Consider the following 61095-nt stretch of genomic DNA (forward strand, 5'->3'; position numbering starts at 1 on the left):
ATGGTCACTTCTGCTCCAACAATCCAAGATGGCGGTGGCCAAAATGTGAAACTCAAGGCTTCAAAACGCAAGTCCACAAACCAGTGGGTGATGTTATGGTGGCTACATGAATTTTTTGGGACAGTCTATGCTAACGACTCACATCACAAAATGAGTAAGCACTGAGTTATAGTTTCACATAGGACACAAACACTGGTCCTCTGAGTCAAGGTCCTGTATCTGTTGGACTCATTCACCTAAGCATTTCTCTCATGATGGGTTTGACATGGATGGGTTTACATTGGAGTTGAAAGAAGTTGAAAGCCTGGTGCGTCTCATAGGGACGCTAAGGGGTGCATTGTGCATCTCTTTCTGCAGCTGAGAGACACTGTCTAAGCAGTGTGTTTTTGGACACCCTGGGAGTGAGATCAGGCTGGCAGAGGTCAAAACAACTTTCCAAACAGCTACTTTTATTAGTTTTTGTGAATGCCTTTGAGGAGAAACTGTTAGTGTGTGCTGTTGTCCCCACAGTTTGGACAGTTTATTCTATCAACACCACAAAGACATCACATTCTTGGCGAGCAACTGGAGAGGCCTTGAGATGCAGCAAGCAGGAGGCTTTAATGACTGGTTGTTATGTGCTATTTGTGATGTACCTATTATACTAATAATATATCATTAGTGCTCCCAAAGACACACTGAAATACAATTAAGTTTACTGTACATTTTGAGACACAATTGAGATGCACTTGAATAATTAAGTACATCTTTTATTACTAATGTTGTACTTAAAAAATGTACTTTGTTCTACTTTGTTCAATCCAGTTTTGGATGGCATTAGAAACTGCAGCCAGCTGGTGTGTTTCCTCACATCTAAAGGTGCCTTTGTGCATTCTGATCTGAATGTCTGCTTACAAAGTGGTGGTATTTGATGGCGTCAACACCTGCCACCACCTGGTGTGTGTTATACTGCAGTGAAAGGTGCCTCTGTGCTTCGGTATCTGATGCAGAGATCACTGACTAACGGCGCATTCACATCAGGATAGTCCGGGGGACTTAATTGGGCGAGGAATGCCGAAAATTTTCACACCTTCATTTGGTTAAGTTCACTTTCACACTACACTTTATAAAGCGGACCAAACGGCGTAGACAACATCACGCAGTTTGGGGGCGGTACTGCCCGAAACAACCACTGACCAGGAAGAAAAAAAGCATGAGGAAGAAGAAAACCTGGACCGAAAACGGAAATCTATCCCCTTCAGCCGGCTTGGTTACCACAAAAACAATGGAGCAACACCAACTTTATGCAGTCTTGGGGTAAGCGCCTGCACCTCCTCACTACTCCTCAACTTTTTTTTTCTTTTTTTTTTGTTTCACCTCTGCTTCTCCTGGTTCGCACTGTTAGCTTTGTGTTTTTTTTTCTACCCAAAATGCACTGCGCTCTACATCACTTCCTCTCTTTGGTTCACTGGATAGTCTGCTTGCATTTCCCACTGTAAGCGAACCGCACACAGGGTTCATTTGCAAGTGAACCGAGACCCCCACTTCTCAAGTGGATCTGGTTTCACTCATTTGGTCCGCACCAGAGTTCGAATGATCGTTCACACCACTCCAAACGAACCGAACTATCGGTGGAAGCGGACCAGGGTTCATCTAAAGCCGACCAAATAGCGCCAGTGTGAATGCATCCTAAGTATTTGTCGAGTTGGGAATGAGAATGGGCCAGGTATTCATGACTTGAGACTGGATTCAAGAATTATGTCGTCAATGAAGGTTGTAAGAAGAGAAAAGCAGTATGCAACTCAAAAAGCTGCACACCACTGCAGTTGCAATACTTTTGTCTGCAGCTCAGAAATCAGTGACATGATCACCGCAACATCCAACTATATCCATCACTAAAAAACCCACAAAGAAAGGTACGTTAATGTGTCTTTTTAGCCAAGTTGTTAGCTAAATAACTAGTCAAATGTTAGCTAGAAAGCCAAAAGTCCCAACAACAACAACAACTAGCCCAGAGGTGATGTAAGCTCACTGTAATGAGAGTCTCCACTGTGTGACCTCCCCAGTGTGTCACCTCTACAGGGCTGAACAGGCCTCAGGGAGCAGGCCTGGCTACGGCCACGCTTCACACAGCTAATTACTGTATGACCCAACGGCTAATGTCTGTTGACCTCACAAGCAAATAATTCATAACTCCAAACTTATCCAAAACATATATGTCATATTTAATGTCCATCTCTTTGTGTCAGTTGTGATGATGACACTGCTGAAAAGTTGGTTACACAATTCATACATTACAGTCTCAGTGGTCGAAATGTTGCTATCTTCATCATCCCTTTGAGACCAATTACAAAACGCACCACTGTGGACAGACAGGGTGTAATCTCAAACAAACATACAGTAACAAGGAAAACAACAGGGCCACTAATATGTTTTGGAAAGGCCACTTGTTTTCTAACAAATCCTCTTCACTGATTGATAAAATAGGTTTTATGTGTTCACCTTTAAAATGCATAGACAAAATCAGTTTTCAAACCTGCCACCATCATGGTCAAGGTTAAGTTAGATTTTAAGGCTCAAGATGCTTTCACACCTCATCTGTTTGGTTCAGTTATAATGAACTCAGGTCCGTTTGTGCAGTTAGTACGGTTCGGCGCAGTTCATTTGTTGTGTGTAGGAAAATGAACCAACCACAGGATTTTATGATAGCAGATATGTGATTTTGACAACAGCTAAACCAATAATAAACCCATGCGCTGATCGTGAAATCTGTCAGTGATCTCATAATTCAAAAGAACTGTTAAAAGTACCATCATTGTACCTGACTCTGTACTTTATCTGTTCATTAAATCCATTCAAAAGTGTATGACAGCGATCAAACAGTATCAGAATCATTGCTGCACAAGAGGCCTTTTTTTCATCCTGTCTCCATATGTTAATCATTATTCATAGCATGCGATCAATTTGCAGTCTAATAATAGCCTCCTAATAATGCTTACGGAGTGCGGACCAAATAGTTGTTTTGCTTTGGTCTGGATCAGGGACTAATTTTGTCACAAAGTTGTATAATTGGCTAGAGTTGGTTCGTGTTCTCACGGCAGCATTTACAAGCGGACCAGATCAAATGCCTTGTGTGAGAAAGCTGCTCTTGATTGGTCAGAATTTCCATGTGGGAAAAATCCAGGAAGTAAAGCAAACATTGAAGAAGAGTACACTTGCAAGATAAATGTGACACTTTCTAATGTCACAATGGAGGGACAACTACGCAGGTTGATTTTAGCGCTGCTCATCGTGGACTATATTGCTGTCATTGTTCATTTTAGTCAAAGCATACAGTTTGAAAACGAGGCGCGGCTCCAACTAGAAAACAATGTTTTGATGCATTGGATGTGCTGAATGTGCATATTAAGGCAGTACAGGAGGAGGTGCACATTAATAATCCTCCAGGACTGTAACATGCTCATGTTTAACCCAAACAATGTGTCATGTGACTGTAGTTGGTTCAGATCCAGGTCGGAACACGTTCACACCACAAACGAACCGCACCAGAGTTCATGTGTAACCGGACTGAGACCACCTCTTCAAGAAGGTCTCGGTCAGGTTGTTCTGGTGTGCACCTGAGTGTGATTGCTGTGTTCACACCTGCCCAAACGAACTGCACTTAGGGGACAAACAAACTTGAGTTTGATTGAATGGAACCAAACAGGGCAGATGTGAAAGCACCCTTAGATACACCAAACCAACATCCACGACATCCAAGTGGTGACAAAGGCTGACTGTTGTGCTGTCCCACGTTGCCTGTGTCTTTGCCAAAGATTTGCACTTGAACACTCCACAGAGACTACAGCCAACGGCCAACTTGGACGTACATTCTGCACTTGCATGAGAGGAAATAACTCTCCACAGCACCAGGTGATGGTAATCTGTATTTATTATTCAAAACGGGAAACCAGAAGACCAACAGGTTGGATTTAGCACACTAGTTGGCCATTTAACACATTAACGACACATCCCGATGTGGAAAAACTTTTTTTTCAACATATCAGCGGTGATGTTCTTTGGTGTGCATTAGTACTATATTGAAGACCTTTCCTTCACACTGGCGACTGAAGGTCGCAGGTATCTGTGTCATCTGCAGTCTGTAACAGTTGATAGGCTACCAGAACTATCGCACATTCACATGTATGTAATTTTTTGTTGAGCTGCAAACGTCATGTAGGTTGACATTACAAAAGGTTTATGACAAAATCACTTGACCACAACGACTCCTGTGTGCACACAGGAAGAGAGGAGAGGGAGAGACGCTGTGCTGCCACCAGAGGAGCCGCTGAATGAGTTCCCTCTGAGCGGTAAGTCATTAAAAGAGTCTGAGAAGTCCAGGACTGTTCATGAAACATTCAGGACGCCACAGTTTATTCCACACTACTGAAGCTGCTCTTCTTTTTGGAACCAAAGCAGAGTCGGAGTTAATTTTGGTTTCAGCCATGCCTGTTGTTGGCGTACGTAACAGAAAGACGTCAATATGTCAACTGGTCAAAATATGGGGAGTATCACGATATGAATTTTCATATGATTATAAGGGTATGATCGTGAATGAGATGATGTGGCATACCCCTATTGCTCACCACAACAAACCACGTAGAAGCTCACATTGCAAGATGCGCAGAGGGAGCGTGAATTCATTCGCTGCTCAGGACGCCATTACTCCACCATATCTTTACATAGCAGCTGCTTTATTAATGCTCTGAATGTCGCATACAGAGCCTTTAAAGTTATTTAAATCTGAATAAGTTGGCTGACTCTGGAAATCATTCAACTGACTGCAGTCAGAGAGATGACTCCAGTCCCACGGGAATCCTACGTGGAGCCAAGTCATGAAAGTCGAATTGGAGAGGAGAAGGTGGGATGCTGCTGCAAAGAAAAAAAAAAGTGTCACAGGACATGGGAGGGAGGGCAGCTATGAATTGTCTGTATTTCAGAGAGCTTCGGTCAGAGAGCTGCCAGAGCAAAGCAGCTTCTCTGTCTCTGTCTCTGTGATGCAGGAGACCCACAGTGATGTTGAACTCTGCTTCCCACAGCTCCTGAATGCCTCCTGCACCAGGCCAAAGCGTCCACACTCTGAGGTCATACTGACTGAACTTGTACTGTCCTGCATCACTCTGCTCACCACAACTCTTAACATGATGGTTATCATCTCCATCTCACTTGTCAAGTATGGAAGACTCAGTGCCTGCAATTGACGACAGAGTTTGATAATGTCATTTTGTTTGTGTTGCTGCTTGTGGATTATAAATGTAATGACTTGTGATTTTTCTAACGTGTGTCGCTGGTCCTTCTCTCCAGGCAGCTTCACACCCCCACCAACCTCCTCCTCCTCTCTCTGGCAGTCTCAGATTTCTTCGTGGGGTTCCTCATTGCCTTACAAATGACATATATAGACGGCTGCTGGCCCTTGAACGACTTCATGTGTAGTCTGTTTTATGTTATAGAGAGTAGCATTACTTCTGCATCAGTAGGGAACATGGTGCTCATATCACTTGACCGCTATGTGGCTATTTGTGATCCTATGCATTACTCCACCAAAGTCACACCAAAAAGAGTTAAAGTTTGTGTTTGTCTGTGTTGGATATCTTCTATAATCTTTCAGACTCTGTTGCTGAGGGATAACTTGGAACAACCAGGTAAACATGTTTCCTGCCATGGAGAGTGCGTGATTGTCAGTAACAGCATCGCAGCAGCTGCTGATATTATATTTACCTTTATCGGTCCCGTCACTGTCATTGTAGTTCTGTACGTCAGAGTATTTGCGGTGGCTGTGTCTCAGGCTCATGCCATGCGGGCTCATGTTGTCACACTTCAGGGTTCAGTGAAAGTAACAGCAAAGAAATCTGAAATTAAAGCAGCCAGGACTCTTGGTGTTGTTGTAGTTGTGTTTCTGATCTGTATCTGCCCATACTACTGCGTTTTTCTTTCAAGCAACGTGCACAACGCTTTGTCTGTCACCTTTGTAGTGTGTCTGTTCTACTTTAACTCCTGTCTAAACCCTGTGATCTATGCCTTTTTCTACCCCTGGTTCAGAAAATGTCTCAGACTTATTTTTACACTTCAGATACTGAGGCCTGGCTCCCGTGAGGCCAACATACTGTAATGCTGTGTTCACACCGGGGGTGTAGCAATACAGTGGTACTGAGGATAACCATGATATTTTAAAAATGAAATGTGGAAATCATGTTTAGTAAGACACCCGGCATAATATTGTATATTATTAATAATGTAGCCGGTAATGCTGTTGCTTTGTCGCTTGTAGTGTGAACACAGCATTAGACAGCAAAAGGTGAAGGTTTCTTTCAATGCTTGAATGAACACATATGAAACAGGGGGGTTGCGGGTCCTCTGACAAAACATTCCTGCATTCTGGTGAATTTCTATGCTCTGATTTGTGCCTTTTCTGCTTTCATTTATAGTGTAAATGTCTTTTATTTTACACCCTTGTGAGAGAGTGGAGTCACTAAGAATACCTCTGCTTTGAAAAGAGAAATATACTCAACCATATCGCAATGAATTTAAGAAATATTGTGCGTAAAGTAAGTACATGCTACTCTGTTATTATTATTTATTGCATGGACTATATGTCACATTAACCTGTGAAACTATAGTGAGCATTAAATGACAGTCTACACAGTCCTCTGCCGTATGTTGTTTGTTTTGCATCAACCTCTGGTTATTGTACACAGTGGAATTCACTTCAGCATTACAGGTGTTTAAGCGAGCAGCAGTCATATTCATGCAGGATTGTCGGTCATGCACCTTTATCATTTATTCAGGAAAAGAAAAAGTGACTGTGCTGGTGCTTCTCAGGGGACCTCTTCAGTCAAATACACAGTGATGTAATGCGCTATAGCAACAGCAACTAAATATCTTCACAGTTCACAGGAAATAATAGCTTGGTGTAAAAGATTTAGTGCACAGCCTTATTTGGTTTGATACACCCCATCTTACAATTAAAATTAAACTATTAGAATATAAAAATTTAATTAAAAAAATTAAAAGTAACACACCATAAATATCCATGTATTAACCCACATACGCTAAATTAAAAAAGGTTACAGACTACCAAATGTTACATCCAAATATAATCATTGAACATTTCATTCCTCAAGCATACATCCTGAAAGAGGTCATCCTACAGATATGAGAATATATGTGTAGCTGCAGATCTCAGCTATCACTGCTGCTTCTTGGGAGGGATGTAAGCGTGCATCTCATGAGAGCTCGTACTACCTAAAAGTCGAACCGTGAAATCAAGCCAACCATTTCCAAATGCAATATTTTGATTAACACATGATGAAGTGTTAATGTCCCTCTCCTTAGGTATTAGTGCTCATAGCCTTTTGAGCTAAGATGGTCTCATTTACTCCCCATTAAACATAATGCTTAGAGGCTGCTGAAGAGTAGATGCTGGGCCTAAGGCAGCAGCGGCTCCAATGCAAAAGAGTGAGAGGTGAACCATGGCCTTGACATAGGCTTTCCTTTATCTGTCAGGGACAATGGTTCGTCCTGCTTCGCACAAGGACAGTTTTTTGTCACATACACACAGGCCCAAACAAGGGGGGCTGCCCATGGACAGGCACCCTGGGCAGTTAGGGGTTCTATGCTTTGCTCGAGGAGGCGAACTGGCACCGCTCTAGCTACCAGTCCACACTCCATATTTAGTCCGGACAAGGATTTGAGTCGACCCTCTGGTTCCCAACCCAAGTCCCTATGGACTGAGCTACTGCCGCCACACATATCACACAGCGATGACCAGAATCTTAGATGAGATCTGCTCCCCTCATCTAAAGCTACAAGCTCATGTAATCTATCCATTGTTTTGAGAAGTCCAACAACTAGATATAAATAATCTGCCTTGGGGAATAATTCTCATAGCACAGTAAAAGCGGCCTAGTAAAGACAGCAATACTAGCTTTGTCATGGAGACTGCATCCGACGCGCTTTCCAATCCAAGCAGATTTTGAGAGGCAGTGATGCTTGTAGGCCTACACGGTCGCTGGCCAATTGATGCCGAAAAATTGTATCGCTATTAATGGGCCAATTGCTTAACCTCCTGAGACCCTGTGTCCTCACATGGGGACGTCACGTTTTGGGTTTTCTTGACCTTATACTTCATTCTACTTAACTTAGACCTGTTGTCCTCGTTCGTGGACACTTTTTTGGTGCCATCTAGTGGTAGTAAGAGCACAATACACTAATCCATGTAAAAACAAATGGCAGCCATCTCTGTCAAGTCAGTCTGCAGGCGATTGCAACACAAAAGTGGACAAAACCTGATCAGATTTAATGCTTGAAACTTGTTTATTTATGATTAATAATGTTTGATATGGCAACAAATTTGGCCAATTTTAGCAACAATAACAAGCTCAGATGCTGTTAATTAGAGAGTACTCTTTTGACGACATTGGGACTTAATTATCGTTGACAATGTTTAGTTTTTTATACTTATCAGGTCCCATTGATCCCAAATAGCTAGGCGAAATAAAAAATGCAAACACAACAAAAGTTCAGGTCTCAGGAGGTTAAAATGTCTTTTAGTGCACTGATACATCACTCTGATTGGGACTGAGGATAATCCACGACTAAGAAATCATCTAAAGGCCCTGACACACCAAGCCGAGGGTTGGCCGTCAGTCAAAGTTGGGCCGTCAGTAAGCGTCTATCACCCTAGTTTTTGCAGTGTGTCCTGCACCGTCGACACTTGGGCGTTGCCGGCTTTTCGGCCGGTTGAACATGTTGAATCGGCGGCGGAGCTTCTTGGTGAGAGAGATCACTCTGATTGGCTGTTCAGGTTTTATTTCCTCGCCCCTGTAGCGAATGAATCTGCCTGTAGTGAAACCGGGGCAAACCGGTGCTTCCTCCTCAGGCTCCACTTCACTCAGCTGCCTGACAGACCCGCTGCGTCTTCCCACTTTAACCTGAATAACCGCAGCGTGACTGGAAGGAAACACAGCCAGTTAGCCTCCACTAGCCTCCCAGCTCGCCCCGGCTCTCCGTTTGGATCCAACCGGAGCACCGAGCCCTGGTTTGTTGTTCAGGTTAAAGTGGGAAGAAGCAGCGGGTTTGTCGGGCAGCTGAGTGAAGTGGAGCCTGCGGAGGAAACACTGGGACCGTCTGGATGTAATAGTCCGTGGAGGTGCTGCGGTGCTCGGCTACATAGATAGGAAACCCCTCGGCTTCTGGTTTCCCTTTTTGCGTTATATCCTCTCACGCAGGTGAAGCCTAACCAGACCTTGTGCTACTTGGCCGTCGTATGTAGTCTTTGTAGTGTGTTCAAATGCAGCTGACACAGGGCGACGTGAGGCGACGTGAGGCGACACGAGGACGACGCTACAGTTGGCTTTCGTCGCTGCTAGTTCTTTGATATCGGTTTGGTGTGTTCGCAACTTTAAAAGACGAAAAACAAATGGCAATTTGCAGTCATTTAACAATAGCTGGGATTGTTTAAAAAAATTTTTGTTTGTTTTTTGGGATGTACGATTCTGCCTTAACTGACAAAGATTTATGGTAGAGTGTCCCTGTAACACACTGCCAGGTCAGACACAATAGTTAGATTAGTAAGATTAGTTAAATAAAATATAAATATTGCTCTCAGATAATTCTTATGAGCGCAGCAGAATTTTAACCGAATTAATATCATTATCTAGGAGGGTTTTAATCCTTAGCTGAGGAGACAGTGAGTGTGTTTACAAGGTCTTTAGTATCCCGGTTTTGATTGGGATTTTTAAGTATCCCGTTTTTGTATTTGTGCATGTAAACACCATATCCCGAATTCAGAAACCGGGTTATGCCCTTGGGTCCATGTCATTGGTTCGACAGCCCACTGGTTCGACATCCCATTAGTCCGGCTCGCGGTGCAGCGGCAGGCGTATGGTGCGCCGCGACCGGCTTGAGGCGGAGCAGGCTCACGGCTTATGTGTTTGTCACTTTCTTTTTCATTTTAACCCACACCATGATCTTTTCTTGACCCTAACCAAGGGGTTTTTGTGCCTAAACCTAACCAGACCTTAACCACAGGGCATCATGATGATTTCGGAACGGACTTCGGAACAATGAGTTTAATATGGTCGGAACAATGGGATGTCGAACCAATGGGCTGTCGAACCAATGGGCAGTTCCCATGCCCTTTTCCCGGTTTCAAGAAACCCGGTTTTGCCACCTGGAGTACTCCGATAGAAGCCGGGATACTGGAGCATTAATATGCCTTATCCTGGTCTCTAATGGCTGCCCGCCGTGTGCGCAGGCGCCAGAGTGACGCACCAGATATACAAGCAACATGGCGGCAACAAGAGCTTCCCATTTTTGAAGCAACGAAAAGACTGAATTTTGCCTGAAAATGATGAAAGAACGCAACATAACTACGTGTTTAGACGGCAGAAGACACAGAAATGCCGACCTATTCAAGTCTGTTGCAGACAAGCTACGTGACGCTGGTTTTCCACCTTGCACCGTTGAACAAGTTAGGTAGCGGTGGAAAATATTAATATTTATAATAACAATAATTAAGAATTAAATATAATTAATAAATATATCACATTTCCCGCTCAATCTGTTGTAAACAAAAGACGTAAAAGACGTAACACACGCCTGCGCAGATAGGATGCAGTGGTCAGAAAACGGGTTACTGGTATTTATCATGTATACAGGGATATGAATAACTGGGTTTCTCTGTGTTCCACGTAAACATCATATCCCGGATATGCTCAAAGCCGGGATAAGCCTCAAAACCGGGATACTAAAGACCTTGTAAACACAGTCGCAGCAGCAGGAGAAACAATGGCGCTCCGGACTGCAGTTCCCAGCGTTCTGTGCGGAGTGACGTCGTTAGGCAGCGCGCGGACTGCCGTTGTCGCGGCTGTAGCAGTAGAGGCCGCTGCAGTCGAAGTCTGGGAAGGCCGTCGCCGTCGGAGTGTTTTCCACAAGATGGAGGCGGACTCTCATCTCGCTGAGGGAGGACTGGATATTCAGGACAGTGAGGGCCGGGTCTTCATCCTTAGCAACGGTCAGCAAAAGGTTGGAGTCTTGCCCTTGGTGCTAATGTTAGCAACGGTGCTAATGTTGGCAACGGCAGCAGTGTTAGCATTAGCTTTAGCGAGAGCAGTTCTTGTCTAAACAGTTTAGTCAACTGACATAGAAATATAAACTTAACTTTAGAAATAAAAACTAACGCATGTATGTATGGTGTGCTTACAAAACTAATTACAGGTAATGTGGTTAGTGTAAATCTTTGGAGCAGGCCTGGCTACGGCCACGCTTCACACAGCTAATTACTGTATGACCCAACGGCTAATGTCTGTTGACCTCACAAGCAAATAATTCATAACTCCAAACTTATCCAAAACATATATGTCATATTTAATGTCCATCTCTTTGTGTCAGTTGTGATGATGACACTGCTGAAAAGTTGGTTACACAATTCATACATTACAGTCTCAGTGGTCGAAATGTCGCTATGTTCATCATCCCTTTGAGACCAATTACAAAACGCACCACTGTGGACAGACAGGGTGTAATCTCAAACAAACATACAGTAACAAGGAAAACAACAGGGCCACTAATATGTTTTGGAAAGGCCACTTGTTTTCTAACAAATCCTCCTCACTGATTGATAAAATAGGTTTTATGTGTTTACCTTTAAAATGCATAGACAAAATCAGTTTTCAAACCTGCCACCATCATGGTCAAGGTTAAGTTAGATTTTAAGGCTCAAGATGCTTTCACACCTCATCTGTTTGGTTCAGTTATAATGAACTCAGGTCCGTTTGTGCAGTTAGTACGGTTCGTTTGGGCTGGTGTGGCCCAAACAACCGACCCAAGTCTGCTTGAAACGGTGGGTCTCAGTCCGCTTCCAAGCAGACTCTGGCGCGGTTCATTTGTTGTGTGTAGGAAAATGAACCAACCACAGGATTTTATGATAGCAGATATGTGATTTTGACAACAGCTAAACCAATAATAAACCCATGCGCTGATCGTGAAATCTGTCAGTGATCTCATAATTCAAAAAAACTGTTAAAAGTGCCATCATTGTACCTGACTCTGTACTTTATCTGTTCATTAAATCCATTAGCACTTAGGGGACAAACAAACTTGAGTTTGATTGAATGGAACCAAACAGGGCAGATGTGAAAGCACCCTTAGAAACACCAAACCAACATCCACGACATCCAAGTGGTGACAAAGGCTGACTGTTGTGCTGTCCCACGTTGCCTGTGTCTTTGCCAAAGATTTGCACTTGAACACTCCACAGAGACTACAGCCAACGGCCAACTTGGACGTACATTCTGCACTTGCATGAGAGGAAATAACTCTCCACAGCACCAGGTGATGGTAATCTGTATTTATTATTCAAAACGGGAAACCAGAAGACCAACAGGTCAGATTTAGCACACTAGTTGGCCATTTAACACATTAACGACACATCCCGATGTGGAAAAACTTTTTTTCAACATATCAGCGGTGATGTTCTTTGGTGTGCATTAGTACTATATTGAAGACCTTTCCTTCACACTGGCGACTGAAGGTCGCAGGTATCTGTGTCATCTGCAGTCTGTAACGGATGATAGGCTACCAGAACTATCGCACATTCACATATATGTAATTTTTTGTTGAGCTGCAAACGTCATGTAGGTTGACATTACGAAAGGTTTATGACAAAATCACTTGACCACAACGACTCCTGTGTGCACACAGGAAGAGAGGAGTAGGAGAGATGCTGTGCTGCTGCCAGAGGAGCCGCTGAATGAGTTCCCTCTGAGCGGTAAGTCACTAAAAGAGTCTGAGAAGTCCAGGACTGTTCATGAAACATTCAGGACGCCACAGTTTATTCCACGCTACTGAAGCTGCTCTTCTTTTTGGAACCAAAGCAGAGTCGGTGTTAATTTTGGTTTCAGCCATGCCTGTTGTTGGCGTACGTAACAGAAAGACGTCAATATGTCAACTGGTCAAAATACGGGGAGTATCACGATATGAATTTTCATATGATTATAAGGGTATGATCGTGAATGAGATGATGTGGCATACCCCTATTGCTCACCACAACAAACCACGTAGAAGCTCGCATTGCAAGATGCGCAGAGGGAGCGTGAATTCATTCGCTGCTCAGGACGCCATTACTCCACCATATCTTTACATAGCAGCTGCTTTATTAATGCTCTGAATGTCGCATACAGAGCCTTTAAAGTTATTTAAATCTGAATAAGTTGGCTGACTCTGGAAATCATTCAACTGACTGCAGTCAGAGAGATGACTCCAGTCCCACGGGAATCCTACGTGGAGCCAAGTCATGAAAGTCGAATTGGAGAGGAGAAGGTGGGATGCTGCTGCAAAGAAAAAAAAAAGTGTCACAGGACATGGGAGGGAGGGCAGCTATGAATTGTCTGTATTTCAGAGAGCTTCGGTCAGAGAGCTGCCAGAGCAAAGCAGCTTCTCTGTCTCTGCCTCTGTGATGCAGGAGACCTACAGTGATGTTGAACTCTGCTTCCCACAGCTCCTGAATGCCTCCTGCACCAGGCTGAAGCGTCCACACTCTGAGGTCATACTGACTGAACTTGTACTGTCCTGCATCACTCTGCTCACCGCAACTCTTAACATGATGGTTATCATCTCCATCTCACTTGTCAAGTATGGAAGACTCAGTGCCTGCAATTGACGACAGAGTTTGATAATGTCATTTTGTTTGTGTTGCTGCTTGTGGATTATAAATGTAATGACTTGTGATTTTTCTAACGTGTGTGTCGCTGGTCCTTCTCTCCAGGCAGCTTCACACCCCCACCAACCTCCTCCTCCTCTCTCTGGCAGTCTCAGATTTCTTCGTGGGGTTCCTCATTGCCTTACAAATGATAAATATAGACGGCTGCTGGCACTTGAACGACTTCATGTGTAGTCTGTTTTATGTTATAGACTGTAGCATTACTTCTGCTTCGGTAGGGAACATGGTGCTCATATCACTTGACCGCTATGTGGCTATTTGTGATCCTATGCATTACTCCACCAAAGTCACACCAAAAAGAGTTAAAGTTTGTGTTTGTCTGTGTTGGATATCTTCTATAATCTTTCAGACTCTGTTGCTGAGGGATAACTTGGAACAACCAGGTAAACATGTTTCCTGCCATGGAGAGTGCGTGGTTGGCAGTAACAGCATCGCAGCAGCTGCTGATATTATATTTACCTTTATCGGTCCCATCACTGTCATTGTAGTTCTGTATGTCAGAGTATTTGCGGTGGCTGTGTCTCAGGCTCGTGCCATGCGGGCTCATGTTGTCACACTTCAGGGTTCAGTGAAAGTAACAGCAAAGAAATCTGAAATTAAAGCAGCCAGGACTCTTGGTGTTGTTGTAGTTGTGTTTCTGATCTGTATCTGCCCATACTACTGCGTTTTTCTTTCAAGCAACGTGCACAACGCTTTGTCTGTGGTCTTTGTAGCGTGTCTGTTCTACTTTAACTCCTGTCTAAACCCTGTGATCTATGCCTTTTTCTACCCCTGGTTCAGAAAATGTCTCAGACTTATTTTTACACTTCAGATACTGAAGCCTGGCTCCCGTGAGGCCAACATACTGTAATGCTGTGTTCACACTGGGGGTGTAGCAATACAGTGGTACTGAGGATAACCATGATATTGAAAAATGAAATGTGGAAATCATGTTTAGTAAGACACCCGTCATAATATTGTGTATTATTAATGATGTAGCCGGTAATGCTGTTGCTTTGTCGCTTGTAGTGTGAACACAGCATTAGAGAGCAAAGGGTGAAGGTTTCTTTCAATGCTTGAGTGAACACATATGAAACAGGGGGGTTGCGGGTCCTCTGACAAAACATTCCTGCATTCTGGTGCAATCGCAATGAATTTAAGAAATATTGTGCGTAAAGTAAGTACATGCTACTCTGTTATTATTATTTATTGCATGGACTATATGTCACATTAACCTGTGAAACTATAGTGAGCATTAAATGACAGTCTACACAGTCCTCTGCCGTATGTTGTTTGTTTTGCATCAACCTCTGGTTATTGTACATAGTGGAATTCACTTCAGCATTACAGGTGTTTAAGCGAGCAGCAGTCATATTCATGCAGGATTGTCGGTCATGCACCTTTATCATTTATTCAGGAAAAGAAAAAGTGACTGTGCTGGTGCTTCTCAGGGGACCTCTTCAGTCAAATACACAGTGATGTAATGCACTATAGCAACAGCAACTAAATATCTTCACAGTTCACAGGAAATAATAGCTTGGTGTAAAAGATTTAGTGCACAGCCTTATTTGGTTTGATACACCCCATCTTACAATTAAAATTAAACTATTAGAATATAAAAATTTAATTAAAAAAATTAAAAGTAACACACCATAAATATCCATGTATTAACCCACATACGCTAAATTAAAAAAGGTTACAGACTACCAAATGTTACATTCAAATATAATCATTGAACATTTCATTCCTCAAGCATACATCCTGAAAGAGGTCATCCTACAGATATGAGAATATATGTGTAGCTGCAGATCTCAGCTATCACTGCTGCTTCTTGGGAGGGATGTAAGCGTGCATCTCATGAGAGCTCGTACTACCTAAAAGTCGAACCGTGAAATCAAGCCAACCATTTCCAAATGCAATATTTTGATTAACACATGATGAAGTGTTAATGTCCCTCTCCTTAGGTATTAGTGCTCATAGCCTTTTGAGCTAAGATGGTCTCATTTACTCCCCATTAAACATAATGCTTAGAGGCTGCTGAAGAGTAGATGCTGGGCCTAAGGCAGCAGCGGCTCCAATGCAAAAGAGTGAGAGGTGAACCATGGCCTTGACATAGGCTTTCCTTTATCTGTCAGGGACAATGGTTCGTCCTGCTTCGCACAAGGAAAGTTTTTTTGTCACATACACACAGGCCCAAGCAAGGGGGGCTGCCCATGGACAGGCACCCTGGGCAGTTAGGGGTTCTATGCTTTGCTCGAGGAGGCGAACTGGCACCGCTCTAGCTACCAGTCCACACTCCATATTTAGTCCGGACAAGGATTTGAGTCGGCGACCCTCTGGTTCCCAACCCAAGTCCCTATGGACTGAGCTACTGCCGCCACACATATCACACAGCGATGACCAGAATCTTAGATGAGATCTGCTCCCCTCATCTAAAGCTACAAGCTCATGTAATCTATCCATTGTTTTGAGAAGTCCAACAACTAGATATAAATAATCTGCCTTGGGGAATAATTCTCATAGCACAGTAAAAGCGGCCTAGTAAAGACAGCAATACTAGCTTTGTCATGGAGACTGCATCCACGCGCTTTCCAATCCAAGCAGATTTTGAGAGGCAGTGATGCTTGTAGGCCTACACGGTCGCTGGCCAATTGATGCCAAAAATTGTATCGCTATTAATGGGCCAATTGCTTAACCTCCTGAGACCCTGTGTCCTCACATGGGGACGCCACGTTTGGGTTTTCTTGACCTTATACTTCATTCTACTTAACTTAGACCTGTTGTCCTCGTTCGTGGACACTTTTTTGGTGCCATCTAGTGGTAGTAAGAGCACAATACACTAATCCATGTAAAAACAAATGGCAGCCATCTCTGTCAAGTCAGTCTGCAGGCGATTGCAACACAAAAGTGGACAAAACCTGATCAGATTTAATGCTTGAAACTTGTTTATTTATGATTAATAATGTTTGATATGGCAACAAATTTGGCCAATTTTAGCAACAATAACAAGCTCAGATGCTGTTAATTAGAGAGTACTCTTTTGACGACATTGGGACTTAATTATCGTTGACAATGTTTAGTTTTTTATACTTATCAGGTCCCATTGATCCCAAATAGCTAGGCGAAATAAAAAATGCAAACACAACAGAAGTTCAGGTCTCGGGAGGTTAAAATGTCTTTTAGTGCGCTGATACATCACTCTGATTGGGACTGAGGATAATCCACGACTAAGAAATCATCTAAAGGCCCTGACACACCAAGCCGAGGGTTGGCCGTCAGTCAAAGTCGGGCCGTCAGTAAGCGTCTGTCACCCTAGTTTTTGCGGTGTGTCCTGCACCGTTGGCACTTGGGCGTTGCCGGCTTTTCGGCCGGTTGAACATGTTGAATCGGCGGCGGAGCTTCTTGGTGAGAGAGATCACTCTGATTGGCTGTTCAGGTTTTATTTCCTCGCCCCTGTAGCGAATGAATCTGCCTGTAGTGAAACCGGGGCAAACCGGTGCTTCCTCCTCAGGCTCCACTTCACTCAGCTGCCTGACAGACCCGCTGCGTCTTCCCACTTTAACCTGAATAACCGCAGTGTGACTGGAAGGAAACACAGCCAGTTAGCCTCCACTAGCCTCCCAGCTCGCCCCGGCTCTCCGTTTGGATCCAACCGGAGCACCGAGCCCCGGTTTGTTGTTCAGGTTAAAGTGGGAAGAAGCAGCGGGTTTGTCGGGCAGCTGAGTGAAGTGGAGCCTGCGGAGGAAACACTGGGACTGTCTGGATGTAATAGTCCGTGGAGGTGCTGCGGTGCTCGGCTACATAGATAGGAAACCCCTCGGCTGACAGGATGTACCACTCTGTCACTCCGCTACTTTGTTTATCTCATGCATTCCTCGGACTTCGGGTTTCCCTTTTTGCGTTATATCCTCTCACGCAGGTGAAGAACATACGTGCTACTTGGCCGTCGTATGTAGTCTTTGTAGTGTGTTCAAATGCAACTGACACAGGGCGACGTGAGGCGACATGAGGACGACGCTACAGTTGGCTTTCGTCGCTGCTAGTTCTTTGATGTCGGTTTGGTGTGTCCGCAACTTTAAAAGACGAAAAACAAATGGCAATTTGCAGTCATTTAACAATAGCTGGGATTGTTTCAAATTTTTTTTGTTTGTTTTTTGGGATGTACGATTCTGCCTTAACTGACAAAGATTTATGGTAGAGTGTCCCTGTAACACACTGCCAGGTCAGACACAATAGTTAAATAAATATAAGATTAGTTAAATAAAATATAAATATTGCTCTCAGATAGTTCTTATGAGCGCAGCAGAATTTTAACCGAATTAATATCATTATCTAGGAGGGTTTTAATCCTTAGCTGAGGAGACAGTGAGTGTGTTTACAAGGTCTTTAGTATCCCAGTTTTGATTGGGATTTTTAAGTATCCCGTTTTTGTATTTGTGCATGTAAACACCATATCCCGAATTCAGAAACCGGGTTATGCCCTTGGGTCCATGTCATTGGTTCGACAGCCCATTGGTTCGACATCCCATTAGTCTGACTGTCCGCGGTGCTGAACGGCTCGCGGCAGGCGTATGGTGCGCCGCGACCGGCTTGAGGCGGAGCAGGCTCACGGCTTATGTGTTTGTCACTTTCTTTTTCATTTTAACCCACACCATGATCTTTTCTTGACCCTAACCAAGTGGTTTTTGTGCCTAAACCTAACCAGACCTTAACCACAGGGCATCATGATGATTTCGGAACGGACTTCGGAACAATGAGTTTAATATGGTCGGAACAATGGGATGTCGAACCAATGGGCTGTCGAACCAATGGGCAGTTCCCATGCCCTTTTCCCGGTTTCAAGAAACCCGGTTTTGCCACCTGGAGTACTCCGATAGAAGCCGGGATACTGGAGCATTAATATGCCTTATCTCGGTCTCTGATGGCTGCCCGCCGTGTGCGCAGGCGCCAGAGTGACGCACCAGATATACAAGCAACATGGCGGCAACAAGAGCTTCCCATTTTTGAAGCAACGAAAAGACTGAATTTTGCCTGAAAATGATGAAAGAACGCAACATAACCACGTGTTTAGACGGCAGAAGACACAGAAATGCCGACCTATTCAAGTCTTTTGCGGACAAACTACGTGACGCTGGTTTTCCACCTTGCACCGTTGAACAAGTTAGGTAGCGGTGGAAAATATTAATATTTATAATAATAATAATTAAGAATTAAATATAATTAATAAATATATCACATTTCCCGCTCAATCTGTTGTAAACAAAAGACGTAAAAGACGTAACACACGCCTGCGCAGATAGGATGCAGTGGCCAGAAAACGGGTTACTGGTATTTATCATGTATACAGGGATATGAATAACTGGGTTTCTCTGTGTTCCACGTAAACATCATCTCCCGGATATGCTCAAAGCCGGGATAAGCCTCAAAACCGGGATACTAAAGACCTTGTAAACACAGTCGCAGCAGCAGGAGAAACAATGGCGCTCCGGACTGCAGTTCCCAGCGTTGTGTGCGGAGTGACGTCGTTTGGCAGCGCGCGGACTGCCGTTGTCGCGGCTGTAGCAATAGAGGCCGCTGCAGTCGAAGTTTTGGGAAGGCCGTCGCCGTCGGAGTGTTTTCCACAAGATGGAGGCGGACTCTCATCTCGCTGAGGGAGGACTGGATATTCAGAACAGTGAGGGCCGGGTCTTCATTCTTAGCAACGGTCAGCAAAAGGTTGGAGTTTTGCCCTTGGTGCTAATGTTAGCAACGGTGCTAATGCTGGCAACGGCAGAAGTGTTAGCATTAGCTTTAGCGAGAGCAGTTCTTGTCTAAACAGTTTAGTCAACTGACATAGAAATATAAACTTAAGAAATAAAAACTAACACACAATATTGTATGGTGTGCTTACAAAACTAATTACAGGTAATGTGGTTAGTGTAAATCTTTGTCAGGCTGGTTAAATGTGTCAACACACGAACCAAGAGGAGGCACAGGTTCATTATGTTAATTAAGACTGGCACATCTGCTTTCACAAACTGTTGTGTTAACATTACAGGCTTAATATCTGTTTTTCAAAGTTTAAAATCTTGCCTGTGACAGACTCCCCACATTATGATAAAAAACTAGGGGTGAGCGATATGGCCCAAAAATAATATCATGGTATTCAGGATATTTTTGTGATATTTTTGACGATATGATATATGTAAAAATAGAATTGCAATAAAATAAATGATACAGTTTTACAGTTTAAATATGCTTCAAGGAATAGCATAGATATGGGGCTTTTGAGAAAGCATTCATTATTTATTGTGGCTGCTATTATATGAATGTGACTCAGGGCATTGCTGCAAAAGACCTTCATGCTCAGTTATTTTTTCCTGAGTAAACAATGGTTGATCAACATCTATTTTGTTTATATAAAAGAGGATTCCTGAATGAGGCGATGAAATTTGAATGTGGCTCAAAAATGAGCCCCTTTCTTTAGATGGTTGTTGTTAACTAAATGGGTGTACATCAACAGTGTTTTCTCTTTATGGGGATACACAGCAGCCTGTGTCATGATTAAAGTAAACACATTATTTATTGCACTGGACCATTGCACAGACAAAACATTTTTCTTGCTCTGAGTAAAATAAATACACCTCTTTCAGGCCACCAACCTGAGCAGATTAAAGTTTTGTAATTAAAGTAATGACATTTTTATGGTCAGTAGAACAGATGTTCACAATCTAAACTACACTGTCTTCATTTCATTAATGATGAAGTGTAAAATTAAAATGCCAATACAAAAATGTAGAGTTGTGATGTTTTTAATGTCAACAAATGTTTACAAGCATGTCTGATCTGTGACAGTTTAAGGCCATACATGAGTGGATTTTGCAGAGGCTGGATGATCACCACGTACATGGACAAGAAAACACACAGCGGATATGGAACAGAGAACATGTCGAATCTCTGAGTGATCAAACTGTAAAAGCAGGCAAGGACAAAACTGATGAGTGAAACAAAATGCGGAGTGCAGGTTTCCAGGGCTTTCATCCTGGTCTCTTTGGAACCTTTTAAACAAACAGACAGGATTTTTACATAAGTGTATGAAATATAACAGACAGGAGTAGCAACAGAGAAAATGAGGCCAAACACCAGGTCATGAATGAGTGACACTGTTCTGTCTGGTGAACAAGAAAGCTCAACTACAAGGTGGTGTGCACAGAAAACTTTGTTGATAACAGTCCCACAGCGCTTTAAACGAATAGTGAGTGACAGTAAAACTCCAACCTCTATAAAAGTAGCCACCCAAATAACAAGAATGACCTTTTGTACAATTCTTTTAGTTATTATGACGTTGTAATGTAAAGGCTTACAAATACATACATATCTGTCATATGCCATCATTGTCAAAGTTCCAAATTCAATACCTACATACGAGTGAATGTTGAATATTTGAAGGAAGCAGTAAATGACTGAAATTTCATGAGTCTCTGACAAGATATGTACCATCAAGCAGGGCAGCATAGATGTGCAGCCCCAGATTTCATTTACGAACAAACAGCACAGGAATAGAAACATGGGCTCATGCAGGTTTCTGTCCAGATAAATAATGACAATAAGAAAAGCGTTGGCAAAAATAACTGACATGTAAAATAGCAATGCAACTGTGAAATAGAGGTACTTTAAGCGTCCCATGTTACCATACATAGCCAGCACAAATGACATAATCTCTGTTGAGTTCTCCATCTGCTCAGGAAAAAGACACAAGCAGCTTAAACAACAGATGAATTCAAGGTTATAGATTATAGAAAAGTATGGTTATTTTACCTGAAGACATTATATTATTAGTAGATGTTATCATTTATCAAAGCACGTCCAGGAAACCTGTATAAACATCAGTTTTAAAAGAAGAAGATTAAATGCATGTTTGTGGGAGCCAGTTCCAAAGAGCTGTGTGATTTTGTGAACTGTGGGATTGTGATTTTTGATATACCATGTCTCCATATTGTCATATCACAGATCAAATTCAATAAATTGTCTAAGAGATGATCAACAGAAAACCTCCCCTCCTTACTGGGACAAACAGACAGCTGCTGGACCTTTCATACATACCTTTCATACGAACAAACATGACAAGCAGAATATTAAACCAATCAACACTGAGCTATGGTCTCTTGGAGAATGCCACGTGTATGCATGCGCAATGCATGTATGAGTGTAGCAGACATGGATGTGCACAGACATTTTGAGGGGCTGTTGCTGTAAGCTGAAACAAGGGCAAACTAAAAGTTATTAGCCCTATTAACACAAAGATTATGTGATAGAGCTGCTACAAAATACCTTCTTTAGACCGCCTCTGCTTTTTAATACAAAACCAAACAATAGTGGCATGATGCTGCTCCAGTGTTTGATTTTAGATAGCATGCTGGCATCCTGGAAACAAAAGAGGTGTGATGGGTGTGACGATTAATACAGTGTTGGCCTCTGGTTTGACATTTGCATCAATAGCACTTTTAATAATAACAATAGTAGTATTTGGTATAGTTTTCCATCTCTATCATTTGGCGGGTGATGTCGTCCTCTGCTCAGAGAAGCTGCTTGTTTTCCCAATTAGGGGACAATTCTGGCTGCTGTTCTTCTTCTATGAGTTAGCTGTTAACTGATTCTAGCTGCTGTATAAATCTCCTGGGGGTTGGTCCCACACATAACACGTTGTCAAAATGTCCCACTCGTCCCACACAGATGTCAACTAAATATCAGACAGAAAATATAGCTTGGGGCAAAACAGTTGTGCACAGCCTTATTTGGTTTGATACATTCCCCATTTGTCTTAAAATTCAAATAAAGTCATTGAAATATAGCAATGTTTAAAAAAAAAAAAGTAGCACAACATAAATAGCCATATGTTAACCCACATACGCTAAATTCAAAAAGTGTGTGGACCACCAAACATTACACCCAAATTGAACATCTGAATCCAAGTCAATGGGCAGTACTCTGTTACTGTGACAGCCTCCGCTCTGTTGGTTTCAGGTGTTTGAACAGATTTTGTAACCTGGCTGCAGGAATTTTCTTCCATTTGGTTACAAGAGCATCACCAAGGTTGGACAACAATGTTGGGTGGTAAGGTCTGCCTTGCAATTGCCGTAACAGGTGGTGGATGGTTTAGGTCAGGGCTCTGCCTAGGCCATTCAAGTTCTATTTCGTAAATGCTTCGCCCTCTAATGGGCTTCACTATTGGTTTGTCCTTTCGAGGCACCACCTCAGCACCCTGAAAAAGATCTTTTTTACTCACTGCCCAGTCAGGAGGTAGTGGGGGACCAGCACCCTCCCCCTATCCCCTCACCCTGTGGCTTGACTCCCTTTTGCATTCAGCCACCTTAAAAGGGATCTTCTGCTAGTTTTTGTTACCCTCTGTGTCATTTTTTCCCCCTCTATTCCACTTTTCCTAAGAATGTGACCGACAACAAACTGTGCCTACTGTGCCCTGTCCTGAGGCCTAGACAAGCATTTCACTGCTGGGAAGCCTAGCCAGCACACCATGTGTCCTAAAATGGCGCCCATTTTTGCCTTTGCTCAGTGTGAGTGGGCTACCCCGCTGACTGCCATGCCTCCGGCAGTGGCCTATGCAGCCTACTCCACCGTCAAGGGTAGGGGTGTCTTCCTCTGACTGGCCCAAGCACTTGCCATCATCAGTGGTCGGACAATGTGTACTGCTCAGTTTGGTCAGCGATCTCTCTGGCTGGGCTATTCCTCCCTGAAGGGTGGAGAGAAACGCCCCCACCTCAACATGCCCTTCTCCACTGAGTTGACGCTCGGAGCGGCCATCAAAGCCATGACTGACTGCCTGGAGGAGGCCAAGAAGGCGTCAGTGCAGCTGGCCCCTCACCTCTGCCTTCAAGTACTGCAGCAACAGCTGCAGCAGCAGGGTGGTTGCCGCCGTCATCCAGGGAAGAGACCCATTGAGAGACCGGCCACCAGTGTGAGTTGCCTGGAGTCCACCTGGCCACCTCCCCCGCCTCCCCATCGCACTTATTGTTTTTATTGTGTAAAGCACTTTGTGTTAGGGCCGTAACGGTACATGTATTTGTGTTGAACCATTCGGTACGCGACTTTCGGTTCGGCACGACCCTGTACTGAATTATTGGGCACAGGATTTTATTTTATTTTATTTTGTTTTATTTTAATTCCGTTTTTGCGAGCCGAACCATTTAAAATATCTAGTTCCCCAACGGACATAATTGAGTGACAGACCGAGTCCGACTGTAAATCTCCGCTTTCACTTTGTGCAGTGCATTCTCGCATTTTGACAACATGGCAAGTGAGCCTGACGAACCTGAAGACCCACCCGCAAACAGTCCTCTGTTTGGGACCACTTTGGTTTCAGGGTAAAATACGAAGATGGAAATAAACAAGTTGACAAGACAAAAGCAGTGTGCCGACACTGCAGAACAGCAGTCGGGTATGTACTTGGAAACACGTCTAAACACGTCGTTTAAAAAGAAAGAACGTTTCCCTGACCATCGCGCTAAAGAAATAATCAACACCATTGGAGTTGAGTAAAATTGTTTAAGCTGCACTTTAGATTTAAGCATGTTTTGTTTACTGCACTTTAACAAAGTGGGAAAGCTAAGTAAGTTCGTAGTAAAACTGAATCTGAGCAGGCTTTAAAGCTGACCAGCTGCACTATACTTTTTATTTTAATTGAGTAAAACTGTTAAAGCAGAAATGTATATTTATATTTTTCATTCAAAAAATGTGTTAAAAAAACAGCAGGATTTTATTTTTCACTTTTATATTTCTATTTTCATTCAAACAATGTGAAAAAGCAGGATTTTATATGTATTTGTTTCATTCAAAAATTGTGTAAAAAGAGTTAACTGCTGTGGTGGTATGTTTTAATAAGGTTACCAATAAGTAAAAGATATTTAATAGTTGTCTATTTTTTTCATTACTGTACCGAAAAAAACCGAACCGTGACTTGTGTACCGAGGTACGTACCGAACCGAGATTTTTGTGTACCGTGACACCCCTACTTTGTGTTGCAATCTGTAGTATGAAAAGTGCTATATAAGTAGGGGTGTAACGGTACACAAAAATCTCGGTCAGGTGTACACCCTCTGTGTACACCTGACCTGCTTTGGGCTGCCATGATGCAGTTTGCCTTTTTTTATTTTTTGGGGCATTTCCAGCCTCCAATGGACAGGACAGACAAGTGTGAAGGGGGAAGAAAGAGAGGGAGTGACATGCAGCAAAGCTGCGGCAACAGCCCTGTACATGGGGGCCACCGGCACCCCAACAATTTGCCTTTTAATAACTTGTCCCTGGCCTCCTGTCATTTTGCAAAAATGGCTCCCAGGCAAAACAAGTTAAGTATCCCTGCTTTAGGGAATAGCATAGATATTGGGCTTTGAAGAAAGCATTCATCATTTAATTGTGGTTGTTTTCATATATTCTTCATCCAGCTAGTTCTTATGATTGTGAATACAGGGCATTGCTGAAATTTAAAAAGTGAATACAAACAGAACTGATAAAAGTCAAGGACTCAATCAGTCACTTCAGTTTTATTTATAAAGCCCAATATCACAAATCACAATTTGCCTCACAGGGCTTTACAGCATACGACATCCCTCTGTCCTTAGGACCCTCGCAGAGGACAAGGAAAAACTCCCCCAAAAAAACCCTTTAACGGGGGAAAAAAATGGTAACCTCAGGAAGAGCAACTGAGGAGGGATCCCTCTTCCAGGATGGACAGACGTGCAATAGATGTCGTACAGAACAGATCAGCATAATAAATTAACAGTAATCCGTATGACACAATGAGACAGAGAAAGAGAGAGAGAGAGAGAGAGAGAGAGATGCAGGTAATGACAGTAGCTTACAACAACATTATTGAAAGTAATCATATTATAGTTATAGTTCTGGCTACTGTAGTCCAATTTGTTGAAAGTATATTAATATTTGGCAGTATACATGTGTGACAATAATCATATGTGTATAACAGTAGAAGTATGACTAATGACTAATGATGGCAGCAGCAGCAGGAGGCATCTGGCAGGACTACGGCAGCAGCACAACCACACACGTCACGCTGTCCAGGCACCGCTGCGATATGAGTTAATCTGAGAGACAGTGGAGCATAAAGGCTCCGGAGAACAAGCCGAGTTAGTGACATCCAGAATGGCCGAGTTAGCTAGATGCAGTAATAGAATACGAGAGAGAGAGAAGGAGAGAAGGTGCCCGGTGTATTATAGGGGGGTCCTCCCGCAGACTAGGCCTAAGTCAGCCTAACTAGGGGCTGGTACAAGGCAAGCCTGAGCCAGCCCTAACTATAAGCTTTATCAAAGAGGAAAGTCTTAAGTCTAGTCTTAAATGTGGAGACGGTGTCTGCCTCCCGGACCGTAACAGGAAGATGATTCCACAGGAGAGGAGCCTGATAGCTGAAGGCTCTGGCTCCTGATCTACTTTTGGAGACTTTAGGGACCACGAGTAACCCTGCGTTCTCAGAGCACAGTGTTCTGGTGGGATAATAAGGCACTATGAGCTCTCTAAGATATCACGGAGCTTGACCATTTAGAGCTTTATAAGTTAACAGTAGAATTTTAAATTCAATTCTGGATTTTACAGGGAGCCAGTGCAGAGAAGCTAAAACAGGAGAAATATGATCTTGTTTCTTAGTTCCTATTAGTACACGTGCTGCTGCATTCTGAATTAGCTGGAGAGTTTTTAAGGACTTACTAGAGCTACCTGATAATAGAGAGTTACAGTAATCCAGCCTTGAAGTAACAAAAGGGTGGACCAATTTTTCTGCATCTTTTCAGGTCAGGATAGGCCTAATTTTCGCAATATTACGCAGATGAAAAAATGCAGTCCGTGAGGTTTGTTTTAAATGAGAATTAAAAGACAAATCTTGATCAAATGTTACTCCGAGGTTTCTTACGGTAGTGGTAGAGGCCAGAGCAATGCCATCTAGAGAAACTATGTCATCAGATAAAGAGTCTCTGAGTTGTTTGGGGCCAAGAACAATAACTTCAGTTTTGTTTGAATTTAACATCAGGAAATTGGTGCTCATCCAGGTTTTTATGTCTTTAAGGCAGTTATGGAGTTTAGTTAATTGATTACTTTCTTCTGGCTTCATCGATAAATACAACTGTGTATCATCCGCATAACAATGCAAATTTATAGAGTGATTTCTAATGATGTTGCCTAAAGGAAGCATGTATAGAATAAATAGGATTGGTCCCAGCACAGAACTTTGCGGAACTCCAAAACAAACTTTAGTACGTAAGGATGATTCATTATGAACGTCAACAAACTGAAAACGATCAGATAAATAAGATTTAAACTAGCTTAGTGCAGAACCTTTCAGGCCACTTAAGTGATCCAGTCTCTGCAGTAGAATTTGATGGTCAGTAGTGTCAAACGCCGCACTAAGATCTAATAAAACAAGTACAGAGACGAGTCCTTTGTCTGAAGCAGTCAGGTCATTTGTAATTTTAACTAGTGCTGTCTCAGTGCTATGATGCACTCTAAATCCTGACTGAAATTCCTCAAATAAATTATTATCATGGAGAAAATCACACAGCTGGTCTGGGACTACTTTCTCAAGGATCTTTGACATAAAGGGAAGATTAGATATTGGTCTATAGTTGGCTAACACCTCTGGATCCAGGGTGGGCTTTTTTAGTAGAGTTTTAATTACAGCTACCTTAAAAGACTGTGGTACATAGCCTGTTAATAAGGATATATTGATCATATCTAATATATGAGTGTTAACTAAAGGTAAAACCTCCTTAAGTAGCCTAGTTGGGATGGGGTCTAAGAAACACGTTGATGACTTAGATGAAGAAATCACTGCGGTCAATTCTTGAAGAGAAATTGGGGAGAAGCAATCTAAATACATATTAAGTCTTACAGCTGTGTTTGAGGTTAGATAGGTACTATCTGAGGACAGGAGGTCATGAATTTTGCCTCTAATAATTGGAATTTTGTCATTAAAAAAGCTCATAAAATCATTACTGCTAAGGGCTAAAGGAATACAAGGCTCAATAGAGCTTTGACTCTCAGTCAGCCTGGCTACAGTGCTGAAAAGAAACCTGGGGTTGTTCTTATTGTCTTCTATTAATGCTGAGTAATCATTTGCTCTGGCATTGTGGAGGCCCCTCTTATAAGTCTGCCCAGATTAAACGACATTCTTCCAGTTTGGTTAATCGCCAATTCCTTTCAAATTTTCGCGATATTTGTTTTAACTTACAGGTTTGAGAGTTATACCAAGGAGTGAACTTTCTTTGCTTTGTTAACTTCTTTTTAAGAGGAGCTACAGAGTCGAATGTTGTTCGCAGTGAGCCTACGGCGCTATCAACAAAATGATCAATTTGGGAGAGGTTAAAGTCGGTACGGGAAACCTCTGTTACTGAAGGACTTGGCATTGAATTTAACAGTGGAGTAATCATTTCCTTAAATTTTGCGACAGCGCTATCTGATAAACATCTAGTATAGTAACTGTTGCTGAGTGACATGTAATCGAGTAAAAAGAAAACAAAAGTAATCAGATAATGATCCGATAGCGAGGGATTCTGTAGAAAGACTGTTAGGTTATCAATTTCAATTCCATACGTGAGAACTAGATCGAGGGTATAGTTAAAACAATGAGTGGGTTCATGTACACCCTGACTGAAGCCAATGGAGTCTAATAATGAGATAAACGCGGTAGCCAGGGAGTCATTATCAATGTCGACATGAATGTTAAAATCGCCTACAATAATAACTTTATCTGATTTAAGAACTAAACTGGATAAAAACTCTGAGAATTCAGATACAAATTCAGAATACGGGCCAGGAGCACGGTACACTATAACAAATAAAAGTGGCTGCGAGGTTTTCCAGGTCGGATGTAAAAGACTAAGAACGAGGCTTTGAAATGAATTATAATCTAGTTTAGGTTTAGGGCTGATTAACAGACTAGAGTTAAAAATGGCTGCAACTCCCCCTCCTTGGCCGCTGCCTCGAGGAATGTGGGTATTATTATTAGCCTGAGTGTCAGACTGAAGCTCCCAGAACCTTCAGTCTGACATGGCTTCCATTGAAGGCGATTTACAAGGGGGAGGGAATTTGATTTTTTCCCTAACCAATCAGTAGAGATCAACGACTCACCCAGAATCTGACGTCATTAGTATCCATGCCTCGGGGGTGCCGAAAACAAGCGAGCATTGCCCGTTTAGAATGTCTCTGTCGTTGTGCACGCCCAGCTGCATCGCCATTAAATCCAGTTTAGCAGCTTCCTTAATTTGGTCCTCCATTAATGCGAGTAATGGCGAAATACCTCGATAGCATCGTTAATGTGGTCTGTAGGATCTGTAGCGGTCGCCATTGTTGCTATCCTCACCAGTTACCCACCGGTGTACAGCTTGACATCAGTGTGGCGCTGATTGGCTAATCGCTAGACCCACCCCCACCCCGGCGTTCATTGGTCCGTCTATCTTTTGGACGAGATAAATCGCAAATTCATTGAAGTATGCCAGACCAGAGATGCAAGCCTACTCAGTTGAGTGGGTGGGGTCTATGGTCTGGAACCAGGCTATATGATTATGACTGGGAGGAGTGGACTCATTTAGACTAACATATTCATCTTGACACAGCCAGGTTTCAGTGAGACTCAATATGATTATCTGATATTAATTCATTTACTAACACTGTTTTAGACAATAGAGACCTGATATTTAACAGTCCGCATTTAATTCTCCTGTTTTGTCTTTCTGTCACAGAAGAGGTTTTAATTTTTATGAGGTTGTTATGCACAACTCCTCTTTGTTTAATTTTAGATTTAAATAATTTAGGTGGTCGGGGGACAGACACCATTTGTATAAAACTATGAAAACTATGGCTGGGTAACTGAACTAGAAACTCAGAGAGGCGTATAGGACTGTGACTCTAAGTCCTGATCTCAACTCTGGGTTGTCAGGGATTTAAATTACTAATAAAATTTGCCAGGTTCCTAGAAATGAGAGCAGCTCCAAAGTGGGATGAATGCCGTCTCTCCTAATAAGACCAGGTTTTCCCCAGAAAGTTTGCCAATTACTAACGAAACCCACATCGTTTGCTGTACACCACCTGGACAGCCAGTGATTAAATGATGACATGCGGCTAAACATGTCATCAGTGGTCAGATTTGGGAGGGGTCCAGAGAAAACTACGGAGTCCGACATCGTTTTTGCATATTCACACACCGAGGCAATATTAATTTTAGTGACCTCTGATTGGCGTAACCTGGTGTCATTGCTGCCGACGTGAATAACAGTCTTACTGAATCTACATTTAGCTTTAGCCAGCAGTTTTAAATTTGATTCGATTTTGCCTGCTCTGGCCCCAGGGATACATTTGACTATGGCCGCTGGTGTTGCTAATTTCACGTTCCTCAGAATAGAGCTGCCAATAACATAATAGTTTTATCCTCAGCGGGTGTGTCGCTGAGTGGGGAAAAGCGGTTGGAAAGGTGAACAGGCTGGTGGTGAGCTGTGGGCTTCAGCTTGGAGCTGTGCCTCTGGTGAACCGTAATCCAACCACCCGGCTGAACGGGAGTTACCGGAGGACAGCTAGCAGAGGCTATGCTATGCTATGTACCAGCTACAGGGGGCTGGCTAACTACCGCAGCTACTGAATGGTTTTCCATGGTGCGGAGCCGCGCTTCTAATTCACTAAGCCTCGCCTCCAACGCAGCAAATAAGCTACACTTGTTACAATTACCACTGTCGCTAAAGGAGGCAGAGGCATAACTGAACATTTGGCACACCGAGCAAGAAAGAGCAGAGGGAGAAGCCATCGCTAACTGTAAAGCTAACATAGCTACCAAGGCTAGTAACGTGCAAACAGCTAAGAGATTAGCAAGAAAGTCGTAGAAAGGAGGAGAGCTATAAGTGCTTAAACAGAACCAGTGTGGAGACTTGGAGTAGACGTTAAAGCAACATTAAAGCAACTGAAGTGAGAAAGCAGGCTAGTAGAATTCACCAGAGCAGTACAGCGACGCTGTCACAGAGACACTGGAAATGACACAACTCGCTTACCGCAATACGTCAGCACGTCAGCCTCAACAACCAACAAAGAAAAAAACTGAGACGTTTGCTGCTTTTTTTTATTCACTTTTTTTGGTTACTTTTGCACTTTGAGTACTCTTCTTTTGTACACAAATGTCCTAAATAAACTGACTTTTTTTTGCATTGATCTCAGTCTGTGAACCTTTTGTGTGGCTGTCCAGCCCAGTTGCATTGGTGTGCGGGTATTTCCTCTGCCTTCCTTTCTCTTTATGTGGATACACAGCAGCCTGTTTCATCATTACATAAAACACATTATTATTGCACTTGGACCATTGTAAAAACAAAACGTTTTTCTTGCTCTGAGTGATATTAATATACACCTTACAGGCCGCCAACCCCAGAAGACTCAAGTTTTATATTTAAAATGATGACATTTTTATGGTCACAGTCTAAACTATAATGTATTAGTTTCATTAATAATGAAGTTTAAAATTAAAATACTCTCCATGAAAAGGTAGAGCCCAACAAATGTTTACAAGCATGTCTGATTTGCGACAGTTTAAGGCCATACATGAGTGGATTTTGCAGAGGCTGAACAACCATTATATAGATATGAAAGAAAACACACAGCGGATATGGAACAGAGCGCACATCGAATCTCTGAGTGATCAAACTGTAAAAGCAGCCAAGGACAACACTGGTGATTGAAACAAAATGCGGAGTGCAGGTTTCCAGGGCTTTCATCCTGGTCTCTTTGGAACCTTTTAAACAAACAGACAGGATTTTTACATAAGTGTATGAAATATAACAGACAGGAGTAGCAACAGAGAAAATGAGGCCAAACACCAGGTCATGAATGAGTGACAATGTTCTGTTTGGTGAACAAGAGAGTTCAACTACAAGGTGGTGTACACAGAAAACTTTGTTGATAATAGTCCCACAGCGCTTTAAACGAGCAGTGAATGACAATAAAACTCCAACCTCTATAAAAGTAGCCACCCAAATAACAAGAATGACCTTTTGTACTGTTCTTTTAGTTATTATGACGTTGTAATGTAAAGGCTTACAAATACATACATATCTGTCATATGCCATCATTGTCAAAGTTCCAAATTCAATACCTATATACGAGTGAATGTTGAATATTTGAAGGAAGCAGTAAATGACTGAAATTTCATGAGTCTCTGACAAGAAATGTACCATCAAGCAGGGCAAAATAGACGTGCAGCCCCAGATTTCATTTACAAACAAACAGCACAGGAATAGATACATGGGCTCATGCAGGTTTTTGTCCAGATAAATAATGACAATAAGAAAAGCGTTGGCAAAAATAACTGACATGTAAAATAGCAATGCAACTGTGAAATAGAGGTACTTTAAGCGTCCCATGTTACCATACATAGCCAGCACAAATGACATAATCTCTGTTGAGTTCTCCATCTGCTCAGGAAAAAGACACAAGCAGCTTAAACAACAGATGAATTCAAGGTGATAGATTATAGAAAAGTATGGTTATTTTACCTGAAGACATTATATTATTAGTATATGTTATAATTTATCAAAGCACGTCCAGGAAACCTGTATAAACATCAATTTTAAAAGAAGATGATTAAATGCATGTTTGTGGGAGCCAGTTCCAAAGAGCTGTGTGATTTTGTGAACTGTGGGATTGTGATTTTTGATATACCATGTCTCCATATTGTCATATCACAGATCAAATTCAATAAATTGTCTAAGAGATGATCAACAGAAAACCTCCCCTCCTTACTGGGACAAACAGAGAGCTGCTCGACCTTTCATGCAGACAAACAAACATGACAAGCAGAATATTAAACCAATCAACACTGAGCTATGCTCTCTTGGAGAACGTGTATGCATGCGCAATGCATGTATGAGTGTAGCAAACACGGGTGCGCACAGACATTTTGAGGGGCTGTTGCTGTAAGCTGAAACAAGGGCAAACTAAAAGTTATTAGCCCTATTAACACAAAGATTATGTGATAGAGCTGCTACAAAATACCTTCTTTAGACCGCCTTTGCTTTTTAATACAAAACCAAACAATAGTGGCATGATGCTGCTCCAGTGTTTGATTTTAGATAGCATGCTGGCATCCTGGAAGCAAAAGAGGCGTGATGGGTGTGACGATTAATACAATGTTGGCCTCTGGTTTGACATTTGCATCAATAGCACTTTTTAATAATAACAATAGTAGTATTTGGTATAGTTTTCCATCTCTATCATTTGGCGGGTGATGTCGTCCTCTGCTCAGAGAAGCTGCTTGTTTTCCCAATTTGGGGACAATTCTGGCTGCTGTTCTTCTTCTATGAGTTAGCTGCTAACTGATTCTAGCTGCTGTATAAATCTCCTGGGAGTTGGTCCCACACATAACACGTTGTCAAAACGTCCTACTCGTCCCACACAGATGTCAACTAAATATCAGACAGAAAATATAGCTTGGGGCAAAACAGTTGTGCACAGCCTTATTTGGTTTGATACATTCCCCATTTGTCTTAAAATTCAAATAAAGTCATTGAAATATAGAAATGTTTTAAAAAAAAAAGGTAGCACAACATAAATAGCCATATGTTAACCCACATACGCTAAATTCACAAAGTGTGTGGACCACCAAACATTACACCCAAATGTAATTATTGAACATCTGAATCCAAGTCAATGGGCAGTACTCTGTTACTGTGACAGCCTCCGCTCTGTTGGTTTCAGGTGTTTCAACAGATTTTGTAACCTGGCTGCAGGAATTTTCTTCCATTTGGTTACAAGAGCATCACCAAGGTTGGACAATGATGTTGGGTGGTAAGGTCTGCCTTGCAATTGCCGAAACAGGTGGTGGATGGTTTAGGTCAGGGCTCTGCCTAGGCCATTCAAGTTCTGTTTTGTAAGTGCTTTGCCCTCTAATGGGCTTCACTATTGGTTTATCCTTTCGAGGCACCACCTCAGCACCCTGAAAAAGATCTGTTTTTCTCACTGCCCAGTCAGGAGGTAGTGGGGGACCAGCACCCTCCCCCTATCCCCTCACCCTGTGGCTTGACTCCCTTTTGCATTCAGCCACCTTAAAAGGGATCTTCTGCTAGTTTTTGTTACCCTCTGTGTCATTTTTTCCCCCTCTATTCCACTTTTCCTAAGAATGTGACCGACAACAAACTGTGCCTACTGTGCCCTGTCCTGAGGCCTAGACAAGCATTTCACTGCTGGGAAGCCTAGCCAGCACACCATGTGTCCTAAAATGGCGCCCATTTTTGCCTTTGCTCAGTGTGAGTGGCATCGCTGACTGCGATGCCTCCGGCAGTGGCCTATGCAGCCTACTCCACCATCAAAGGCAGGGGTGTCTTCCTCTGACTGGCCCAAGCACTTGCCATCATCAGTGGTTGGACAATGTGTATTGCTCAGTTTAGTCAGCGATCTCTCTGGCTGGGCTATTCCTCCCTGAAGGGTGGAGAGAAACGCCCCCCGCCTCAACATGCCCTTCTCCACTGAGTTGACGCTCGGAGCGGCCATCAAAGCCATGACTGACTGCCTGGAGGAGGCCAAGAAGGCGTCAGTGCAGCTGGCCCCTCACCTCTGCCTTCAAGTACCGCAGCAACAGCTACAGCAGCAGGGTGGTTGCCGCCGTCATCCAGGGAAGAGACCCATTGAGAGACCGGCCACCAGTGTGAGTTGCCTGGAGTCCACCTGGCCACCTCCTCCACCTCCCCATCGCATTTATTGTTTTTATTGTGTAAAGCACTTTGTGTTGCTTTCTGTAGTATGAAAAGTGCTATATAAGTGAAGTTTGATTGATTGAGGAAACCGCCCAGATGTCAACCATGCACTGCTCCAGTTAGCATGACTAGCTTTGCTAGCCATGCTTACCGCTGCCATGTCATGGGTACCCTTATACGGGATAGTGTTTCTGCGCTACATGACCAACTGAACGCTACAGCAGCAGGGAAGGCTGCAGAACCAGCTTGGCCACAGTCCATCACTAACTCTGTAGTTTCTGTAGAAGAGCACCAGGGGATTGAGGCGCACCAGGCCTGCACTACCAGGGATACTTTTATTCCCTGGTGGCTGGCGGTCCGGTGCCCCTCCTCAGAGCTGCCGCCAGCTTGTTTCCCTCACCCCCGTGACCATGCATGAGGTCTGTGGTAACAAGGTCGAGGGTCTAGATAATCCGACCACCACTACAGCTTCAACGAAGGATGACAACCATGACACTATGACAGCAAAGCTTTTTTCTGTAAAAAAAAAAAAAAAAAGCCTCGCAGGTGAGTTTTTCCTTCATCTGTTAGTGTACCTAGAAGGCCTGGGGAAGATATAGTGGTCTTGCCTGTCCCAGGCAGGGGTTTTTATCCACCATCCTCTGCGTCTTCTTCTCGGTTGGATGAAACTAGAGATGCAGCTGAGTCCACACCTGCAGAGAAAGCGGCTTTGGAAGAAAACATACTCTCTCTCCCCCAACATGGTGCCATAGCGGTAGTTCCCCTCTCAGAAGTGCAGCCTGGCTTCTTCTCCCCGTACTTCCTGGTGCCCAAGAAATCGGGGGGTATGAGGCTGATCTGGATCTTCGCATCTTGAATGCACTGGGTGACCTCCGTAGATTTGACTGACGAATCTTTCCATGTCCCCATTTTTCCACGCCAGAGGAAATACCTGTCCTTCGTTGTAGGCGGGCAGTGAGGAGTACTGCGCCTCCCATTTGGATACTCCCTGCTCCTTACATGTTCACCAAGTTTATGGAAATGGGACTGGCGCCACTCAGGGAAAGAGGCGTGAGAATTCTGACCTATATAGACGACTGGCTGATCCTCACCATGTCCAGGCAGGAGGCAGAGACCCACACAGTGCTGGTCATCTAACATATCATGCAGCTGGGCTTCGCCATCAACCACACAGACAGTTATTCGATAGGGGTCGTGCAGTATCTACCTTGGGGGTGTTTGTGGTGGCCATTACAGCAGGCCACGATGGCCCAGGTTGCCTCACAGCCAGAGGTCACCTCTTGGTGAAAGGCTTCTTACAGGGGGCCTGCATGGCCCATGAGCTAAATCTGGCCCGTGATAGGGTGCAGGTTGACCTGCTGACCATTTTCTAATTCACTCATTCATTCAGAAGGTTTTTGTACTTTGAATGTAAAGAAGGTGCCAGAGAGCAGAAAAACCCATTATAGCTGCCAGGGGATTATTCCTAGGACCCCTCGACAAAGGTACAGGCTAAGACCCGAAGATCTTCATTTCCTTGAAACCCTCTGTGTACACCTGACCTGCTCGGGGCTGCCATGATGCAATTTGCCTTTTAATAACTTGTCCCTGGCCTCCTGTCATTTTGCAAAAGTGGCTCCCAGGCAAAACAAGTTAAGTATCCCTGCTTTAGGGAATAGCATAGACATTGGTCTTTTAAGAAAGCATTCATCATTTAATTGTGGTTGTTATATATTCTTTATCCAGCTAGTTCTTATGAATGTGAATTCAGGGCATTGCTGAAATTTAAAAAGTGAATAAAAACAGCACTGATAAAAATCAAGGACTGAGACAATTGCTGCTTTTTTTTATTCACTTTTTTTGTTACTATTGCACTTTGAGTACTCTTCTTTTGTACACAAATGTCCTAAATAAACTGACATTTTTTGCATTGATCTCAGTCTGTGAACCTTTTGTGTGGCTGTCCAGCCCAGTTGCATTGGTGTGCGGGTATCTCCTCTGCCTTCCTTTCTCTTTATGTGGATACACAGCAGCCTGTTTCATCATTACATAAAACACATTATTATTGCATTTGGACCATTGTAAAAACAAAACGTTTTTCTTGCTCTGAGTGATATTAATATACATCTTACAGGCCGCCAACCCCAGAAGACTCAAGTTTTATATTTAAAATGATGACATTTTTATGGTCACAGTCTAAACTATACTGTATTAGTTTCATTAATAATGAAGTTTAAAATTAAAATACTCTCCATGAAAAGGTAGAGCCCAACAAATGTTTACAAGCATGTCTGATTTGCGACAGTTTAAGGCCATACATGAGTGGATTTTGCAGAGGCTGAATGACCATTACATAGATATGAAAGAAAACACACAGCGGATATGGAACAGAGTGCACATCGAATCTCTGAGTGATCAAATTGTAAAAGCATCCAAGGACAACACTGGTGATTGAAACAAAATGCGGAGTGCAGGTTTCCAGGGCTTTCATCCTGGTCTCTTTGGAACCTTTTAAACAAACAGACAGGATTTTTACATAAGTGTATGAAATATAACAGACAGGAGTAACAACAGAGAAAGTGAGGCCAAACACCATATCATGAATGAGTGACAGTGTTCTGTTTGGTGAACAAGAGAGTTCAACTACAAGGTGGTGTACACAGAAAACTTTGTTGATAATAGTCCCACAGCGCTTTAAACGAACAGTGAATGACAGTAACACTCCAACCTCTATAAAAGTAGCCACCCAAATAACAAGAATGACCTTTTGTACTGTTCTTTTAGTTATTATGACGTTGTAATGTAAAGGCTTACAAATACATACATATCTGTCATATGCCATCATTGTCAAAGTTCCAAATTCAATACCCATATACGAGTGAATGTTGAATATTTGAAGGAAGCAGTAAATGACTGAAATTTCATGAGTCTCTGACAAGAAATGTACCATCAAGCAGGGCAAAATAGACGTGCAGCCCCAGATTTCATTTACAAACAAACAGCACAGGAATAGAAACATGGGCTCATGCAGGTTTTTGTCCAGATAAATAATGACAATAAGAAAAGCGTTGGCAAAAATAACTGACATGTAAAATAGCAATGCAACTGTGAAATAGAGGTACTTTAAGCGTCCCATGTTACCATACATAGCCAGCACAAATGACATAATCTCTGTTGAGTTCTCCATCTGCTCAGGAAAAACACACAAGTAGCTTAAACAACAGATGAATTCAAGGTTACAGATTATAGAAAAGTATGGTTATTTTATCTGAAGACATTATATTATTAGTATATGTTATAATTTATCAAAGCACGTCCAAAAAACATGTAGGTATAAACATCAATTATACCATATATTTTTTTATATATAGATATATATGTACCATGTCTCCATATCATCATATCACAGATCAAATTAAACAAACAGTTTTAGTGATGATCAACAGAAAACCTCCACCCCCCCTACTGACATTAACAAACAGTAACAGTTTGACCTTTTATACTGACGTTCTGGCAGTCAAACAAACATGACAAGCAGAATGTTAAACCAATCAACACTGAGCTATTCTTTTTTGTGGAATGCAGCGTGTATGCGTGCGTAATGCATGTATGGGTGTAGCAAGCACATGGGCGTGTACCAACGCATTCTCACTCCGACATCATCATATGTTGACGTTTGGGCATGAACTTTCCATGTCAACATATGACGTGCATGAGTGAGGGTAGAATGGAGTGTGAGATGGATCGGCGGTTTAGCACAACGTAGAGAACAACGCAGTGATGCAGGCACTTAGCGAGACCGTCGTGGTGAAGAGTGAGCTGAGCCGCATGGCAAAGCTTTCAATTAAGTGGTTAATCTTCATCTCAACTAGGCTTGTGCAGATTTCTGGTTTAACCGGTTAGGTCTGGTTTAAGAGCTCCACCCGGTTTAATTCACGTCAACCGGATAAACCGGAGGAAAAAAAACAACGACAAGCTTTTCACATCAGCGGCGTGTCAAGGGACTATATTCAACTTATCTTGCATTGTAACATGCATTATGACAACTTAATAAGGTTTATGTTTGTTTATAAATGAAGTGGAGGAGCCTACAAGTGTTTTGTTTAGTTTGTCTCAGAGGCTTCAGAGGGACTCAGCAGCTCCACTCCGCTCAGCTGTCTGCTGCTGCGAGAGATCAAATTTCATTGGGGGTGGGGAAAAGTGCGAGGGAGTCAGCAGTCATTCAGTTTGTTGTTCCTAGTAACCTGTTTCCACTGAAGAAGTTACTGGTACTATTTGGGGGGCTGGAACTACTACAGGAACGTCCTCTCGCTCGGCCCTGTCAACCGCCAGCGGAGTCGGAGTAAGGTTTCTTGGTGTCCTTCTGTTTCTTCTTCTTCTTCTTCTTCTTCTTCTTCTTGTGTAACCTTGTGTGTATTGGCGGTTAATACAGCATTACCGCCACCTAGTGGATTGGAAGCGCATTACACCTATAATGGGCTTTTATTGGGAAAAATAGCTCAAATGTGACCCCCAGTGGTAAAATTAGGTATATAATTCGATATATTGGTTCGGTTAGATATTTGACTTTAAATCAAACCAGTTAGAAAATTTTCAAACTGGCACAAGCCTAGTCCCAACCCTCACCTATGGTCATGAAACTGCCCAAATTAGTTTCCTCCGTGGGGTGGCTGGGCTCAGCCTTAGAAATAGGGTAAGGAGGTAAGGCGCTTGGACACCTGGAGGGAGCTCGGAGTAGAGCTGATGCTCCTTCATGGGGCATCTGGGCATCTAATCTGGGCGCCTCCTGTTAGAGGTGTTCGGGCACGTCCAACTGGTAACATGCTGGCCGGATTACATATCATCTTGTCTGGCCTGGGAAGGCCTCAGGGTCCCCCAGGAGGAGCTGGAAAGCGTTACTGGGGAGAGGAGCGTCTGGAATACTTTGCTCAGCATGCTGCCCCCATAACCTGACTTTGGAAAAGCAGTTGAAAAAGGATGAATGGATGGATGAATTAATCAACTGGATTGTTTTAACTATAGGATGCATTGATTCGATTGATTTATTTTCATGTGAAATGTAAAAACACACAAGGTTTCTCTGCTGCTTCGCATTGCCTCTGGTACTATGAGGTATTCATTTTATCATTTTTAAACTGATTGTAGTTGTGCTTTACACTGTTCTATATCATTTTTACCTGTTGGAGGGCTGCAGATCTGCACATAGAGAGAAAAAAACAGACCAGCTGCATAAAAGTAACATTCAGTATGCCAAGCTACAGTCGACTTGACTAGGCCATTTAATTGGACCACTGTCCCTGTCCTAGTATACAAGCACGGGAGAGCAATCAATTCACTGACCTAAATATGTCCGACTCCGCTACAATGGGTGGCAGTATGCACTCTTTCAGCTTGTTAGTATGGGACCTTCTTCCGGGTGACCTATTGTGTCTCAGACCAAACAATCAACAAACAAGTTAGCTACAGTTAGCTAGTGGCAAACTGGTACCATGGTGGACTACCCGAACCTTACAGCCATGTACATTTTGTTCGTCCAAAAATGCACGGCTCTGGATGTAGATTTCGGCATGTTGTTACTGGCTTCTTCTTCGGTTACGCATTAAATGCTACTTGACTTCCGGGTCAAGGCCCACGTTGGACAGTGTGGAGCAAGTACAGAGTGACTAGGCCAGTTTGGGTCTGATTGAGCTTGCCAGTGCAGGTTTCCGTGGTCAGAATAGCAGCTTCAGTTGATTACAATGAATGTGCTCTGCTGTGGGCATGCTGCAGCAGGTGTGTTGCACAACATCTGTGTCCTTTGTTCTTCATTGCTAGTTATATAAAAATTCACCCCCTGTACAGTTGTCATGAATGTTGAAATTAGCTGTAAAGACAAAAACTGTTTTTTGTACCAGGCTGTAGGCATGTTTATTACTGCCAGCCTCAAGTGACCATTAGACGAACTGTTCGTACACGCTGTGCCAGCGAACGAGTAGCAATAAACTAGAAGTTATCGCACCGTTAACAATGCCCTGCATAACCTGGGCTGGAGGCAACATATAAAAGCCTTATTTTCCTTTCTGTGTGTGTGTGTGTGTGTGTGTGTGTGTTTTCCAATGTCACTGCAGCCAAGGCAACAGAAACACAAAGTACCGACTCTGGACAACCTAGCAACAGGGATTGAACACACACACACACACACACACACACACACACACACAGAGGGCAGTCTTTTTGAGGGAGACAGCAGGTACGTCCAACGTTTTGTCTTTGAATGCTTGTTTCTGCTATAAAACATCAAACAAATCCAGAAGTTTTGACAAGCAGCTGATAAACTGACCGACACGAAATCTAAACCTTGACTCAGTAATTGACTTTTTTATTAAGGCAGTTATTTTCTGGAATATTTTCAAGGCTCTAATCCTAAATCTCCTCACTGTTTGTTACTTGTAATGTTGGTGATTGAGGAATTTAAGTTTATTCACTCTGTCTGAATCGAGACTAGCTAAACTGAAAACTTGATTTGTGACTTTCACTGGAAGTTTGTCCCCTCAGCTTCATGTTCTAGCTGCGATACAGTACAGTATAGTTTCATGTCCCGGCTGCTGTGATTTATATCCAGTTACTACAATACTGTTCCTAGTACAGCACAGTACAGTACAGTAGAGTATAGTGTAGTAGACTCGGTATAGAGCTAGGTCTACTACTTGCAGCTACTGAGATATTTAACACAGCGTGACCTGGGTAATGTGCTGGCTTTGGTTGATGCCACAGCTTCCCTTCTGTCGTTTTGCAATCAGAAAATAACCTGCAGGCTGCAGTTGCAGGACAATCATCATATTTATTCATACAAGCATTTAAAGTTTAAATAAATGTCAATTTCTTCATTTTTCATCCAAAAACCAAACACAACTTTCAGCACGTCAAACAATCTTCTGCGCCACAGTGGTCAAAAACTGTTTGTCCTTCCGGGGTCACACACCAGCCTGACTGCTGTCACACAGATTAGACCTGCTGCTGCTGGTCACCAGCCTGCGGTTATACCTGCAGTGGAGGGTTTGTACTGGCCAGAATCGCCACCACAGCCACCGAATGAAGGTCTATTCCAGAGATGCTGCCTGCTCTCCTCCCAAGGAAGCAGTCAGAGGGACTGTGGGGGGACTAGCAGCTAATTCTTCCCTCATCTGTCATCTGATAAACAGAAAGAGAGAGCGAGGCAAGGAGGAGATCAGTGGATGAGCTGCATGCAACTCAACAATGAAATAAGATTACATAAATCAACGTATGGGAAACACTGATTTACTGTATGGAGCACACGCATATGCCCCTGGTCATCTAATGGGACGGGCTTAGGACATAGAGGTGACAGCTGTAGAAGGACAGTGTATTTTCATATGCTTACGATTTTTTTTTGTTGCCTTTCCAGATTTTCGCCCACCCCAGCTTTAAAAGCTGTGAGTTCACCTGTGTATCAAAACCAGGGAAACAAATCTAAAATGTAACAAGTTTTATATTACCAAATCAAGTCAGTATCATTCAGATGTAACACAATCATTGTTATCTTGCCTACCTCGGAACAAGACATCATGAAGGATTTGTCTCTGTCCCTGCTGAGTCGAGGGTGTGGTCGATTCATTTCATCTAACAGAAACACAGGAAGACAAGATGGACGGCTGGATGTCTGCTTCACACCGCAGGTACTCATACACCACAAAGGCTGTTGTGGTACAAATCCCAACATACTGGTATTAAAATACATTTACATGTTATATTGGTCAGACTGCCTGTTTGTTGCTGGTTTACTGTCTTTGTTATGGAATGTATCTGCGTTAAATTTTCTCACAATAATGTCAACAAACTAATTAACCAATGAATCTGTTTTTCAATCATTATTCAAACATTCCATGCCTCATAATCAATATTATCCATCAATCGATCAATAGGATTACTACATCTGGAAGTCCAAGGACTCTCTCCTGCGACTTTCTAACAGTGGACATCTGTTTGTGGAGGCAGAATCAGCCCTTCCAAAGACTTACAGCACTCGTAGAGGGCCACTTCTACTGTACTCACAGGTATCTGTGTGTGTCTGTGCAGGAAACTACACTCACTGTCATAATGTAACAACTTTGGTAAGGCACAGTTAAAGGGACAGTTCACCTCAAAATCAAAAATACATATGTTTTCTCTTACCTGCTGTTTATCAGTTTAGATTGTTTTGGAGTGAGTTATATTGGTAGATATCGACCGTAGAGATGTCTGCCTTCTCTCCAATACAATGGAACTAAGTGGCACTCGGCTTGTGGTGCTCACAGCGCCCCAAAAAATACATTTGATAAACTCAGCAGCAATGTCTCTTTCCAGAAATCATGAACTGGTTACTCAAGATAATCCACAGACCTTGTTGTGAGCAGTTTCATGTAGGAACTATTCTTTCTACCGAACTACACCCACCAGCTGCTCACAACAAGATCTATGGATTGTTGTTTTCAGCGCTACAAGCCAAGTGCCATCTAGTTCCACTATATTTGAGAGAAGACAGACATGTCTACGGCTGATATCTCCAACACTTGGCACCTTTCACCAAAACAATCTAGATTTTATAAATAGCACTGTAGGTAAGTAGAAAATGATGTATTATTGATCTGGGGGTGAACTGTACCTTCAATAAGACAAAAACAAAGAGTTCTGTTTTCAGGTTGACATTCTTGTGTCACCAGGACCTGGTTACTGTAGAAGCCAGAGGTAACTCAGAGACCAGAGACAGGAAGAAGCGTGTTGCTGGGAGCTATACTCGACAAGTGAAACAGCACCTGAGCACCCTCAAGGAGCTAACAGCCTCCATTATGGGCTACAGCAACACTCAGGTATGGACCAGAATAACCTCTGTAGGCATACTAGTGTGTTTGTATGTATGCATGTTGTGTGTGTATGATGTTCATGTAGACCTTGTCCTACATTAAAAGATTTGTCTGCATGTATTAAGACGATTGCTGCTGATAATAATGGCTCAGGCTGAGAATCCTTCCACACCAGCAGTGTGCTAACCAAACCTTTAATTGGATGATTGTGTTGCTTTATGTCTTAAGGATTTAAAAATTGATATTTGTCGAATAACTTGTTAACTTTATGAGGCTATAAAATGTCAGGGCTGTGTATTTGTCAGCTTTGGCTGGACTTCTTCTGCCTTTTTGTGGCCATCAATCAATTCCCTCCATCCATCCATCTTCATCCCCTTTATCCAGGACCGGATAAGCAGCTCTTTCCAGCTCCTCCTTTGGGATGCTGAGGCTTTCCCAGACCAGATGAGATATACAATCCCCCCAGCATGTTCTGGGTCTACCCCGGGGCCTCCTACCTGTTAGACCCAGAACATACCAGAGGGATTTTCAGGGGGTATGGGGTATGGGGATTAATCGATTCATGGAAGTCTAACGTTTGTCTTCCCTCTAGCTCAACTCCTCCAAACTCGGTCCACTCTTCCTTCCTCCTGTTCATCTCCCTCCTGCTCCAGACCCTCGTCGTCCCAGTCCTCTGCCCCTTCAGACCACACAAGAGCAGCCCAGTCCTGAGCTGCTTGTACAGTTGAACCCCCAGTTGCTTCCTGCGGAGAGAAACTCTGAAGGTGAGGGTGCTTTCACACCTGCCCTGTTTGGTTCCGTTCAAACTAACTCAAGTTCGTTTGCCCCCTAAGTGCCATTCGTTTGGGCAGGTGTGAACACAGCAGTTGCACTCAGGTGTGCACCAAAACAACCTGACCGAGACCTTCTTGAAGAGGTGGTCTCAGTCCGGTTACAAATGAACTCTGGTGCGGTTCGTTTGTGGTGAGGAGGTGTTCTGACCTGGATCTGAACCAACTGCAGTCACATGACACATTGTTTGGGTTAAACATGAGCATGTTACAGTTCTGGAGGATTATTAATGTGCACCTCCTCCTGTACTGCCTTAATATGCACATTCAGCACATCCAATGCATCAAAACATTGTTTTCTAGTTGGAGCCGCGCCTCGTTTCCAAACTGTATGCTTTGACTAAAATGAACAATGACAGCAATATAGTCCACGATGAGCAGCGCTAAAATCAACCTGCGTAGTTGTCCCTCCACTGTGACATTAGAAAGTGTCACATTTATCTTGCAAGTCCTGCTTTGCTTCTCATTGAAGTAAAACAAACCAAGAGGAAGAATGCGACCACGTCAGGTCTCCCAAATCCAGTGAAAGCCACCCAGTATGATTAGATCCTAACATTAATCTCCTCTGCAGATAAAGAGGAGGAGCAGGGCAGCAGGAAGAGGGTCAGGCTGGATCTGTTCCTCCAGATACCCTGCGCCCTTAGGACTCCAACTCCAAAGATGGATCCCCAGCCCTGGGTACACTATGTAGCAATGACCCCTGAAGAACCAGAAGTACCTCAGGTGCATGCTAATGATGAAAGTCACATCTAGAGACATATATTAATGCTTCTTTCCCTTTGGAAATGTATGTGAATCGTTTTGATTTTGTTTAATTTATTGGCTGATTGTCTTTCTTACCACCTTCAGGCTTACGTAGATATGAATCTGCAGCAAACTGAAAATTCACAGCATTCTGAAACAAGTCACCAAAATTCAGGAGGGGAGGTCATTTCACCAAACATGAACCAGGTCTGTGAGGTGGCAGATGATCAAGGCTGTACCATTCAAGATAGTGGAATGATCAGCGACGAAGGCAAAGTTGGAAGATCGATAAGTGGGATCGGACATGAGAAGATAGGTGTGATTATGATCTGTCATAATACCAGAAATTGATGTCCCGAGTTAAAGCTGTAATGTCTAATGAATGTAAGTCAGCAAGATTGCCTGAAATGCAAATTATCTTCATGTACTCGCCTTCCTCTCCGGTATATCAATTAGATACTCAGCCTAATTGCCAGAAGAGAATTGGGTTGAAAAACTGCATTTTCCTGACTGTTCTCTCGTCAGACCTTGTGGAGCAAACACCACACCTTTATCTCATACAAGTCCTCTACGGTATATGTTGATAACCATAATGCTCTGATGGCCTCCCCCACATGCAGGCTTCCTTCCTCCTCTTCCTCCAGAGGGACATTCAGTCTGTAATGGACCCTGCTGGGAGAAGACAGACAGGGTAAAGATAGACAGGGTAAGACTGTCAGGAGTAACAGTGGTGCAATGATGAACATATGTTCCAATTTTACTGTTCACCACAATAGAATATAACCACTGACAGCAGCTCGGTGCTCGTCTTGATCATTGTTTGTCTCTTCGTAGTTGTTTTGTGTCTTTATGTAACTGTTTGTGTCTCTTTGCGACTCTTGGCTCTTCTTGTTAGTCATTTTGTGTCTCTTTGTAGTGGCTTAATTTCCATTGAGAAATTATCAAAATCCTATCAAATAGAGGCTCCAGTCCAGGGGGCTCCTGTCCCCTTAGGCCCTTGGGCCTCTGCCCTATAGGCCCATTCAGTAATCCATCCCTGTTCTGTTGATTGTTTCAGCCGAGATTGGCGAGCCCCAGCAGTGATGAATACCATGCACCGCGCCTACCTCCCATAGCAGAGAGTCGTACTGTCGTCCCTGGCCAGACGATCCAGGGTCAGACCCAGGAAGATGCCCAACCAGAAAAAGTTGGGTTCCAACCCCAGGAAAGTCTGAGTAGAGTCCATCTGAAGCCTCTGTTTCTTCCTCTGCTGTTTCCTGGTAAGGACGGTAACAAAGACACTCACAGAGTAACACAGACTGACTCTGTGACTACTGTCACAGTGGTGTGACACCCTATCCAGAGTGTATCCCGCCTCTCACCCCAGTAGGCTCCAGCCTGCCTGTCACCCTGAACAGCAGAGGCGGTTATAGATAATACATAGATGGATGCTTGTTTCAGAGGTGGTACTGATGCAGCTTAGAATGAGAGGGAAATGTCAGAATGCTAAATTAAGAAACGGGGTGACTTAGTCTGTTATTGGCATAATGTTTTAGTTTTAATGTGTGGTTTAATGTTTTGTTGTGAAATGTAATTTCAAATATTCCCATCTAACATAATTATTAAATGGCATTTCGATCAAGTGTCAGGTCAGATATGTCCTCCATATTACCTTTTTTACTCTTGATCCTAAATGGGTCATAAGCAAACCAGAAGTGGGATCAAGTTATTGTTTTCCAAGTCACAAGTATATTTCAAGTCTTTGCACTCAAGTCCCAAGTTTTAAACTTTGAGTTTCAAGTCCTAAACAAGTCCTAATATGCTGCTCACCAAATGTAAAGACATTTTAACAACAGAATAAAAATATGTTAAATTGAAAAATCATGAATGTTTTTTAAATATATTTATTTATTTGTTAAAAAAAAGTTTGTTGGGAGTTGTTGCATCTCCATCTGTAATTTTCCACCCGCATGTTTCGCATACTGCAATTTGTTTCATGTTGACCACTACATAGCTTTTGTGGAGGAAACATCTTTGGTGTAATTTTTTTCAGCTAGTGCTCAGTAAAGTAAAGTTAGTTCTCTGTGGTTCTCTCCCCAGATTGATTGGATGCTGTCAGATTGTTTCAGACAAAGTGGATCAGAATTAAACGTCAACTTGCTGGGAATAAACAGCATTAACGTTATTTGATTAAGGGAAATAAATTAATTTTTGGCACTTTTTTAATGACATAATTTTTAGTCTTTGGGCCTGGAGAAACTACCAAGTATTTTCAAGTCCAAGTGAAGTCACAAGTCACTGGTGTTAAAGTCCAAGTCGAGTTGCAAATCTTTTTTGCTTTTGTCAAGTTAAGTCTAAAATCATCAAATTTATTACTCAATTCTGTCTCAAGTCCAAGTCGTGTGACTGGAGTCCACAGCTCTGCAGCAAACCTACATTAGCATTATCAGTAATGCTGGCTTGTTCAGGTAGCTATGCAGCAGTTACACCTGCAGTTAGTGGGTGAAATATTTAGTGACAACTAATCTTTCCATGTGTGTGGTGGGACCTAACCCATTTTAATTTAGTAATGTGTGAATTTCTACTTTGTGGACACTTGGCGAACTTTGCAGTTTTAAAGACGCGATTGCTTGCCATTATGAACACAGAGCCTGTGAAACATTGAAATTTTCTGATATTACTTAAATCTAAAATGATAACTGAAACGACTTACCTATGTACAGATGCTGGGTTACTCTCTGACTCTTCTCCCTCTGTCTTTCAGAAAAGATAGGTGAGAAGCAAAAAGGAGGAGGAGGAGAAAAAACAGAGATTCACTACTTCAAAAAAGAGACAGTAGGACGAGGTGAAGCAGGAGGAGGAAGGCTACCCTCTGAGAAAGGCTCTGTGATTCTGCTGGAGCCAGGAGAAGGTACATCACACACACTTTACAGGCCTGTGTTTATTGTAGATTTAAATGATAAATTCAGCCTGATGGATGATTCTACAGATCCTAGAGTTCACGGACCGGTTGCACAAAACACCTTACATTTTCTCCTAAAGTAATTTCTCCTTAGCTGAGGGACTTACACAGTTGCACAGAATCCCTTAAAAGGTTTACTTTGTTAAGGAAAAACATGAACTCATTTACGTCTGAACTGGTGATGTGTGCAAGTGTAATTCTGCCCAGAAAACTCCTAAATGTTGAAGCTATCATCTCAACAGAAACACCACATTATTACTTGTTCTTTTTTCTCAACTCCAAGTTCAAAAGCACCATGCCCTATCAATACTAGATAATTTACAGTATACAAGACGGCACTTGCCATGTGCAGTCAAGAATTGTCCCAGTTTTTAGTGTTAGTTCTTTTTCCAGTCAAGTTTTTTTGGATACTCATTTTTTTTATAACTATTTGTACCTCTTTGTGTGTCCGCATGTTGTTTGTTTTGTAGCTCATGTGTGACTTGGCTGCTAAATATTTTCTGCACATTTTCAGTATGTTCTTTGTGTCCATCACACTGCTGACATTCTTACACTGTGTCCTCTCCTTCAGAGCCTCCTCCTCCCGTAGGAGTGTTGGGTTGTGTTGCAGGACGGAAAGGCCCGGGCAAGCAGAGCTCTTTGGCCTTCTTACAGAACCTCCAGGATCCCAGTGAGTCCGGTGAAGCTAACAGAGGCGTAGTTAGGGGCATTCTTCCTCTGGAGCTGAGAGGTAAGGGGAGCTACTTTGTAATGATTCAGCTTTCAAAGGAACTCCACAGTCTCCTCTGTATGTGTTTCTGTTCTATTGTGAATCGTTGAACTGTCATATGAGGACACAATCAGCCACATGCAAGAACCACTCCCACCAACAAATCTGAGTGATTTAAAGTAATAATCTCATAGATTTTCATTTGAATAAATATCTGATAAGGGGGAACTCCAGTATTTTTCAACTTGGACCTTGTTTCCCCCCCATATTTTTGTGCCTAAGTGACTCGTGGAATCAACATTTTTTGAAATTGGTCCAGTATTGCGAGAGAGGGCTGCAGCGACAGCGGTACTAGAATAGCAATAGGAAAAGAATTAAATAGAAATTCATTAATTCAGTGTGTGAAAAATTATGTTGTTACACTTTGATTTACCTGTCAAGGTGTCCGTGTCTCTGTTCCTAAAAGTTGTTGTGTGTTGTCAGATTTGCAGAACGGCAGACCTGTTGGCAGCCTCATCTTAGGTCCTGATGGGGAGATCATTCAACTGTCATTGTACGACAACAGCCAGGACCCATCTCAGGGTGACGACGACACACAGGAGCAAGGTACACTCAGTGGGCCTTCAGGTGGAAACCTTCATGTTCAGGGAATCTCAAATCTATAAGTCACTCTTTCTGTCTCGCAGCTCTCCAGGTTTTGTCTGCAGAAGGAGAGGAGTTGCCCTGGGTCATTGTGCTGCAGCCTGAACACGCACATACAGGTCTGCACGCACAAATGTACATTCTTGTGGTCATTTGTAGAGTTGGTGGGGCAGGTGCAGTATGCATTGTTGCTCTTCAGGGGTGTACTTCTTTATGTGTTAAAGCCAATTTGACAAGTTCTCAATGTTTTTTTAGTAGACATAGGTTCTTTATATTTGTTGTACCTGTAGTTGTTTGCTCAGTATTACCTTCCCTTTACCTTTCCCTTTGTATTTTGTTAGGTAGGTCTCGGAACATTTTTTAGACAGAAGACATGTCACAGTACCATTCTCATTGTTGTGATGCAGTCAAGACACCTGTGATTTATCAGCTTGGTCTGCTTGTGTTTTTGTCCAACTGTTCGCCTCACTGTTTCCTTCTGTCTTGAGTTATTTTTGCTGTCATAAATTCATCATGTCAAAATTCTCTACCCAGACTGTTTGTTCCCTGCTCTAACAACTGCCTGCTCATTAGGTATGTGTGCAGAAGGAGAGATGCAGCTGAACACAGACATTCCTGTGGATGGCATCCAGCACCATCAGTCTATGCACAAGGTGAATTAGGGTTTTCTGACTGACATTTAGATTGATAAAAAACACTACAGGTAAGAGGAAAAATACGTTTTTTGATGTGGGGGATGAATTGTCTCTTTAACATGGCTCTAGTATTCTAAGTTTTGCTATCATGCTGACTGATCACAGTGTCTGCAGTTATACTCCTAAACAAAACACAAGAATCCAAGATTTGATTTATTATTTAGACACTGAGCATCTACACAGCACTGTGTACACAATATAGCATCTATTTGACTTTGACTTTTTCAATTCAGTTTTCCAACCAGCTCCTAGATCTTCACACATCGACAGAAACGAATGCAAGCTCAGCCAGCAGCCACACAGACGCAGGTAAAACTCTAAACTTTAAATAAATGATTTAAATTTCAGGTAATTCTATCCAAACTTTATGTTTGCTGTTTCAGCCGCTGAGACCAAGAAAAAAACAAAGGGTGCAGATGCAGTGGGAGAAAATTGGAGAAAGAATGCTAAAAACAAGGTTAGGTTGCCTCCACTGAGGGAGCGGGTAGGGAAGGAGGAGCCAAGAGGAGGCAACACTGAGGCAGAGGAGGAAGATGAAGAGGAAGAGCCAGACAGTACAGGACAGAAAGGTCGTTTGTCTGGATCACATCAGCCAAGGTTGGTGTAATTCATATTAAATTTGATGTCTTTTTGTCAATCAAAACAGCTGCATTTGATATTCAGAGCATTAATATAGCAGCAAACTGCTATTTGCCATATAAAGAAACAGTGGAGTATCCTGAGCAGATAATGAAGTCGCGCTCCCTCTGTGTGTGTCCTAACCCAAGCTTCTCTGTTCTTTGTTGTGTCTGACGGTCTGGCTGCACACACATGTGAGTGCATGTAATTCTCTGTGGGTGTATACCACTGGCTAGCTAAATACTGACACTCTGCACTGCAGTCATACAGCAGTTACTGCTGATAACGCAGCCCCAACCCACAGCATCGTCACAGAAGCATAGCGCCCACTCTCCAGTGTTGCCAATTAAGTAATTAGCACTGGCTTCAAAAGTTGCTAAAAGTCACCAGATGGTGGCGTCATGCATGCATTTTCATATTGGTGACATCATCACGCATTCATTTGGGATAACGGAAGCATTTTACAAATTTGCTGAATTATATTCAATAGAAATCTGAAAAGTTGTTAAATCTATCGAGAAAGCAGCCACCCTCCAGTTTGCAAGATTTTGTTTCCAAGGATGGCAAAGTCATGACTTGCTTTACTCTCCTTCCGGTTAATTTGGGTTTGGGAGATTGGATAGGGTTATGTTAAGAATTTCAGGGCGAGCCAATCAGAGGGAGGGTAAGTTAGAGGAGGGCGGGTCATGCCTTTACCATCCTAGGAAAAAGTAACTCATGGTAACCCCTAGGGTTGCCCCCTAATAGTCAACCAAATCTTAGTCAACCATAAAGGTCATTAGTCGGCAAGATTATACTGATCGCTTGGTCACTGCAAAAAAAAACAAACCATAAAATAAACATGAAACTCTATTAGGAGCTGCCCTTTGTCAAAATAAACCAAACCTGTATGACTGGACCGTGTGGGAATTTAATATTGAAAGGACAGACACAGGAAGTGTCCACGCTCAGCGGTCAGACAGGAGTCAGGTTAATTTCCAGGGCTGGTACCTGCGGTTATTCCACAGGCTAGTTAATAACATGTCGGGCAGGAAATCCAAAGTGTGCTCCATCAGCACCGTTGCAGTTGTCAGCACTGATCACACTGCTAGCACCATTAGCTTCTTGCCACCGCCTCAGTCAGCGCCACGTTAAGAGCTGTGTCCAGGCAGTCCCGCCCCAGACTAGATAGATACATATGCTTTGAATGTCATGTACAGCTTCTGTCAAGCTGCAGACATATGTATGAGATTTCCCAGAAAACCTGCAAAGTTTTCAAGATATTCGTCAGTAGCAGACGACTGAGAGAAGCTGCAGTTTAAAGATGATGTATCGTGCAGCCAGCAGAGCATCGGCCTGAATGAAGCAACAATAGATGAAACTGTGGACCAAAGGAGGAAGAATACTAAGAGGAAGGATGCTGAGGAAGCTGCAACAACCGCAGGGTGAACGAGATGAGATTAAAGACACTTTAATTTCTTTAACACACTGAGTTGCACACTTACACACACATTTTCTTTATTTAGGAACAGAGACGTGAAAACAGTTAAAAGTCCCTCATCAGATGGACAGAAGACATCAGTGACGAAGAGGGAAGGAAGAGGGCAGAGGCAAAAGACGGGAAGTGATGCTCAGTCAGTCAGACACCAGAAACAAGAGGAGAGGACCAACAGAGAAGCAGCAGAGACTCAGGACCGTTCTGCTCTCCCTCCTGTGGTGAATATTAATCGACTGATTGATTTACTGATGACATTTGCACAGCTGTAGCTGCTGCTTTGAATCAGTTTGAGTAAACTAACATGTTTACAAAGTACGTAAAAGATTGTTAAATGTGTTAAATGCACGCCAAGAAAATAGGAACACCTGTATCTACTCTAAAGCAAAGCATTACATCAGATTAGACTCAGGTTTACAATTACTTTTCTGTCTTTCAGAAAAAGAAGATGACAGACAGGGAAGGAAAAAGAGGAGACCTGAGGATGAAAGAGGAGAGAGAAGAGCACGAAGAAGTAGTGAGGGAGAAGGAAAAGTCTGCTGGGAGGAGGAGGAGGAGGAAGAGAGGAGGGCTGGAACGTAAAGAGTTAGATAATGGTAAGATATTACAAACAATCCAAAATAAGGTAAAGGGCACATTATGAGAGGATTTGTTTGAGATTGTCTCCCAACAACTCATTTTAATGTATGTCATGTCTTTTCTTGTCACAGAGAACCATAAAGACCCTCTGGAAAAGGAGGAGGCGGAGATCAAACAGGAAATGGAAGAGGAGTCTCACCTAAAATCTACCAAAAGGCCCTCGGCATCACAAAGACACAATGACAAAACAAAGACATATTCAGAGGAGGACATGGACCCTGAACGTCTTTCCACCAATGCTGACAAACACGGCAGCATCCGATCAATGAGCTCGCTCAGATCCGCTGCTGCTTCATTCAACCAGAGGAGCTCGAGGAGGTCTGCTGCCTCCTCTTCCTGTGACGGGGCAGCGCTGGCCAGTGCCCTGGGTCTCACTTCATCACATGGCCGCCTGTCGTCATGTTCAACTGTTATGGTGCTGGAGGAACAGCTGATGCTGAACCCAGTAAAGCCAGAGGTTCGTAAAAAGGACACCAGCTCACCAGAATAAATGTTACTTAGGTACCAGATACACCAGGCCAGCACTGAGTGACTGTGAAACAACTTCTACCCTCAGGTCACAAGGATGCTGAATGAGGACACTGACAGGATTAGATTTCAGTTGAGTTGTATTTTGTATGATTTCATGTGGCAAATAAAATTATTTGATTGTTTATGTGTTTGTGTGTTTTAGTCCACCAGGCCCAGAAAGAGTCACGAGGAGGAGCAGGCGGAGGCTGCTGCTCTGCGTCTGGCCCAGCGAGCTGAGAGACGGAGGCAGGAGGTGGAGAGGAAGAGGAGAGAGCGGGAGGAAGAGGAGAGGCAGCAACAGGAGAGGGAGCAGACAGAAGAGAGGATGAAGGGCGAGCTGGAGGAGGAGAGGAGGAAGAGAGCCGAGGAGCTCAGGTCCTACTTTTTTAAAAATTCACAACGTAAAGGACAGGGTCACAGTTTTTTCGAGTCAGGTGTCCAAATGAAAATTGAAACAACACTGAATTAATATTCTTCTCTGTCTCCAGACTGAAGAAGCTGGCGGAGGAGGAGGAGAGGAGGAAGCGCGAGGAAGAGAAGGAGGAGCAAGCGAGACGGGAACAGGCACAAAGAGAAAGAGAGAGGAGGAGGCAGGAGGAGAGGAGGCGGCAGATGGAGCGACTCCAGAAGATGAGGGAGGAGGAGGAACAGAGGAGGAAAGGTGAGAGTCAGAGGAGTGAAGAAGGAGTGAGAGCGAGGAGGAAAAGACAGTTGTTCAGTATAAATAAACAAATAAGACATGATGAAATACATAACTACCCATGTGACCAGTCTCCCCTCATTCTGAGGCTATAGTTAACAGTAACATCAGCACACTCCATCATATTATCGAATACAGTTTAATCTGCAAATTGCTTGGACCGTGCGCTGACAACATACAGACATTGGTAGTGATCTGACTCCCCTACGAAAAACAGTAAAGGTTACAGCCCGTCATGAAGAATGATATGAAGGGTTGCCACTTTGTCACCCTGTCAATCTCCTTATCCCGCCATTCGTGAGTGAGTTCGACCCCCGTTTCTTTGGCCTTTGGCTCCTTCAGCAGTAAATCTACCTTCATTATCATTTTTAAACTGCTGAGGTGTGCGGGGCTCATTGAAGGGCTAAAAAAGTTAACTGGCAGTAATTTAATGTCCTGGAAATTATGTTCTGTCCCCTCCAGCTGAACTAGAGCGTCTGCGCCTGGAAGAGGAGAGGAGGCAGGAGGAGGAGAACAAGAAGCTGCAGGAGATGGATGAGGACGAGAGGATAGAGTACCTCTGCAGGAAGAAGCAGGAGGAGGAGAACAGGAGGAGGGAAGAGGAGGAGCGTAAGAGGAGAGAAGAGGAGGCTGCCTTGCAGGCTGCAGAGGAGGCCAGGCTGCAGGCTGAGCTACTCGCTAGGTACATATACTCTATAGGCCGTATTTAAACGATCTACAGTATAGCTCATGGTCTAAAGTGCTTTTGGAGTGTGTTCAACTCCACTCCACTCCACAATTGAACAGGCAACAACACATCCTCACTTCGACCATGTCACATATCAATGTTTGGTCATTCCATGTTGTCCACATATGACATGTTGGTTGTTGACATTCTAGGACGCCGTGTCAAGTTCTGCCTTTTACATGCATTCTCTTCTTTCAAAATACACTTCTGTTTTCACAGGAAATGTACCGTTTCCATACAGTCTCTTTCAAAATAAACGCACTGCATCGCTAAAACAACACGTTTTTTTACACATATGGTTGGGTTTAGGAAAAAAGAACAATCGCTTTCTGCTGCCTCAAAATAGCGATACACCTACAATGCACCTGACCTCACCTCATTTTAAACGCCCATGGAAACACAGATGAGCGCAAATACATTTGCTACTTACACTGCATCAGTCTGAAATTAGTAATGACAGGTGTGCCACGCTGTGTGCCGCTTTGCACCATTTTCCTGTCTACTTAAACTGGGGCTATTATAAACCCATAGCATCAGAAGTATTAAACCTTTTATTCTCTTGCAATGCATGTATGTTGTCGAGCAGTATTTTTTGAATTCCCTTTGATTTACATATCTGAAAGGAGGAAGGCTCCACCAAGTTAATTTGTCCAGCTCTGTCTCTCTTTGTGTCTCTCTCTCTCATACTGTCCTCATACAGACAGATGGCGCTGTTGCAGCAGCAGTTGGCTTTTAAGAGGGGTCTTAAGTTGGAGGCTGGAGGTCTGGAGAAAACTCAGGGCATCTCCAGACCCTGGATCTACTCTTATTTCACTTTGTTACAGCTGCTGGGTCTAAATCCAACCAAAGGTGAGACCATGACCTCTGACCTTTAACCTACAACTGAGACCATGATGGACAAATGAAAACTTTTTTTTTTGGACAGAATAGTTCAGTACAGAAGCCTTGAGAGTTAAGGTGAAAAAAGAGGGCAAAACCTAAGTTTATCTCCTACGTATAAAAAAAGAACATTCTCTGATGTCCAAACCACCTGCTTACTTTTTCCCTTTGTTTATATAAAAGACAAAAGTTTTAAATCATGTTGTCCTTGTATTATTCACTGTAGGTTTATAGCATTTGTTTTTGTCCTGATATTGTTTTGGTTTTCCACATTCAACATAAAAAGAGAGCCATTATTCATTTTTCAAGGCCAGTATCCCCCGCAAAGATTGAAAAACTGCATCCATTAGTAAAATGCACTCACATTTATGTCTGCCCTGCTTCTTATTTCATCTATAAAACATAGGTATGTATTAAACAACAGTGTAAAGAGGGTCTCCAGTGTTTTCAGGCCAAGGACCCCTCAGCTGAAAAAACGATGGAGCAGCCCCCCCATATAAAACTGAGTTACATAAACTGGGTCTGCATTAACATGTAGGGCACCCTAACGTGCCAAGTGTAGACCTACCTTTATATGGTGCATACAATACTGTATTGACATATTCATATATTTGTACATCATGGATTCATTTGACGAGGATTCATGTGTAACAGTTAGCCCATCATCATTAGTGTGTACTGTTAACTAATGTTTGTTTGTTTGTTTTTTTGCCAGAAATATGTTGGATTCGTGTTAATGTTTAATTTTCATTCAAGTTTGGAAAAAAGACACAAAAAACCCCTAACTAATTAAATTAATTTGGCAATAATTTTGGCCCCAACTGGCAGGTAGTGGTCCAAAAGCCCGGATGTTGGTCCATTTTGAATGGACTGCAAGTGATTTGCAAATGTGTCAAGCTTTAATTTGAAGTACAGTGAATTTAAGGCACAGTGCTTTTACTTTGGGGTGCAGTTTTTCTGCTGTAGATTGAGTGAATAACTGACAGTTACTCAACAGAGACAGCAAACTAGCCAGACTAGACAACAACATGGCCAAATGCAAGTATGACGCTGAATATATTAAACTGTGTGGACCTTGAAGTAATGACTAAGGAGAAATCTGGACCCTGTGGCTGGACCAGTTGGGAACCACCCATAGTGTAAAGGATACATTAAATATTAATAATTTTCTAAAAATTAAAAGGTACAACGACATAAATATCTATACAAAGTGCACTGGGATAAAGCTGAACCTTCAAGTCATTAAAGTTTCTCTGTGTTTAGCTTAAATTTCCATTTAATACCTGCACCTGAGAAGGATTTCGTGACATCACAATTCATTTTTAAAGGCAATGTTGGTCCAATATGCAGCTTACAGAAGTGAAAACAAGGAAGATCAAATTAAATTGAATTAAAACAGCAAGATAAGAACATAAAATATACCCTCACTGAATGTTAAAGTCACAGTGTTTTTACTGTTTTAATTTAAAAACCACATTGAAAGCATGCCTAATCTTTGACAGCTTCAGACCGTATATCATTGGATTTAGAAGAGGCTGAACGATCAGTCCGTACATCGATAAAATAACACGCAGCTCATGTGGAACAAACGTCATGTCAAATCTTTGACTGATCAGGTTGTAAAAACAGGCAAAGACAAAGCTCATGAGTGAAAAGAAATGTGGCGAGCACGTATCAAAGGCTTTCATTTTGGTCTGTTTGGATGCCTTTAAACACACAGCAAAGATCCTAACGTACGTGTATGAAATATAACGGAAATGCAACAGTAAAAAGAAGGCCAAAAACAACATCATGTAGATATGACATCGTTCTGTCCGGTGAACAAGACAGTTCAACAACGAGATGGTTATCACAAGATATTTTGTGGATAAGAGTCCCACAAAACTTTAGACGAATAGTGAAAGACAACAAAACTCCAACCTCTAAAAAAGAAATCATCCAAATAACAATGATGCCAATTTGTACTTTTCTAATTGTCATCAGGACGTTGTAATTTAAAGGCTTGCAAATACATACATATCTGTCATATGCCATTATTGTCAGCGTTCCAAATTCAATAGCTACATATGAATGAATGTTAAATATTTGAATAAAGCAGTAAAAGGCAGAAATTTCATGAGTGTCCGACAAGATATTTACCATCAAGCAGGGCAGCAAAGACGTGCTGCCCCAGATTTCATTTACAAACAAACAGCACAGGAATAGATACATGGGCTCATGCAGGTTTCTGTCCACGTAAATAACAACAGTAAGACAAGTGTTAGCAAAAATAACGGATATGTATAACAGCATTGCTAGGATGAAATAGAGGTGCTTAAACTTTCCTATGTTAGTGTACATAGTCAACACAAAGGACACAATCTCTGTTGAGTTTGTCATGACTTCAGTAATAAGACAAAAATGTTTTTTCTTTGACTGCAAATTTAGAAAAATGCATTTAAATCAATGCGAATGTAAAGATTACTGGGGGAAAAACCCAGTTATATTAAAGGACATTTTTGGAAGAGGTTGTTCAAGCCTAAAACATCCCATAAAAACCTGTATTTAAAAGAATTAACGATATAAAACCTCAAAAAGCTACAATACATGTGTTTGATAAACTCTTCCGCTCCCTACTGTGACAAACAGACACAGTTGCTTTATACTCAACTTTCAGCAGCTACACACACACACACACACACACACACACACATCAAGCACGCTGAGGGCTTAATTAAGTTGCAGCTCAGTGTTTAGATGGAGTAAGTATACTTATTGCCTCACCTTATTTATTCTGCCTTGCTGTAACAAACTTCAGTAAACATCCCCTTGTGGTTTTAGTCATTGATAGGACTGAGATGGACAGTCACAGTTTTACTTTGTTTTAAAAGCATTTATTTGGGGGGAAAATGTGACGTGTAAAGATGAGCAGTCGGCAAACTTTGACCTGAGGCTTGTACCATGAAGCAAGTTTAACTAACTGGTTCGGACCTGGGGTGGGAGGCTCGAACCCCGGGGTGAAGGAACCCGTCTTTGCGGAGTTTGCAAGTTCTCCCTGTGTCAGCATGGGTTTCCTCCAGGTCCATTAATACATTTTATTATCATTATTACATGGCCAGCTTCAGGAAATTCAGCAGGCCGTGTAATAATAATAATAAAATATATTATTATGATGCTGCACATAATGTGCGATCATCATGTTTTCAGAACAGGTAAAGTAGCCTTATAGCATTTTGTATACATGATTAGGCCGATTGCTTTATTTATTTATTCATTTTCAGGGCTGACCTCCTCCTCATAGCACGCGCACACACACACACACACACACACACACACACACAAACAAACTCAACAGAGTGAAGTCAGACAACAGCAGAAAGGCCGCGGTGCAGATGAAGGGAATATAACTTCAAGATGACTCTAGTTGACGACAACTAAGCTTGTTACTGTGAGTAAGTGCAGTAAAACCTCTGCCAGCCAAGCCAATATTATCAATACATGTGATCAGCATGTAGAAAGCCATATTTCAATCTGCTCTGTCCGCAGTCTCTCATTCACAGCTATGATTTATGATTGCGGTCGACACAAGCGCATTGCGCTCGCGGTGCTAACAGCAAACTGTTAAAGACAAACTAAAATGAAAGCTGTCTGTATGTAGGCTAACACTTTATCTTAAAATGTACCTGAGGCAGCCAACCTGCAGACAGTGAGTCTCCTCAGTAGAGGGTAACAGCAGTAACAGCGCCAGGTCATCATCGGTCGGGCCCCCCTCTCCTCTTTCAGCTCTCACCAGCGTGTGAAAGCTGGGCCAATATTAATCCTTGTTCGAGCTCTTGTTTTATTGCTCTCCTGTTTTCTTTTCTTTGTCTCCTCAGACAACACTTTCACCTTCTTTCTTTTCTTTGTCGCATCAGCCATGACAACCACGTCTAACTTCGTTCACCTCGGTTTGGCTACTCTAAACAGAGGAGGGGGATATGACGAGGAGAGGGATATGATGTAGCCACATTTCGTCATCCTTTTTTGTGTCTGGGTTCCTACCCGAACCCCGAAATTGCATAGTGCCAGTGCAAGCGAAACAGACGATCTCAAGCAGTGACAGAGGTGTCATCCAACCTATTGTGAGTTGATGTACCATCACAAGGATCTCGGATATATATTTTGAGGGCTCAAAAACTCCATTGTGTTGCTTTGAAGAGGCAACAGACAGCATCTTTTTCCTAAATATATCATTATGAAAATAATGTGGGTTGCACAGGGTAGTGGCCACAGTAAAATCAGACTATCAGCGTTTACATAGGTTACTTAGTGGCTTTACAATAAGCTTCTGCCACCGGTGCCGGAATTTCGCGGAAAAAAATCTGCTTTACGGCAAGAAACGCCACGTCATGTATTGCGAAATTGGTCGGTCAGCCAATCAGGGACTGGAGCGAGTCCTTATGAGGAGTTGGGCATGAGATAGTTCAGCCACGAGCACAATGGCAGACGGACAAGTGGAGACAAGTGAAAAACGGCCTAGCAAAAGAAAACAAGCTCCTCTTTCTGAGTAGGCAAAGAAGAGCAAAAAGGAGAGTGATAAAAGAAGAGGAAAAACAAGAGTAGACCTCAGTCAGGCGTTCAAGAGATGGAGAGAGCTTTGTGACTAAAGAGGCTTCAAAACCAATGTCCAGCTAGCTTTTTTTCTTATGGATCAGTAAGTAACACGGCCCACCTTCACCACTACAAGAACACCCTCCATCCATCCATTTTCATCTGCTTATCCAGGGCTGGGTCACGGGGGCAGCAGGCTAAGCAAAGCACCCCAGACATCCCTCTCCCCAGCAACACTTTCCAGCTCCTCCTGGGGGATCCCAAGGCGTTCCCAGGCCAGATGAGATATATAATCCCTCCAGCGTGTTCTAGGTCTGCTCCGGGGCCTCCTACTAGTGGGACTTGCCCAGAACACCTCCAGCGGGAGGCGCCCAGGAGGCATCCTGATCAGATGCCTGAGCCACCTCAACTGACCTCTTTTGACGCGAAGAAGCAGCGGCTCTACTCCGAGCTCCCTCCGGATGTCCGAGCTCCTCACCCTATCTCTAAGGCTGAGCCCAGCCACCCCACTGAGGAAACTCATTTCCACCGCTTGTATCCGCAATCTCATTCTTTTGGTCACTACCCAGAGTTCATGACCATAGGTGAGGGTTGGGACATAGATGGACCAGCAGCGCCCGCATCACTGCAGAAGACGCACCGACCTAACGATCCATCTCACGTTCCATTCTACCCTCACTCGTGAACAAGACTCCAAGATACTTGAACTCCCTCGCTTGAGGCAGTAACTCTGCCCCAACCCGGAGAGGGCAAACCACCGGTTTCTGACAGAGGACCATGGCCTCAGACTTGGAGGTGCTGACTCTCATCCCAACTGCTTCACACTCGGCTGCAAATCACTCCAGTGCATGCTGGAGGTCACGGTGTGATGAAGCCAACAGAACCACATCATCTCCGAAAAGCAGAGATGCAGTTCTGAGGTCCCCAAACCGGACCCCTTCCTTCCCCCAGCTGCGCCGTGAGATCCTGTCCATGAAGATCACAAACAGCATTGGTGACAAGGGACAACCTTGGCGGAGGCCAACACCCACCGAGAACGTCGTCGACTTCACACCGAGTATGCGGACACAGCTCTCACTTTAGTCATACAGGGACCGAATGGCTCGTAGCAGCGAGCCTGGAACCCCATTCTCCCGCAGTACCCCCCACAAGACCCCCCGAGGGA

At 43.0% G+C, this 61095-nt stretch overlaps 6 protein-coding genes across 9 annotated transcripts; 2 read left to right on the forward strand and 4 right to left on the reverse strand.

Annotated features, from left to right (window-relative positions):
- The first annotated feature begins 4813 nt into the window (after positions 1-4813).
- LOC125899501 (trace amine-associated receptor 13c-like) lies at positions 4814-6305 on the forward strand. Its single transcript, XM_049593893.1, has 3 exons — positions 4814-4879; positions 5022-5191; positions 5323-6305. Exons 1-3 carry the CDS (start codon positions 4814-4816, stop codon positions 6125-6127), a joined length of 1041 nt encoding a protein of 346 aa, XP_049449850.1. The 3' UTR covers positions 6128-6305.
- Positions 6306-19870: 13565 nt separating this feature from the next.
- On the reverse strand, positions 19871-21449 carry LOC125899632 (olfactory receptor 4P4-like). Its single transcript, XM_049594078.1, has one exon. The coding sequence runs from the start codon at positions 21431-21433 to the stop codon at positions 20471-20473; it is 963 nt and encodes a 320-aa protein (XP_049450035.1). The 5' UTR covers positions 21434-21449; the 3' UTR covers positions 19871-20470.
- Positions 21450-31209: 9760 nt separating this feature from the next.
- Positions 31210-32173, reverse strand: LOC125899502 (olfactory receptor 2F1-like). The gene has a single exon (XM_049593894.1). The coding sequence runs from the start codon at positions 32155-32157 to the stop codon at positions 31210-31212; it is 948 nt and encodes a 315-aa protein (XP_049449851.1). The 5' UTR covers positions 32158-32173.
- A 4479-nt stretch (positions 32174-36652) lies between these two features.
- On the reverse strand, positions 36653-37600 carry LOC125899503 (olfactory receptor 2F1-like). The gene has a single exon (XM_049593895.1). It carries the CDS (start codon positions 37598-37600, stop codon positions 36653-36655), a length of 948 nt encoding a protein of 315 aa, XP_049449852.1.
- A 3005-nt stretch (positions 37601-40605) lies between these two features.
- LOC125899628 (uncharacterized protein KIAA2012 homolog) lies at positions 40606-55521 on the forward strand. Of its 4 annotated transcripts, none has more exons than XM_049594072.1 (24): positions 40618-40642; positions 41312-42089; positions 42336-42467; positions 43113-43259; positions 43846-44017; positions 44655-44806; positions 44933-45143; positions 45448-45533; positions 45885-46086; positions 47571-47717; positions 48340-48498; positions 48961-49083; positions 49164-49238; positions 49693-49772; positions 50048-50123; positions 50198-50411; positions 51752-51856; positions 51938-52127; positions 52346-52502; positions 52617-53002; positions 53219-53430; positions 53544-53716; positions 54218-54437; positions 55183-55521. In XM_049594072.1, exons 2-24 carry the CDS (start codon positions 41979-41981, stop codon positions 55355-55357), a joined length of 3705 nt encoding a protein of 1234 aa, XP_049450029.1. In that variant the 5' UTR covers positions 40618-40642; positions 41312-41978; the 3' UTR covers positions 55358-55521. The 4 variants fall into 4 exon arrangements, with proteins under 4 accessions (XP_049450032.1, XP_049450029.1, XP_049450031.1 ...); XM_049594074.1 differs by having other exon boundaries at positions 40622-40642; positions 41974-42089; XM_049594073.1 differs by having other exon boundaries at positions 40628-40642; positions 41819-42089.
- Positions 55522-56727: 1206 nt separating this feature from the next.
- LOC125899826 (olfactory receptor 5AC2-like) lies at positions 56728-57740 on the reverse strand. Its single transcript, XM_049594396.1, is given in 2 exon segments — positions 56728-57113; positions 57115-57740. Coding segments are annotated over 2 exon segments (927 nt in total). The 3' UTR covers positions 56728-56812.
- Between the last annotated feature and the right edge of the window lie 3355 nt (positions 57741-61095).

This window comes from Epinephelus fuscoguttatus, linkage group LG13, assembly GCF_011397635.1.
Source record: "Epinephelus fuscoguttatus linkage group LG13, E.fuscoguttatus.final_Chr_v1".
Lineage (NCBI taxonomy): Eukaryota > Metazoa > Chordata > Actinopteri > Perciformes > Serranidae > Epinephelus > Epinephelus fuscoguttatus.

Excerpts from the sequence above, each read along its gene's own strand:
- LOC125899501 (XM_049593893.1), top strand. The coding sequence starts at position 4,814 with ATGACTCCAGTCCCACGGGAATCCTACGTGGAGCCAAGTCATGAAAGT. Across the intron at positions 4,880-5,021 it reads GTCGAATTGGAGAGGAGAAG|GAGACCCACAGTGATGTTGA; the intron begins GTGGGATGCTGC and ends TCTGTGATGCAG. Across the intron at positions 5,192-5,322 it reads ATCTCCATCTCACTTGTCAA|GCAGCTTCACACCCCCACCA; the intron begins GTATGGAAGACT and ends CCTTCTCTCCAG.
- LOC125899632 (XM_049594078.1), bottom strand. The coding sequence starts at position 21,433 with ATGGAGAACTCAACAGAGATTATGTCATTTGTGCTGGCTATGTATGGT.
- LOC125899502 (XM_049593894.1), bottom strand. The coding sequence starts at position 32,157 with ATGGAGAACTCAACAGAGATTATGTCATTTGTGCTGGCTATGTATGGT.
- LOC125899503 (XM_049593895.1), bottom strand. The coding sequence starts at position 37,600 with ATGGAGAACTCAACAGAGATTATGTCATTTGTGCTGGCTATGTATGGT.
- LOC125899628 (XM_049594072.1), top strand. The coding sequence starts at position 41,979 with ATGAAGGATTTGTCTCTGTCCCTGCTGAGTCGAGGGTGTGGTCGATTC. Across the intron at positions 45,534-45,884 it reads ACAGGGTAAAGATAGACAGG|CCGAGATTGGCGAGCCCCAG; the intron begins GTAAGACTGTCA and ends TGATTGTTTCAG. Across the intron at positions 52,128-52,345 it reads GTTCTGCTCTCCCTCCTGTG|AAAAAGAAGATGACAGACAG; the intron begins GTGAATATTAAT and ends TCTGTCTTTCAG.